Here is a 72,089-nt window from a genome sequence, read left to right as displayed (position 1 = left end):
TGAAGGTTAAAAATTTCTCTTGCTATTTTAAGATTGTTAAATCTACCTATATTACGATCAGATTTCTCCGCGGATTCAATATAGACTATGAAGGGGCCAGCATCTTCGTTTTCATACAAAATAATTTTCTTTTCAACTAGTTCATTAATTTGAGAGCCATCTCCTATAATTCTTTTAATTTGTTGGGGGGTGATATCCCCCCCAAAGACGTCCATTTGGACAATTCTCTTTAATGGATTGTAATTTGTATGCTGATTAGTTAGTTAATATAACTCACCGGTAAAATAGGGAGTGTTAGTGGGAGAGAGAGATATAAGAGCACTAACCTCTCTATCTGAACACCGAACCTGAACTGCTTTTTAACATTGCCACTAAGGGGGGCCTTCCTTTCTATCTTATGCTCTTTCTCGTACGCGTAGAATTGGAAAATTTTTAATACGCCACCCATAGAAAACAAATTTTCGTTTTAAAATATGGGCGTTTCTAAACCTCTTCCCTCTTTCCATCATCTTAAAAATGCACTCGGAGTAAAATATTCAGGATGGTGATCATTCCCACAATGCCAAATATTAAACAACAAAAATCTCTGTAATCGCTAAGGTTTTTGAAAGTATAGGTAGTTGCGGATCAATCCACACTTTAAACACGGTATAATCAATTAACAAATGAAAATCTTTTTAGGACCACTTCAAATATAGACAAACGACAGTAAAGGCGTTGTTTCGTTGAACGGTCACATTTTAGAGATATCATTCCTTGTTTTGAGGTTCCGAGTTTTTCAATATTTGTGATGTGGCATACTTTGCTTCAAGTAGTTTTTTTTCTCACTTTTTACAATATCGCGTAGACTTCATTGCAAAATGACCTAAAACTTTTAACGATTTTTATAACTAATAAAGCCATATTAACACCTTGGTAGCTTAGTAGTCTGCACATTAAATGGAAGTGTCGTAGTAAGGATGTTATGTAGTATCTGCGTTAGGTGCGTTATCTATCACCAGATTAAATTATAAAAATCGAGTTTTTTATCGTCCCCAACCGACTATGGTGTTTTTTATTATAACATATATTTTGAATTTTATAATAGATATTTTTGAACGTCAAAGTAAAAAAAATGTCGTAAATCTATTATTATGCCTTTGCAGTCTTGAATGACAGCAATTTTCTTACTATTTACGAATCTTTTGCATCATTCTGTTGCTTCTTCAGAGCAAAACTAAAACTGCCAGGATGATTGGCGAAACGTCAGCAAGTTTGATTTATAAACAACCGACACAGGAGGAATCCAAAATATTTGAAAAATAGTGTTAGCTTGTGGAAGTTCCTTTGAAAAATTAGCAATTTTCTTGGCCTGTTTGGGACAACAAATTAAACTCTTTGGGGTAACACTAAATTATTAAGCTAATTCCCAAATAGCACAAGGACGTCCGTAAAACATCCTCGGGATATCTGGCGGGACATAGCGTATATCCTAGGGATATGCTGTTTCAGCTAAGGGTCATTCTTAAGACGTCTCAAGAATATACGATGTTACTAATTGGAACGTTCACAGTATATCAGATATGTTTGTTAGGACATACTAGGGATATCCAGTTATACTAGTTGAGACGTCGTTAGTATATCCTTACTGTGAGAATATAGGATCTTATATAGATATACCAGTGGACCTTACTTAATTATTAGGTTATTTTCAACAGCCTATGAGAAATACTGGATAAGTGATGTCCAGTCGTTCAATTGGTTGTACGACTACAAACATTCTATCCCAGAATTTTGTACTCGCGCGTGATAGAATTTAACCTATTGGGTATGGTTGGTGAAGTCGTCACTGGAATAGCAGGCGATGTTTGAAATGCATAAGTTTTTTCCAATTAATATTTAATCTTTAAATTTGCTTTTGATGCGACTGACACTATTAATAAAACACATTTTATACACATCTGATTTTTTTCTATTATAGATATAAAAAATTGTAGGTATATAATATAGCAAAAATATAGAACAATCTAACCTAAAGTATTTAAAAAATAGAGTAAGATACCATATCTTGAACTAAACTCTAAAAGAATAACTAATATTTGATAGTTTTTTTTTGTCATTTTTTGATGAAAGTAACTTTTTTCAGGCAAGCAGCTATCGAATTTTCACATTCTTTCGATGTTTGTGTTGTGCTTGCCTTCGTATCGGCATCTGAAAATATTTTAATTTTGAGAAACACAGGTTTTATATATTTTTACTTAATCAAATAAAAAAAAAAACGAGACTGGTATCTTATATAATTAAAAAACCGATTTAAAAATTCCTTACATCCGCCTTTTAAATAAAGGCTTGATTTGACGCTGATAGTACTCTCATGAAAGTGTACGGTGTTAAGGTATACATTTATGTATTTCATTTTATTAAATACAAATCCCATTAAACTCTCATCGGTAAGATCTCTTTCGTGAGAGTAGGTACTATCGCGCGCAAAAAACACCAGAACAAATATGCCTTTCCAGTTCGACAGTAAAGGTCTATTTCCATGCAATATTTTTTGTCAACCTAAAAATTTTCCTAGTTTTTTTTGCTCGTGATGGTATCTACTATCACCATGAAAACAAGCCTTAAAAAATTAGGACAAACGTTTTCAGTTGAACTTTATGAGGGGTGATTCCTAAAATTAATACTTTATTTTTGCATGGCGATTCTTGCATCCATTTAAAAAAAATACTACCTATACTATTTAACTAAAAATATAATTTTGTTCTGGGGGATTTTCTCTAACAATGCTTACTTAAATAAAAAATTAGTTTAGTTTTCTATGCCTAAATTTAACTGCTCAAAAAACATGAAAAGAAAGTTTTTTTTTTCAAAAACTAAGCAATAAGATACGAAAAGAAGTCTAGAATCAAAAAAGATATGTAATCTAAAACGTATACAGGTTACAAAAAAGTCCGTTTTATCTAAACTCGGTCCAGCAATCATTCCTTAAAAAAGTATCAACTAATAATATATGTTTTATTAAATTATATTATACATTATTTATATTACATTTACATCCTATTTATTTTTAAAAAACATAATACCTACTTACCAAGTATTAATTTGGTCAATTTTAATTTTGAAAATTTCTCCTTTTTCATGCCCAACTGATTGAATTTCATTGCAAGTTCATTTGAAATCAGCGGGGTCAGAGCTTGTTTTAAAAACTCATAACTGATGCCGCCGCCTGATCTTGTTACCTCATTGACCTAGCAAAAAAAAACATGATATTGGTAGACTACACAATAATGGTTCGTTCAGCTTAGAATTTATCAAATCTTATGTTATATATTACCATAAAGCTTTACTTGCATGAATTATTAGTTCTTCAGTAGATAATAATAATACCAAAAAAAATAACTGAAATGAAAGCAGTAAGCAGAGCACACAAAATACTCAAAATAGACGCCAAGTCGATGTATAACTTATAGCGTCAACAAAACCAAAGCTGAAAAGATGGCGGACGACGAGACGGAGGAGAAGCTGACTAGACTCGAGCGAGTCCGGCACGGCACGACCGCGAGTAGTTGCGTCAATGGTTGCAGCCGAACGGTGCTGTCAATTGGGATCTTATAAACAAATATATTATTTTTACGTTTTTGTAATTTTTTCACTTAGATGAATCCGTATTTTCTGTGGTATTTTTATTAAAATAGCGTTTCATGCCTCGTTCATCTCCAAAAATAATAAAAACAAGTTGATTTTAACTGTTTGATTCCGTCTTTTTTAGGACTTGCCAACACTGACGTCGATATAGATATGCACAATAACGTTGGCAATAAAATGTCTCCCAAAACACCACAAATCTAAAAAACTAAGTATTTTCCTTCTCAGTTGTTCAAAATGTAACTTTTTATATATTTAACTATATAAATATATATCCTGCATCCGACTGGAATCCTGCAGACGTTTCGCCAAAATCTCACTTGGCACCTTCAATGCTCGCGCTCCGAAAACACTTCGAACACTGTTTTCGGCGTGTGTTCGAAGTGTTTTCGGAACGCGAGTATTGAAGATGCCAAGTGAGATTTTGGCGAGACGTCTGCAGGATTCCAGTCGGAGTTCAACGAGCGAACGGATGATTATATATATATATATATATATATATATATATATATATATATATATATATATATATATATATATATATATATATATATATATATATATATATGATGACACTATATTCCGGGATATCATCCGTTCGCTTGTTGAACTCCGACTGGAATCCTGCAGACGTTTCGCCAAAATCTCACTTGGCATCTTCAATGCTCGCTCTCCGAAAACACTTCGAACACTCGAAACACACACTTCGAAACTTTCGGAGCGCGAGCATTGAAGATGCCAAGTGAGATTTTGGCGAAACGTCTGCAGGATTCCAGTCGGAGTTCAACAAGCGAACGGATGATATTCCGGAATATAGTGTCATTACATTTTTCCATCCGTGAATCAATACTTGAAAAAAAAAAAAAAAAAAAAAAAAATATATATATATATATATATATATATATATATATATATATATATATATATATATATATATATATATATATATATATATATATATATATATATATATATATATATATATATATATATATATATATATATATATATATATATATATATATATATATATATATATATATATATATATATATATATATATATATATATATATATATATATATATATATATATATATATATATATATATATATATATATATATATATATATATATGGGTACAGTAAATCCGCAAGCTATCCATTCAGAGAATATCCCTGGTATATATGCTAACGTATATCCTAACGTATATGCTAACGTATATCCTAAGAATATCCTCCACATGTCCCGAGACATGCGACTAAAATGGGACATTGACCGGATATACTGGGGTTATTGTATGCTACCTGGGTTGGGATTGTAGCAAATTAAATTAGACTGTTTAAGAAAACAGCAAATTATTTTAGACCGCTTGGGACTGCGGGACGTCAAATAAGACTCTTTGGGATAACAGTTTAGCCTGTTTAACGTCGAAATACATCAAGTATTTATCATCTTTGCAGGGATCGTAGGTATGCATGTATTTATTATTGGGTTCCGAATATCGCTTGGAGCACTGACTAACGCCTCCTCGTATACCTTTTTCGATGAACAAAATCACGTCGACGTCGGTGAGTAGATGCACTTTTTGCTTCAATGTATACAACATGCAGCTCCAAGCGGATCCCGGCGGTGTGTACGCATGTGAAGGATCAAGTCCATAGGTCTTATTTGACGTTTCTCGAAACCTCTCAAAAACGTCGGCCATATAAAGTTTCGAATAATTCTGTAAATTACGACATCCAAACTTCTCCCAGACTTCCTGAGCATGTTTGTAAGGAAGGCACCTTTTCGTTTCAACGTATTTGGTTGCTTCTGCGACATTTCACTAAATTCGAGTTCCACTAAATCTAAATATAAGACTGTCGATAAATCAGAAGGTTCTGAATTAGGTGCCACGTAAAGGAAATATACTTTTTTTTTTATTTAAAAGCAGCAAGTCAATCGATCCATTTAATAATTTATGTTTCCGTCATACGAGGAAAGGTTACGAAATACTACAGGAACGGTATGGTTGTCCCTAAGTTGAAGATTACAATTTTCATCTGCGGATTCCCTGTATTTAACAATGATCTCGAACATTTCTATCTATCGTGTAGACTTGTAAAATTTCATTTTCTCTCCAGCTATTATTTCATCCATTGGTACATCACACAAGCATACCGTCTCAATGTTCCCAGGTAATTGCTCCATCTCCTTGCAGAACCATTCCACACAATCCTCTCCCGCGTACAAATGATAATATGAAAAAGAATCGTCATATGAACATTTATAATAATAGCCCAGAGCGTGTGGAACATGGCGCTGATATTTCTCGGCGTTGGACGTTGATTTATCACACTCGGGAACTGAAAAACAATCCGTGTCGGCATAAACAATAAAGGGTCCACTCTTTTTACTTAAGGTCCTTGAATTGTACAAAATTCTTGCCTTTTTCAGGAAATCCAGGAATTTCCAAATTTTTGTTTCTCCTTTCACAACCCCTGGCGTGCTTCACTAACTTGTGCTCGGAATGAAAATAATGCAACCAACGGTCACAAAAAGTTGGGATGATAAAAGTCGAGACATACTTTTGATCCATGCATAATGCTATGTAACAGCCATAAAATCGATGTGGTCCTTTTCGATCAAATACTGACTTTCTACCTGTAGTAGGTTGACGTGTTTGACCTTTTCATCTTTGGTCAGATCAGCAGGCACAACTTGAAACCTATTTGATGATTTTTTCCGCAGCGTGTAGACATTTATCGACATATTATTTTGACCTTCGAATCTGGGAATTTGCCGCAATGTCATCGGACTCTGGACATCTTTTAGCGAATTCTGATAGAGCAGAAAGTAGAGAAGAGACCACGGCCTAAGCAAAGCACATTTCATCAGAATTTGGCACATTAAAACAATAATACTTTAGGATTTTCTTCAAAGCCCATCAGGAATGTTTTTCTTGGAACTCCTCCAATTGGGTTTTAATTGGCAATACACATTTCTCTCAAACCATTGTTGTAAATTGTAGATTGCTTCGTTAGAAAGTGTAAAATATTTCATTTCTGTCTGGTCTTTTGAATTTGGAATTTTTCCTCGAAAACAGCGTTTATCTTTATCTCGGTCCGTTTTCAGTGCGTTGTTGACACGTCGACGAGTAAGTGCGAAACAGTCCTGCAGAAAACTAAAATGACGCCAGTCCTGATGGGTGATTCAAATGTTGAATTAACGTGATCCCAGTGAACGCGATTTCTCGCAGTTACTGGCGTACTTCCGGAACCTTTCCTCAACATTCCTTTAACTCTAACTTGAGCTATCAGACGATGTTTTTCACCCTCTGTCTCTGGAGTCAGCATTTCTTTTTGAATCCTTCTTATCACTAGAGTATATTGTTTCATGCCCTGAACAACGCCATCATCTTTAGGGGTAGTCAGCACAACAGCTAATAAAGCTTTAATGGCTCCAATTAGCGCTTTGTGCACTGAACGCTCTTGTGTTGTTGAGTCGAGTGACACGAAGCTAAAAGCGGATTCTTTGAAGTAAATCAGTCCAAAGACACTTGCACAAAATTTATTTAAGTCTTAAATCGTTTATTAACAAACTTTAGCTTTGACAGACAAAACAAATCTAAAAGTCTCGTTGAGATCACACGTTAATATAGCAGCATCGTGTAACCATAATCATTTTATAGATAATGCTAAACTCGTAAAAAGGCACGTCAATCTCAAAATAATTTATGACTTGTGGTCAATAGGTCTCATTAAAACTTATAGAATATAATGAGACATTCACAATCCCAATGAAGTCAATTTATATTTTAAATATGATGAACTGCGTTTCATAAAGGACGCTTAATTTGATTAAAGGTGTCTTAATACACTTATTACAGATATCGCATGTTTCTAGGGAGTGCTGGGAGTTTTTGATAATAGTCAATATTCTCAGCAGTCAAAGCTGTAGCATTTTTTATTTCACCGTTTTCGAAAAATGAAACTATAATGAAAAAATTAGCTGAATTCTACTTATATCAGTATTGCCGTAAACATGTGACAAATTAATTTTATACATATCTATCCAAACAGGATGCTCGGTTCAAAAATCTGGAATCGCGAGGTGACTCGTCTAATTAATCATCAGGTTCTCTTTTTAGGACGCGTAAATGAAGTAATTGCGGTACTTGACATTTTATTTATGGATATCTAAACAACATATTACATCCGTCATAAATTTTACAATTACATTTTATAATAAAAAATTACGGAGGATTCATATGAGCAAGACGCAGTGAACTGATTTCCAATCTTGATGTGTCCCAACAGCATGACTGCATAACCTTGCCGCCTGTGGTCCTTTATAGTGTATATATATGGTTTAGAGTCTTCGGTTTTGTATGCTCATTGTAGGGGACCAAATCCATTTATTATCCTCGTGCCATAGCTCAATTGCACATAAACTTAACTCGTCTGTCACTTTTAGGTTAAAATAAATAAGAACTAAAAGTTCAGATTTTCCCGAAATTATATATTATGACATGACAATTGTTTCGACAACACTGTGTCATTGTCGAAACAATTGTCATGTCATAATATATAATTTCGTGAAAATCTAAACTTTTAGTACTTATTTATTTTGATAAATGGATTTTCATCAAGTAAAAGCCACCTCAGTTTCACTTTTAGGTTTTTAATCGCTCTTAAGGCCTTGAGCGGACCAATTTCCGCTAATATCAACCTTAAATTTTCTGTTGGGTTTACACGTAAAATCGGCCGAAATTCCTGTTGAACGCCCATACTATAGCTACTGGCAAGACTAAGGATTCTGATCCTCCAACCCCAAACCCTCCAAACCAACCAGAATTTGTTAAATAAGTACCTGCCCAGAAAATGTGAAGTTTGTGTGGGTACTACAGATAAATTATATTGTTCAAGTCGTACAAGCTAGGGGCCATCGAATTAGTAATCTACGCTCTGAAAGTTTCAATTTGTCTGGCATTAGGCTAGTCGCAACCCAATTGTTCGAACTGCAACAACCTATTGAGCGACAAAATGATGCCGGCCCCGTGTCCTTTCTATACAAACCATTTAGAGAAAATTTCTTGTGTGTGTTTGGGACTTACTGCTTGAAGCTGGGCTAAACTCGGACGGGAGGCAGTAAAAAGCCTCCAAATATCACCTCAACAGCTCTTAAAATTTTATATCTTTCATAAGAGTGCCCGGCTTAAGTCTGCGAGACTCCTTTCAAACTCAGCAGCGCATGGGACCATTCTTGTAGCGCTGTCGCAGGTGAACTAAGAAGATTTACAGTAGTCTTATATCGCTAACAAATGGCAAGTTGAGTTAGCCAGGTCCCTTTTTTGACTTAAAGTAAGTTGGTGGTGTATGTTGTTTTGCGGTCAGACAGAAACAAATTATAGGAATTTAGGAATTAAATGAAAAATGACATAAACCAAATACGTGTTACTAATAAAATTATTTATTGATTATATATATTTACATCTCGGTTATGTATATTTACATCTCGGTATAAATTCATAGCTTTAAAAAGACTGTGCCTTTTTGACATAATTTTTTCAATATCTTCTCTTTCGAGAAAAATTTGCGCCGTCCATTTTTTAATAGCCTCAAATCACAAAGCTCTTCTTCGTTTCAATACATCACCTCGATGTCGTCACCGATGTGTGCTGAAATGTCGTTCCACTTTAGATGTTCTCCTACTTCTTCGTTTAGAAAATTGAGAAAATCCAAGAACTCTTCTAGTTGAAAATCCATATGTTCGTCCCTGCTGGTGAAACGAACGCCAGTGTTGTAAATTTCAAACAGCATATTTTCGTCAATCTTAACAACATCAGTGGCCATTTTAATTTATTTTTTTTGCTGCGTTAAGTACACTTTTCGAGTCACAGTCGATTTAAGAGTTTTGGAATATATGCGAACAATTTATACATCCACATATCCCTACTTGCGAAGATGGGCGGAGCAATGAATTTTTGTCAACTTGTATAAGCACTTTGATAGTAATAGGAAACAAGCACCCGTCACTAGATACAGTAGAATCAAAACCTTTTGGAGGTCTGTCCCAAAATTTTCCTCCTTATCACTGCGATAGCTGCTATTATTGAAAGCAATCGTTTGCCATTCGCCGTGGTTGCCGAAACTGCGATCAAAGAAAACCAAACGGACTTTGTAATTTAGATACTGAGCGGTAACGTTTGGTAACCTTGTTCCAAAAATGTGTAGCTTATCGTTACCGTTAACTGTCATGGGATACAGCTGACTCCATTCTTCCGGCCAAACGCCACTGATATTGTTATTTTTAAAACAAACGTACGCTTCGATAACCCCATTGGGTTTATTTAAGTAGAACATATTTTGCACTACCACTGTTAATAAAACATATTGAGCACTTAACAAAGCTATGTTTCTCACTATATTGAGGCGATTTAAATCAATGAACTACTTTCTATAACACTCAAACAAAGCGGACATTTATTTTGTGGAGGCACGGGTCCGTCGATATGAGTTCTACTATCCGATCGATTATAGTGAATAAAACAAGGCAAATGAGTCTGCAGGTCGAAATTGTTTTTCTGCTTGTCGGATAACCTATGCCACATAGCCAGCAAGTCGTAGGATTTCACGTATTTGATTAGGTATTCCGCGGGAAGCTCATCAACCTTGCTTATGGGGCGATTCATCACTTAACACTTGAGAATTAATTTTGATTTGCTCGCTTTGTGTTAGTCTGTTTTATATGTTGCCGCTCAAAATAAAATTGCAGATTTTGAAAGCACATCTTTTTATTGTCATTTTCATATAGGAATTTTTGGCATATAACCAATTGAATAATAATACAGAGTTTCGTAAGGCACACATGCGTAATCCACCATTCATATGAAAGGTGCACTGAGGTCGATCCAATTCAAATTTGAGCGGTATCACCCAACTGTCGTCAAATTTTTCGATATTAACAATCAAAGGAAGGTGTAGCTGTAGTTGTTGGATCTTCGAAGCCAAAAAATCAATTTTCGGTTGCCCTCTGAGGTATATAATGTCCGCGGTTTCAACCAAACGCCTAACCAATTCGTCGATAAAGTTATAGTCTATAAGACCTGTACTATATTTTAATCCGTGGTGAAAACGCTCGAGCCAACGTACGCTTCGCTTATCAGCATGAGTCAACGTTAAAAAATCTCTCGGCGGCTTCATTATGTAGTGGGCCATTTGATTTCCGGAGTAAATTGCAATTTCTTTAGCGACGAAACCTTCACCGTCCTTCAGATTAAACCCTTGTATATCTAGTGCCACGATCCGCATGATGACAACTGTCAAAAATGTACTGTTTCGCCTGATATTTATGGCAAATTTTTTGAACATCTGCGAATCGGGTTTTTAAAATCCGTTACATTTGTTTTACTATTTTAGTTAGCGGATTGTAACTAAATACTTTGTCATGTAAAATGAGACAATAAACCGATGTATCCTTCTTGATATTAGCGCTAGTTTCAAATTCAATTCGCATTACCACGGAACCAGTTTGTAGAGACTCTCTTTGATGAGAACAATCGATGTGTGTAATGGGACATTTTTCTTTGAAATGCTGCGGTGTGAAAATTGGCTCATTGGACGTCCCGTAATAAGAGTGTCTAAAATTAGCAAACATATCATACAGAGTCGAATACTTGTTTTCTTTAAAATTTAGGTTTAAATCCTGGTACGGATATCGTTCCGAATTTAAAAATACTTTTATATTCTCGACCTTTCCTATGTTCGTGGAAGGCGATAATGATATGACGCGAAGTTTCTAGTTTATTTGTTGTTTTCACGGGCCACGTGTGAGTTGTGGTTTCAGGCAGAGATGAATATTCAATAATTTCCCAAGATCTGAAACCGATTGTTATCTCTTTATTAGACTCCATGATTTTCGTTAAAACAAGTTCTTCTGCAATATTTGTCATTAATTTTGGGATTTTCCAATAGATCTTTTTAAGCGAAACTTTAGGTATTTCGGGAGTTGTGGTTTTGGGTTCATTGTCGTCTAAAAAAAGGACCGCATCTAAATCGTTGTTGGCTCGTATTAAAACTAACTCTTGCTTCATATTCAATACAATTTTTTGATAATCTTCGAAGAATCCTGATAGCATTTTCAACGGAATAGAGATGTTAAATTTTCCGTGATCGTCGACCATAATTCTGTCACTTGCATTTCGATTGGGAAACCATCCTGCATTTTGAAGTTTTATACTTTCGTTGGTATTATAGGAAAGATATGCTTTTAATGTTGATGCCAAACCAACGTTCCTGACTGCGTCCAAGGTGACGCCATTGAGTTCGTACCGGATCTCTCTAAAGAGAAAAGCAATTCCATTGTTAATAAACCTTAATTTTCCAGTGTACTTGTCATCTTCATTAGTAAGGACCCTCTCGATGTACAACACACTTTCACAGGGTAAAGTGAAGGAATATAGTTCCTGAATTGGTATGCGTATTTCGTCGTTATAGTCGAATTTTGAAGACACGAATGGTTGATAAGTATGAAACTCTGAACTTACGATGGAGTTGTCGATATAGAGTTTTTCGTTAACATTTAAAATTGTCATTTTAAGAGCACTTGGAATCCCAATGATTTCAAAAAGGTGCGGTTTGTACGTGTTAAACGTTGGCCGTTTCTAATGGATTTGCAAACGATATTTCTCTTTTTATAGTTTTTTTTTGTGATTGTACTGTAACCACTGATGGTTCTCTTATAAAAGTCCTGTTATATCTGGTAACCATTATTGCTTTTTAAATGCAACCTCACTGTTATCGTTTCGTTTCTAAAATTAATAAGATCTCCGTCTTGGTCGATGATTTTTATAGTGATATTATTAATTGTCTTAACACTGATTGGAAAATAAAGTATAGGTAGGGGCGACTCGACTATTTTATACCCAGGAGCTACAGTCGGAAAAAACTGATGTATTATGTGAACCGGTTTACCATTACGGTATGAGCCAACACATATATTACAATCGACGCAAATAGCATTGACTTTATTTATATTTACTACTTCATCCGACTGTTCTGTAGTCGATGCTTCAACTACTCGCTTTTTAAATCCAAGCAGTCGACCTATGGAATCATTCGAGGAAAAGTCAATTCGTTTAGAACAAAAAATTGAACTTTTTAAAGTGTTGGAATTTGATTCCAGAATAAAATCGACCTCTTAAAATATCTTTTTCACTTGGTTTTTGACGTATTTCTCGATATCTGTTAAATCGTACCTTCCCTCTGGAATAGTTATAACTTTCTCTCCTATATGTAACTTGTTATTACCGGGTTCAATATTTGGTATGCTCATGTACGTCTCGAAATCTGCTAGTCCCAAAAAGTATTCCTTATCGTCATCTAAATAAATTGGCGGATTGAAATCGGCGGATAATATAGAAGTTTTCGCACTTACGGAAATCGTAGTGGACATTACGAATCTAAATTAATCACTGACGTTTCACTTTAACGGCATGTTATTATATAGAAATTTTAGTGACAGATGTCCGCAATTGTAAGAACTGGACTTTTAGGAAAGCTATTATCTTCGCAAATCCTTCGGGCTCGTTCTGTCAGGGTTCTGATAACCCCATGCTTTTGACTTGGGTGATGGTTGATGGTTGCATTGTGAGGACGGAGACTGTTCCACCAAGGCTCTATGGACTACCTAAGATACACAAAGTAGATGTCCCGTTAAGACCAATAGTTAGCGCACCAACGTATTATTTGGCTAAACACTTGGCATCGCTGCTCCAACCACAGGTAGGACACGGCACCAGTTACATCAAGGACTCCACCGACTTCGTGCGCAAGATTCAAGATATCAATAAACGACAAACAACGACATCCTTGTGAGCTTCGACGTCGTCTCACTGTTTACCAAAGTACCTCTGAAGAGTTGCTTGGACCTGGTGAACAGGATATTTCCTGTCGATATTTACAAACTTTTTGAAGTCTGTCTGACCGGTAGCTATTTCGTGTGGAAGGGAAACTTCTACGAGCAGGTGGACGGAGTGGCAATGGGAAGCCCACTAAGCCCGGTTATAGCCAACTTATTTATGGAACACTTTGAAGAAAAAGCGATCGAGACCTCAGAGTACAAGCCAGCAACGTGGTTCCGGTACGTGGATGACACCTTCGTGATTTGGAAACATGGTATGGACAAGCTCAACAACTTTCTGCAGGATCTCAACAGTCAGCATCCCAGCATCCAGTTTACTATGGAGACTGAAAATGACCAACAACTTGCATTCTTGGACGTACTAGTGAGGAAGTGAGGTAAGAAGCTGGGCCACACAGTGTACAGAAAACCAGCCCACACGGACAGATACCTGCATGCTCTAGCCAACCATCACCCAAGTCAAAAGTATGGGGTTATCAGAACCCTGACAGAACGAGCCCGAAGGATTTGCGAACCGGAGAACCTCCAGATGGAACTTGAACAACTGAAAACTGCGTTCGAGGCAAATGGCTACAGCAAGTGGGAGATCGAGAGATCAATGAACTCCATATCATCAAGATCACGGGATACCGAACAACGACCCTCCACCTCCCACGCATATCTGCCGTATATTCCGAGTGTCACCGACAGGATTGGTAAAGTATTGAAAAGACACGACATCAAAACAAACTTTAAGCCTGCAAAGAAGATCCAGCAGACCATCAGGTCAGCGAAGGACAAGAGGGGCTCACTTTCAGCTGCAGGAGTCTACCGCATTCCGTGCTCATGCGGAAAGGTCTACATCGGAACTACCAAGAGATCAATGGGAACGAGACTTAAGGAGCATAAAGCAAGTTGCAGGCTAGGACATACAGAGAAGCCTGCAGTAGCTGAACACTCACTGGGCAGCGGGGAACACAGGATACACTTTGAGAGCTGTAAGTTACTAGCATCGGTCAACGGCTATCACAACAGACTAGTCAGGGAAGCCATTGAGATACAAAAACACCCACACAATTTCAATAGAAAGGAGGAGACCCTTAGACTCAACCAAATCTGGAACCCGATCCTTAGGAACGCCCGGGCAGTACCGATCGTTATCCCGAGACCAACCGAAGCGGAACAAGCCCCGCCCACCACCAATCGGCATAAATACAACCTGCGCAGGAGAAATCGTCAGTCTACGTCCAACATCGGAGATGGAAGGACCTCTGAAGAAGCTCGCCACTCGTGCTAGCGAAACGTTAGGAAGTAATTCCAATCGACGACGGCCTTTAAACCCGAATCAAGATAATAGCTTATCAACGGGCCGCGAAAGCCTTAACCAATTTAACTGGACTTTTGTTTGGTTTCATAAGTGTTAACTAATTCTACAGGCGGTTTCAAATTTCCGTAACCATCAAAGTAGAAAGCCTTAGTTTTGTCCTTTATGTAGCTGACCCAATGAGTTCCCTGGTTTTTCTCACTATCCAAGTTGACAATTCCACATTCTTCAATTTTAATTTTTCGCGGTAAATTATCACGCATAAAAACGCCCCTGAAATGCGGAATTTGTAGTATTTTTGCATATTTTTCCAGATCGAAATTTGTCAAAGCTTTTCGGGGTAAATTTATTTGAACTTTTTTTTTCTCTTTTGGGTATTTTTCTCCTTCGACACAACACCGCCTTTATATGGTTTAATATAAAGACCTTTTCCTTCACTTCTACTGTTTTTAAACGGTTTTACGTATAGTCCTTTGCCTTGGGCTTCGATGGCTCTGTTATGACGTTCTTGTTCTGCAAACTGCTCTTTGGCCGCTTTAGCATCGTTTACTGCTTTCGCGATATCTGCCGCTCCTCCGCCTAGCGCGCCAAGTGCTCCCAATATCGGTAGTAAAAGAGGTAAAAATCCACCAATTTTATTAGGTGTTTTTATAATACGCTTTTTTTTGCCTGCTTTCATTTTGCTTGCTTTTTTAACACCCATTCCCCATTTTCGCTTTCCTTTCATTACACCTGTTATGCCTAAAGTGGCTGTTTTTTCTCCAAACGAAGAGTCCTTTGCTTTAACCCTCTGCCAAGCTTTATCTTCTAAGATCTTGTCTGCTTCGTGTCTCTTTGTTAAATTGTAGACTGAGAGTATGCTATATCGTGCTCTTTACAAGCAGCGTATAAGGGGTTTATACCTGAATCACCTCTATTTATTCTCTTTTGTAATTGAGTACCCGGTCCGCAGAATTGGTAACCAGGAATATGCAGTTCGATAGGAAGTTTGTTTATAAGTTTATTTACCAATCCTGAACCTTTCGCCCTGTTTCGATGTACAATCATGAGAGTGTTAGGAAATACTGTTTAAATATTTAGGAATTATGCTATAAATACTTTTGCAGGTTCTTGTTAATGTCTCAGTCGAAATGAAAGTTGTTAAGCAAGCCTTTTCTTTATCCGTAAAAAACCACGACGCAAGCTTGGTCCGCGAATTTCAAAAGCACGGCGATCTCTTTGGAGGCAGTTGCAAGAGGGCACTAATTGTAGGACCCTCAAATTCGGGTAAAACCAACGTCATATTATCATTGCTCGAACATCCTAATGGAATTAGATTTGAAATCGTTTACTTATATTCCAAATCCCTGCAACAGGCAAAATACGTGTATTTGAGAGAACTGCTAAAGCCTTTACAAGAGATTGGCTTTTTTGAGTTTGAGATCGATGAGAATATCGTTTCTCCTCAGGAAATTAAACCCAATTCTGTTATAATATTTGATGATATTCTTTGTCACGACCAAAGTGTCATTAGGGATTATTTCACTCACGGTAGGCATAAAAACACCAATTGTTTCTTTATTTTTCAAGGATATTCTTCTATACTCAAGCGACTTATCAGGGAAAACGCCAACCTTCTGATTTTATTCAAGCAAGACATGATGAGTTTAAAGCATATATATAACGATCACTGTATGTTGGACATGTCAATTGAACAGTTTAGAAATATCTGTGTGTACTGCTGGAACGAACCTTATAATTTTCTTGTGATTGACAAAGATTGTGAATTAGATAAGGGCAGATATTGGAAAAACTGCGATTCCTTCATTTATATATAATTTATTTATATATAATATCCCAAAATGAAGAAACGCAGTTAGAGAAAAATATCATAGGCTAAAACAAGCCGCAAGTGAATCCCAGACGTAACTCGAACAAACCTATAAACCGAAAACTCAGCCTCTGCAGCAATTAATTTCATCAATAAATAAAACGGATATCAAACAAGAGCAGTTTGAAGAAAAAGAAAATATTAAACATGAAGTGTTAACCTCGACGCCTACCAAAATAAAGGAGAAAAGAACCGGAAAAACCCCAATCTTACCTTCAGAATTGCCCTCATTTTTTGATACCTCCTTTCCGTCGATCCAACAACAACAAAGCACTGTTGTAGCTGAAAGTGCGGGTCTTTCGGACAGCGAAACTACGTTGGGAAATCTGTCAGATATTTTAGAACAAACTAAGCAAGCGATACAGGATTACGTCGACACTCCCGCTTACGAGCAATGGTTGAATGACTTTGATAAATTACCAGGAACATACATTGATGACAGCGTAAAAGATACCCAACATATATTTGACCATAATTATGGTATCGTTCATCACATAGAAAACGATAAATTTTTTCTGGGCTTAACCCAAAAAACTGTGGAAATTGTCGGTAAAGATGTGAAGGTACAAGGTATTACATACCCTGGGACTGTGGGTTTGTATGAGTTACTTTCAAGCAGGTGCAGGTCGGTTTCAAATCGCAAGATCTAGATAATTATATGGATATACTGAAAAGAACAAATGCGTATCGGAGAAACCATGATCCTAATGAACAAGTGCAAGGAAATGCATCATATAAATATATAAATATAATTGGACCTTATTTACAGGAGCGAGGAATAACAAAAACAAAAAACCCGGTGAGACGACTAGCTGATGCATTTTCTAAAGTGCCTCCGCCTTATAGGACAATCAAAACTGGGACGGGGCTAACTTTAAAATCAAATAAAGAAAATACAGATTAAATTTATTGGGATAATGTTAACGAGCTTGTCGATAGATTAAGACTGTTATTGGCATCTACTGCTGCGGGGCACACGGGACATGAGAACGAAATAGCTTCAATTATTGAAGAACTAAGAGAGGGAAAAGTTATCTTATAAAATAAGCACGATTGAGAGTTAGAAAATTATTTGAGTAACAACCGCTGTCATGACTATTAATAAATTTGGTACACACATTAATCACCACCTTACCGAGAAATATGATAATTCAATGAAGGAGTTGGAAAAACATTTATCCAAAATAGAAGAGCTTGAGAAGACATTTAAGAGCTATCAGGCAGATATCAATTCCCAACTTAATAAACTTTTGCCACAACAAAACCGATATACACAATGGGTGAACAAATACAATACGAGTTTGGACCAAATAAATCAGTTAGCGACAACAACTAATGAATGATTTAAAATGGTGTTTAATTCAAATTGACGGGCAATCGACAAAGTAATGAGCAGTGAGAAAGCACAACTCGTCCGAGAGCTGCACAAGCCGGCACGCAGAAATTACGCGCGTCGCAGAACTATAATACGAGGGCTGGATGATTTGTGGCAAGCGGATTTGGCTCAGGTAGACCGATATGCGAAACAAAATAAAAACTTTAAATTCATACTAGTCGTGATCGATTGCTTTTCAAAATACGTGTGGTGTCGACCGTTAAAAACAAAAACCGGTGTTGAAGTTACCAAAGCGTTTACCCAAATTCTCAAAGAAGGACACCGGCCGCAAAATCTGCAAACTGATCTCGGTAAAGAGTTTTATAATATCCATTTTAAAAAAATGACGGGTAGGTTTGACATAAATCACTACAGTACATATAGCAACGTGAAAGCTGCCGTAGCCGAGAGAGTTATACGTACTCTCAAGGAAAAATTATTTAGATATTTTTCGTTAAACGGCACCTACAAATGGATAGATGTTTTATCCTCTGTTGTCGAAAAATATAACAGTAGCGTGCACAGGACGACCGGAATGAAACCTAAAGAAGTGAACAAAGATAACGCGCCTAGTTTGCTGAAATCAGCGTACAGACACTTGAAAATTGTAGGACCATCTAAACTTAAACTGGACGATGTTGTAAGAATCAGCAAGACCAAGTACGCGTTTAGCAAAGTTATACTCCCAACTGGACCACGGAATTGTTTAAAATCGTAAAAGTGCAGATTACAAATCCGGTAACTTATCTGTTGGAAGATATGAAGGGTAAGCCTGTAATGGGCGCTTTTTACCAGAAAGAATTGCAGAAAACCGTTAACCCTGACGTCTATCTCGTCGCAAAGGTTTTGCGCAAACGAGGAAATAAGGTTCTCGTGCGCTGGTTGGGCTTGGACAAGTCACATGATTCATGGATCGACACCGCGAATATCCTATAAATTTCTTCTATTATTTTTGATTTTGTGAGCGTCCGAGACAGACATGGAACAATTTGTGTTGCCGGATAATTTTTTAAATTTATTGCAAGAGAATGATTTGATGGGTCCACTGCCTTCGCAGCCACCAACAGATACTCCAAAACGTAAGCGTACTGCTGCAAATTCACGAGTTAAGAAAAGAAAAATTGAATCTCTACCGCAAGCACAAGGAGAATGGTTCGAGGCGTTCAAAGATGACAACGAAAAAAGGGTGGTTTGTGAGGCGTTCAATTTGAAAAACAATTTGGAAAATCAGCTGATGCAATGTGAAGAAAGTATCCAGCAGCTTGAAACTCAGATAGCAGTTGTTCAAGCAGAAATACTGCGCTTACGTGCGGAAGAATACAAAGCAAAAATCGGATATTTCCAAAATTTGGCTCCAGGACATATTGTATAAAAATGAAAAAATATTCAGTAACTGTATTTTGACATAAAAATAAAATCGCGTTAAAATATTTTCATTTTATTTCAAATGTTAGCCAGGACGCTTTTGGTCAGATTTAAATTAGGTCTAAAATATCTATGGAACAGCTCTCGAACCGGTCTAGGACAGCCTTAAACAGGCCCAAAACCTCTACGGAACAGGTTTCGACAGGTCCGACACAGATATGGACCATTTTGCTTCTATAAACAGGAATGTTTGTTTCGCATTGCGATCGAACAATTATTTTTGGTGACGCAAAGTATAACATACTGACAAAATGAAATTACGGAGTGTCTATATATATATATATATATATATATATATATATATATATATATATATATATATATATATATATCCTCACGTATTGATTCACGGATGGAAAAATGATGACTCCGGGATATCATCCGTTCGCTCGTTGAACTCCGACTGCACACTTCGAAGTGTTTTCGGAGCGAGCATTGAAGATGCCAAGTGAGGCAGGATTCCAGTCGGATGCAGGATTCCAGTCGGAGTTCAACGAGTGAACGGATGATATCCCGGAGTATAGTGTCATCATATATATATATATATATATATATATATATATATATATATATATATATATATATATATATAATATATATATTGCGTTTTTGTTCAGGTCGAAGGAAATGCGACGATAAACTCGATGTCGAAGGAAACGCATGCGGTAAGAATATCAAACGTTTCGGTTAAACCATTTCTTGTGTCGCAGGAAAACACGTATGCCGTTCCTAAGCGGTCTAATATGAAAGTCTCGTTTAAAACATTTTTTTTTTTGCGGCGAAGGCAGGCGACGCGATGATCTCACCCGCCAAAGTTCCGTTTAAACATTTCGCAAAGCGATGATGTCATGCAGCCGCTGCCGCACACCGGCGACGCGACCACGCTGCCACGCGGCGGGCGATGATGTCATCCAGTCGTCAAACGCGACGGCGGCGGTACGAATGAGTCATCGCACACAATCGCGCTGCAATTTACATTCACGCCGCTACCAACGGTCGAGTTTCGAAGCGAAGCGGCCCCATACGACGACGGTTTGGTTAGGTTAGGTCGCTAACTACGACCAATTTTCTCAGCGGGTCGCGTTATATTGCGCAATTCTCGCCAACACAAATCTTAATTATTCTGAAGGAACGTTCTCGAATGTAATTTTAAATTCATTTCCCCAGAAAAATTGGCTTAATTAACAAGTGACCGCCGCCATAGTGAGACTTCATTCTTTGGATTTTTGTTTGTGTTTCACCACTTAAAAAAGGTAAGTGTCAAGTAGAGATCTGGAACAGTTGGAGAGTGAGACGCCTATTCCTCGCAGCAAAAAAAAAATGTTCACCTGCGAATATTGCAACCGCTCGTTCAGCCGTAAAGACCACCTGGCGAGGCACGGGGATTGTCGCGCAGCAGTACAAATTTGTGACGTTTGCGCCGGGATATACAAATCCGAGGGGGCTCTCCGACGCCATCAACGCGAGAAGCATGAGGTTCCCAAGGCGAAAAGACCTGCCGCGTCCCCTATTGCTGCAGACGAACCCAAGCACCCGAGATTTGACCTACCGGAAGGTAAGGATTTTTGCTTTTAAAAAGTATTTTATAGCTTCGACATCATCATCATCACCATCATCCACGCGCCATTGTACGCAGTGTAACTTGACCATTCCTGCAATGAGATGGCAAGGACACTTGCGTACTTTGGCTCACCGCCAAAAATGCAGCGTGGTGCAGGAGCCAGGAGTAGAAATGATACAGACGTCCACCGTTAACCCTACCGACGTTAAGGGCTTCTTGGACCACCTTAGGTCCAAAATCCTTACGTTGGTAGAGTCGAACGTCCGACGCTACGGCAACGTAAAAGTCGGTATGGAGCTATTCGGAAACTTCCTCTTGCAGACGAAGGAACAAGAGGAGGTTAAGTCCTTCAATACCAAATATCGGCTGGTGAGCGGAAACACCGATCTGGAGGAGCTGTACGTCCAGTTCGTCGACATCTTGGTTACCAAAGCGTTCGAGTTTCAGGAAAGGGACAGCGGTATGATTAATAAAAATGTATATTTCCGAAATAATTTCTTTCTCTTTTTTACAGGCTGGGCGTTGCAGGAACTCCTCCATTTAGAAATAGGGATTAACAAGTACAATCCCCTAAGGGCGTTGTCCTATGTTAGCCTGCCTAAGGAAATCGAAGCCAAAAAAGCTGTTTTGAACTTGCAAAATACGGACGAAAAATGCTTTATGTGATCGATCTTGGCTGCTCTTCACCCAATTCACTGGACAAATAATTCTAACAGGGTCAGTAGCTATGTAGAGTTTCAGAACGAGCTGGATTTTACAGGTATCGATTTTCCCGTTAAACTTAAGGACATATGCACTTTTGAACGACTTAATGAAATTTCGGTCAATGTCTATGGCCTCGAGAGAGTCTATAACAAAGTCCGTAATGATGTTGAGGTCGTTGGTCCTTTGCATTTTACTGAATCTCGTAAAGAGAGACATGTAAACCTCTTATTAATTAGTAATGACTATGGAGAAAATCATTATTGTTTAATAAGAAGTATGTCTCGGTTGGTTTCAAAACAACTTCAAAACCAACCAAAACTAACCAAAACTAACTAAAAGGTCCACTACAAAGTTTTTATGCGATGGGTGTTTTGTTTATTTTTATAACGAAGAAAAACTAAAGCGTCATAAAGAACACGACTGCACTCACATTTCCATCAAACTTCCGACCACCGAATTGCGCAAGGATAAATACGGTAAAGATGTTCCCGCGAATAAGCTGAAATTTGAAGAATTTGAAAAGAAATTAAAAGTGCCTTTTGTTGTGTACGCGGACTTTGAAACAGTCATGACTCCTTTACAGGTGGAAGGCGAACCGAATCCCGACAAATCGTTTACCGTCAAAACTCATATTCACGAGCCTTACTCTTTCGCCTACTATGTTAAATGTGACTTTGACGATTCCCAGTCTACTTTTAAACAGTACAGAGGTCGGGACGCACAAAAAATTTTCATGGAATGGTTGGAGAGCGACCGCAAAGCGCTCTACAACAAGTTCATGAAAACTTTCGTGTCCATGACCACTCTATCGTTTGAACAAGAGACCGGCTTTCGAAATGCTGCGGCTTGTCACATTTGCGAGAAGCCATTTAATGCAGAGGACGAAAAAGTAAGGGATCATTGTCATATGACGGGAGAATTTCGAGGTGCGGCTCACTCCACTTGCAACTTGAATTTCAAAATTCCGCGGCACATCCCTGTCTTTTTTCACCATTTAGGTTTCGACAGTCATCTATTTGTAAAATTTATGGCTGAAGAAGGGAAAAAGATCGATGTCATCGCCCAAAACAAGGAACGTTACATTTCCTTTACGAAACATGTCCTAGTCGATAACATTGAGTCGGAGAAAGGAGGCAAAGGGAAAAGGGTATTTTTAAAAGTCCGATTTTTAGATTCATTTCGATTTATGGCATCCAGTTTGGACAGATTGAGTCGAAATTTGAACGATAGTCAGTGTCGGGAAGTCAAAAATTTTTTTAAAAATGAACAAGAATTTCAACTTATTCGACAGAAGGGCGTTTTTCCATATACGTATCTAGATTCTTTTTCAAAATTAGACGAAACCAAACTGCCATCGCACGAGGACTTTTATGACTCCATGCGAAAGAGCAACATAACCAGGGAGGATTACAAGCGTGCCTGGACTGTGTGGAATTTGTTCAAATGTAAAACTTTAGGCGAATATTCAGATATTTATTTAAAATCCGACGTTTTACTTTTAGCCGATATTTTTGAAAACTTCAGAGAGGTGTGTCTGAAAACGTACGGTCTGGACCCGAGTCAGTTTTATACGACACCGGGTCTATCATGGACGAGCGCCCTTAAGGCGACAAAGGTCGAACTGGACCTGTTGACCGACGTGGACATGATACACTTCTTGAAGCACGGTATCCGCGGAGGAGTCAGGCAGTGTAGTGTGAGAAAGGCCGCGGCTAATAATAAATTTTTACCTAATTACGACCCTTCCAAACCTACCTCTTACGTCATGTACTTGGACGCTACCAATTTATACGGGGCGGCCATGTCACAATACCTCCCAACGGGAAACTTCGAGTGGTTGGAGGAGGGCAAAATTCAAAATTTAGATATTACGCGTATCCCCAACGATTCACCTAGGGGCTATATTTTCGAAGTAGATTTGGACTACCCGGAAGTGCTGCATGACGCACACAACGAACTGCCTTTTTGCCCGGAATCCATCGTTTCGCCAATCGCGAAAACCAAAATGAAAAAACTTATTCCAAATTTAAGCAATAAACGTAATTATGTATTGCATTATAGGAATCTGCAACAGGCTTTAAGCAATGGCTTAAAGCTTGTTCGCATCCATCGAGTTCTTGCTTTCGATCAATCTCCCTGCCTAAAACAATACATAGACTTGAATACGGCGATGCGTAATACAGCTAAAAATAAGTTTGAAAAAGATTTTTTCAAACTTATGAATAACGCTGTGTTTGGAAAAACGATGGAAAATGTAGACAAAAGGGTGGACGTGCGGCTCGTTTCCCATTGGGAAAATATTGGGAAAAGGTTGGGGGCAGAAGCGTTAATCGCGAGACGTAATTTTAAAAATGTCGCCATATTTAGCGAAAATCTAGTCGCTCTCCAGATGGAATGGACTAAAGTCGTATATGATAAGCCTATTTACGCCGGATTTTGCATTTTGGACATATCCAAGACTCTCATATACGACTTTTTATACGACTATCTAAATGCTAAGTACGGCGACAAGGCCGTCTTACTCTACACCGATACCGACAGCCTCGTTGTCCAAATTTTTTGCGAAAATTTCTACGAAGATATGAAAGAAAATTTGGACAAATTCGATACGTCTAATTACTCGGAGAACAACCAACACGGCATTCCTGTAAACAAGTCCGTTCTTGGTAAAATGAAGGACGAGTACGCAGGACGGCCGTTGTGGGAATTCTTGGGTACGGGAGCGAAAGCTTATTGCGTAAATGTGGACGGCAACGAGTTGACCAAAAAGGCCAAGGGCGTTGCTGACTCGGTCAGCCAGCGCGAACTTAGTCTCGACGACTATAAACGCGCTGTCGACGAGGAAGGCACGCTAATCTTGCGCCAAATGTCTTCGTTTCGCTCACATTTACATGATATGTACGTCGAACTGAAAAATAAGGTGGCGTTGTCTTACGCGGATGACGAACGACATCTTATACCCGGCTCAGAGTACACGCTAGCTTGGGGCCATCGAAATTTGGTTGGTTCAAAGGACAGCGGGAAAATCACTGACTGATCGACCACATATGAAGCAGATATTTCTTTTGGCAAACTAATATGTTACGATTCCTTTAGATGATTGTAGTTTATATTTGTGTTTAATTTATGTATCTATTTATGTCCATATATGCTATTTATATATGCATATCGTTGGAATATATTTATTATTATGTGTCTATCCTGATGGGGTTTTGTATATGATTAATAAAACAATTTGTTCGATATTAGTGTCATTAAACGTATTTTTCCCTTTTGCATTTTATTTAATCCGCAAAAAAAAATGTTGTCAATTAATTATTATATTTTACGCGACCTTGACGACCTTTTATTGGTTGAATTCTCTTATCGTCGCCGCCGCCGCGAAATCGTCGTCGGCTAGGCTCGGCTAAGCTCGACTAAAGTAGCGCGCGAAACGGGTCACCGGGCATAAACGACGCACATCCCCCGTGTCGGCCGAGCTAGGCTATAGGAACAGCGCGTCGGCGGCGCTTACACACGAAGGTTCGAGGTTCGAATCCCCCGACCGCGCGCGACACACCGGTCGCTTTTTTCGCCTCGCGCAAAAATACGTCACATTTATTTGTCGCATCTTCCACCCCGGAGTGCCGAAAAGGCACTACGAAATTTCTTTTTTCTACGAACACCCTTTTTTTTACCGGGGGTGAGTTTGCCAAAAAGGCACTAACGCAAAAACTACCACTAGTGGGGGCGAAATTGCCAAAAAGGCACTAACGCGAAAACTACCCCCTACCCCCATTAAGGGTGACATCTGGCGATCGAAACCTGAGCTCTTAATGGGCGGCGACATCTCTCGTAGAATGGTCAAATTTTTTTTTTGTTTTTTTGTTTCGGTTGCTTGGGAATCTGTAAATTTTCAATCACAAAATCTCCCCCGGGGGACGGGGGATGGTGAAGTAACGAATATAACTACTTCTCTGGAATTATCTAATCCTAGTCTTAAAAGTTTAAATACATTTATAAAAACTAACCACTTCAACATAGAGGATCATAAAACAATTGCGCGCTTGCTTACAAAAAATAGTTTTATGGCCAAAGTGGATCTAAAAGAAGTGTAATTTACTGGACTGGTGATTTTTACTTGATGGAAACAAATTTAATACAATTAAATTAGATAAATGAAATCTTTTACTCAGTGGATTTTTATGTGTAATGTCTTGTACATTGTCCATAAACCTTTCTGCAAGTAGAGGACTATTTGGAAACGCTTATAATAATATAACTAATTATAATTAATCCTTCTATAGCAATATAAAATTGAGCATTAAATTGAAAATATTTTTGACTTAAACAAAGCATTAAACTATTTTGTTTTATGATAGGGTTGACTTGTCTCTGAGTGAGAATATTGTCTCTTATGTTTATTAAGTCAATCGGTACAATGCTAGGAAATACCTTTTCGACATCAAAGGAAACTACAATTGCCTTAGGAGTAATTTTAATGTCTTAATAGGTGCGCGACGCAATCCTGCTATATGGCACAATATTAACTAACTAAAAATAAGTTTAAAGGTAAGGTCCAAAATTACACTAAGATACGTGAAAAATGACACCAAGATTTCTGACACATATGTAGGTAACCCTGAGCAAAGACTTAAATACTTGTATGATAAGTATAAAAGCGTTTGAACATTTGTTTTTAACTTTGTCAATTAAAACAGCATGTGATGTAATAAAATGATCAGCTTAGACTGTTGTTATATTCTGACTTTCCGGTTACTAAAGTAATACAAACGTATTTTGCAGAAAACACTGATAAATTCTTACAAATTCTAGTGACAAAACAAATCAACTAAATTATTTAAGTGGTAAATAAATTTAAGTACAATTATGGTCAAAAATAACACCACGATCTCTGATCTCTGCAAGGATTTAAATACTTATATGATAAGCATGAAAGCGTTGAACATTTGTTCTGCACTTTGTCAGATAAAACAGCATGAATTATGTGATAAGGTGATCAGCCAAAACTGTGGTTATATTCTAACTTTCAGCTTACTAAAGTAATTTGAACAGATTTTGCAGAAAACACTTATAAATTCTTACAAATTCTAGTGACAAAACCTAGCAACTTCGAATGCTATTACTAAATTATTTAAGTGATAATCAAATATAACACCATACTACCTCTAAGAGATATGTAGGTAATCCTGATTAAAGATTTGATTACTCATATGAAAAGCATGAAAGCTTTGAATATTTGTTCTAAACTGTTATTTGATACTGCATGAATAATGAAATAAAGTAATCAGACTAATTTTCACCTTACTAAAAACACTGATAAAAAATTCTAACGACAAACCCTAGCAACTTGGAGGATTGTTACTAAATTTGCCGAATTTGTGTGCTTGTCAAACTCAGATAAACTTATTTTGTAACATCTGCCAAAATTCTATTGGTAATTCACCAAAATTTAAAACTGTCTTCAAATGCTGCTGCAAAAAGTTTTTGGTGATGTCGTTTTTGTATACATGTGTATTCATTTGATAGAGATAGATTATTGTGAATACATGAGAGAGTATGAACAGGTAGGTCACATGACTCAAATAACTGAGGAGAGCACGAGTGAAAGGTGTTATTACTTAGCACATCATGGTGTAAAAAATGGTTGTGGTCGGTGGTTGTGTATGACAGCTCTGCACAATCAGATTCGGGTGTGTCCCTTAACGACTTACAATTTTCGGGACCAAGGATTCAAGAGGATATTATTTATATTTTGTTGAGGTTTAGAAAACACGAAGTAGCATTCTGCGCAGATATTGGACAAAATTGAAAAGTGTGTTTGCATATTGCTTAGAGTCTGAAAAAATGTTAATAAAGTTATCACAAGGTGAAAGATTTGTAAATGAGAAGAAAATCTTGGAGACCGGTGAGAAGATATAAAAGGGTTGTTTGTCTAATTTAAATCCGTTTCTAGATGCCGATGGATTAATCAGAGTAGGCGCAAGACTAGCGCTTTCAGAATTTAAATATGACAAAAAATTCCCAATTGTGTTAGACCCAAAACATCCATGTACAAAATTGATTGTTAAGGCAGAGCAATTGAGATTATGCATGCAGGCCCTCAATTGGTGTTTAGTTCATTAAGGGAAAATTATTGGCCACCAAAGGACAGAAATGTTGTGAAAAAGGTGATGCATGAATGTGTTGTGTGTTCGAAGGTTCAACCTAGGTCTAACTACAGATGGGAGGACCTACCTAAGTCGCGCGTGATCCCACAATTTCCATTCAATACCACAGGGGTAGATTATACAGGGTATTTGTGTTTGTTTATTTATTTGTTTCTGCTCAAGTGCAATACATTTAGAGGCAATACAAGTCTGTCAACGCAAGCATTTGTTGCAACTTTCAGGAGATTCGTGTCTAGGAGGGCAAACCAGAAAAATTGTTTTCACACAGTGGAAATTTTGTGGGTGCTCAGACAGAACTGAAGGAGTTGATTGATTGCGACAGAAGGTGTTAATTGGTCTTTTATTCTGGCATATTCGCCTTATTTCGGGAGCTTATGAGAGTCAAGGGTAAAAAGTGTTGTGTCAAATAGAGGCCACTTTAAACTCACGTCCTCTCACTCCAATGTCCTTGGACGTTTACTAATCGGAAGAAGGGCAGCCTCAATACCGGATCCATGATTGCGCTAGTAACCTGAAAATAGGCTTGCTAGCTATCAACGTATTCAACAATACCAAAAAGGTTTTTGGTTTCGTTGGTCACTGGAATACATAGCTGAACTTCAGATTCGCGTCTAATGGAAGGTTGATGGGGATATTCTACAGGAAGGGACATGGGTCATCGTAAAAGAAGAAAATGTGCCTCAGTTGTGTTGGAAAATGGGACGCATCATTCAGTTATACCCAGGAAAGGACAACTATAACCGAGTGGCTGATGTAAAAACTAGTGAAGGTGTCAAAATTGTCTCCATTGTTTCACCAAAGTGGGTGAAAAGAAATCCTAGTTCAAGTGGTTTCAGGACTTGTCTAAGATAAAATGATTTTAAAGAAATGTTTGTTTTGTTGTTCTTATGAAAGAGGGTTCCTTCAAGCGTTGGGGTTATGTTGAATTCAAAATTATGTAATTTGCTTTTTAATTTTGTTTATCTTAAACATGCGGAAGAATTCGGTCAACGTGACAACAGGGCGTTGTACGTCAAACCGGCATAGTTTACGCTTTTGCTAGACCAGTAACAATTTCGTTGCGTTATGGGTTAGATGTTCACGGCATGGGTCGCGACGTAGCGTCGCCGCAAAATGTGAGATAGAATATATATTAAGTGATCGAGAAAACGCTTGTATTATTGAAAAAACACGTGGTTAAGGTACCGTAGACGATGGCGTGGAAGGAAACAACACTTGCAGATGAGAAACATTCGAGAATGGTGTAGCAGTTTCGACACCATCGTGCGTATGGCCGAGAAAACATACACTACATAGTAAACTGACGTCAGTGACCGATTACCTACACACTGCTCAGCGTTTGGCACAAGAAGACTATTCGATAATAAACTGCAAAAATGTCCTTGTTGACTAATTTATCAAATTTTAGTGATAATTCAATTGTCGATACGGATTTCGAAAGTATGAACTCTCTTGCCTGAGTTTATTGCAGAAGCAATCGTTACCAATCGAAAATGTTAAAAATAAGAATCTGTAAGCATTATCTAAAATATCAAAATATGTGAGAAATAGAAACTCATCATAAAATTTCCTCAACAATCCAATAAATACAGCGTCTTCCATTTAAAATAGTCTCTGTCTGTCTAATTAAGTTCCGTTTTTACACAACTTTTTTATCAAGTTTTTTGCACGATTAAATGCACCCGTGTAATTTGAATCCAAAACCTTATCGGATTGCCGTGGTAAAGTTACTTTTACAAAAAACTTGGAAGAAAAAACTTAAATGGGATACACCGTTGCCAAACGAATTTAAAATGGAATGGAACCAATGGATCCAAGATGTGTCCAGTTTAAACGACTACGCTATAACTTGCTGTATTTTACCTGTCCGAAAAGAACCCGTAGAGTTACATATCTTCGCTGGCGCCAGTTCTCACGCTTATGGAGCCGTAGCATATTTAAAACCTTTGGATAATAACGATTGCATTTTTTTAATGGCCAAAAACCGAGTCGCGACATTAAACCAAAAGCTAAGTTTACCAAAGTTAGAATTAACCGCAGCCTTATGTGCAGCAAGGTTGCAGAAGTATATTATAGAAAATATCAAATTAAACACAACCAACATATTTATATGGTCGGACTCTAAGATAACTTTGTATTGGATTAATGGCAACAAATATAAGTGGAAACCATTAATTCAAAATCGGATACGAGAAATATGAAACATGAGTAAAATCATAAGGAAGTACTGCCCAGGTAGAGATAATATTGCAGACATTTTGAGTAGAGGAATTCAAGCGTCAAAATTGTTGAAAGAATCGGAACGATGGCTTCATGGACCTTCATGGTCATCTTCAAGCAAAGAAAATTGGCCAATGGACGAGCATTTTGATTTGAAGAATGAAGAGACAACAGTAGTTTCATGTTTAGCAGAAATGAGAGAGAAGGCCGATAATGAAAATAACGAAGACAAAAATATAGTAAAAGAAATATTTCCTTTGGACAAATTTAGCAGTTATGAAAAGGCTTTAAGAGTAGTAGCTTTTGTATACAGATGTTTAAATAATTCGAAGACAAAGGATAAGGAACGAAGAATTAGAGGGTACATAACAACAAAAGTAATTGAAAATGTTGAGAAGAACTAAAGAATTTAAGAAAAAATAAGGAAATTTCGAAGAAATTTGAGATATTAAAACTGGACCCATTTTTAGATGAAAATCATCTACTTGGACTAAAAGGAAGGTTACAAAAATCCAATTAAAATTACGACGAAAGACATCCTATAATTGTTCCCAAAAAATCCGAATTAGCAAAGAAATTGATTTGGAACGTGCACGAACAAATGACACACAAAGGAGTAAATTCTACACTAGCTGAAATTAGGAAAGATACTGGATAATCCAAGGAAGACAAAGAGTGAAGTCAATTATAGGACGCTGTGTTATTCGCAAAAAATTAAAAGGGAAATCGGGAATGCAGCCCTTTGCTCCGTTACCAAGAGACAGTATAACGATAGCGCAACCTTTTAAGGTGACCGGAATTGACTTTGCTGGCCCACTGTTTGTAAAAGAAGACGAACAAAAAATCAAAGAAGGAGGTGTTGTACTTTTACAAGACCAGAACAGACCGCGTTTAACCTGGAAGCTCGTGAAAGTTACTCAGACATTTCAAGGACGCAATGGAAAAGTAAGAGTTTGCGAAATAAAGACAAATACCGGTGACAAGCTGAAACGTCCAGTGCAGTGTTTATATTCATTGGAAATCGATAATTTCGCGGCCCGGAAGGATATTAAAAAACAGTAACTTCGTGACAGAGTGCTACGCGAACAAACAAAAACCGGGAACGAGACGTTAGATTGACTTTTGAACGCTTGACAACTTTTATGTGTCAGTTTCGAAGTTGTTTTACGAATTACGTATTTATTTTTCCGTCTTCCACCATTACATTTTAATATTTAAATATTAGAGAACACTTAGTAACGAATCCGGTGTTTATTTGAACGACATATCCCACATTTTGGTGCCGAAACCCATTGTTAATGGCGGTTTTTCAAATGAAAGCAAATATTACACAACCCTAACTTCCAGAATTTTAAACTTCTAACGAACGACTATAGTGAAAAACCCAGTATAATTCTATGATGACTATAATAGACTAGACTTAACATTTGATGTCATTCAAAAAACGGACGAACGCAATGAAACAAGCTTCCGTTTTCATATACTCTATTTAATAAAATTGATGAACCAATCGGAAAATTTACTGGCGTCAGTGAAGACAACGTAATTGCTGAGATCGCACGTCCTCTTGGTTGGCTCTGACACTGCTATCGACACAATTCCTTTGAGCATAAATCGTCCGTCTTTTCGCATAATGAAACCGGATCCACTGTCTCCATTGCACGGCCCTGAACCGTTGCGGGAACCTAAAGTATAACACACAAATGGTTTATTAACGCAAAGGAACAATTCAACTGTATACTAAAAAGAACGAATGCAGTTGTATTTATTCTCTAACTTAATCAAACAATGAAATCCAACGCTTCCAAAGGTCACTAATTATATGGTTTAAAGAAATCAAAGAAAATTGAATTTAAAAATAAATAATTTATGGCAACATTTAGACATATAAAACACTATCACTTCCTTTCTCATTAAGTTTTCTTTTTTCCATCAATGCTTTTGTTATGTGTGTATGAACTTATTTTTCTATTACTTCGAGCTACTTTGGATTCCACTTTTTATATTGTTTTTAGTATATTTCGTTCATCTTTCTGTTATATATTTTCTATATTTTTATTTTCCCAAAGTTTTTGCATGTCTAGTAGATCTGTGTTTGTTATTGTTCTTTTTGTTTTCAATTCATTACTTATACGTAAACGTGCCCCTACCATTTTCACTACCCACTTTAAACCTATTAAGTACTTTTACATCCGTTATTATTCCTTTCTAACTGAATGAAATGTAGTGAATCTTGCTTTTGCTTTTTCCGTTGGGACTTATCCATGTCCACTTTTGTTGGGTTTTTTTTGTTGAATATAAGTTCTTTAAGTTCTCTTTCGTTTCCGACTCCATAACCGAAATGACCTATTTTAAATTCTTCTTGGTTACGTTCTTTTACCTAGTTTCGTGTTAAAATCATTCATGACTAATGTTTGGTGGTTTTTGTTTTCTGCCAGTTCCATACAAGCCAAAGTATATATTTCACTTACAACAAAATTTTCTTTTGATAAAAGCGAAAGTCTTTTGGTTTTCTCTACAAATTATTGTATTTGTCAAATTTTTTGGTGTTTTTTTTAATTTATAGTGGCCAAGAAAAAATGACATTTTGAAATTTTTGAAAGCTATTATTTCCAAAACTATTATAGCAATTGAAAAAATATAAAGAACATTTCCTACTTGGATTTACTCGGAAACTGAAAATGTGGAAATATAAATAGTTTTACATTTGAAAAAAAAAAAAGTTAATCGCAAGTTTGAAAAAATAGATTCCGCCATATCTGTGGCGCGCTTTTGGCCCTACGTTTATATCAAAAAACTACCGTTCTGTTACTGTTTTTATTAGTGTATTTTGTAATGGAACGCCTAATATATCTAATGTGGAAATTATTAGAAAGCAGATCTCAAACTGAATCACAGAACCAGAACCCAGAATTAAAACGCCTGCTTATCTCTTAAATAATTAGAGATCCATTACCAGACACTTCATCAGAACCTGCCAAAGCAAATGAACCCGAAAGTGACTCTACACTTGCTACTATGGTCCTAACATTTAAAACATTTACTGCTTATATATCCAAAGCTCTTAAGAAATATGATGTTAAAACCAGATCTTAAATCTCTTCGTTCCATCAAAGACAAAATTCTTTCCAAAGGAGGCTGAAGGGTCTTATGGCTACGACAAATACATTCATCAGCATAATAAAACTATTGCATATAATCAATTCCTCTGGTAATGAACAATCCGAAAATCAGTTTCAGTTAAACTCTGAACAAGCAAGCAGGATATTGTCAAAGCGTTAGCAAGTTCGATTCATCCACAACCACGCAGGAGATAACCAGGAGATTTGTAAATAGTCTCTTATCTTTCTTCTAAGGATATTTATTATTTTTTTGTATTCTTTGTGCCGTTCCTTTGGCCAATAATTTCTAATATTTTAGCAATCATTCACGATTTTCTTTCTTCATTTTTTTTTCAGGCATTGTTCTTTTATTTCTTTTGTTGATGAAACAGAAAAGGACTCATGGACTAAATTTATATTAATGATGTATACAGCAGTAGTACCACACTGCTTGAATTTTGACGTTTGTCAATTCTGACGGCCATGTCAGTGAATATATTCGTGTTGGTAACTAGTTTATTAAATACTACCACCGCTCGTGCCAAATAAGTTCGTGGTAAATTGTATAAAATTTCATCATAATCTCATACGCGCTCATTTTTTCTTTAATATGTTCTTGGTATTTTTTAAGTTCAACAAACTTTTAAAATACTTTTTTTAGTTTCTGCGGTCTACTCATTACTATATTATCAACTTTCACGTACGCTCTTTTCGTTTTTTATTCAAATTCGAACTGTACTGTTCAATACTCACAGGTTAAAACTTTTTCCGTTAATTTATAAATTACACACATTTTCCTAGGATTTCAAAAACACCAACTGCTGCCACTTTGACAAATAAGTAAAATAGGCACTTGTTTATTAATGATTTATTCCAAAAGGTGCGAAAGCTTAGTACACCATTTTGTTATTATGATAAGACGAAATCTATTTTATGAATCCCAGGAAGGAGTAAATAGTTTTCTGATATATGCGATCTTAACATAAAAGCATAATTCAAAAATAAAATATTAATCTGGAATTTATAATTTATATCTTGGGTGGCTGTGAAGTAGGTCGTTACTAAAAAAGAATGTTTGTTTATAACTGAGAGTGACAGTTATCAGTTAAATATTCAGCAAAACTTACGTTATTTTCATTATATAAACTGGAATTATGTGAAATTAACCCCTGAAGGTCAGTCAAAGACAGTGATTTAAAGGCTTTATTAAAAGTAGAACAAAAAACTCAATATTTCCATAAGAAAAATATCGGAAAGCCTGAAAGAAGAGTTTATTGATGAAAAAAATATTGGTAGTATTCAAAATTAGCCCTACCACAAAATTAACGCCCAGTCATCGAGAAAAAAGGGTTGAGTTTTGCCATACAATGTTGGAAAAAATTAACGGTAATGATAATTTTTAAGAATGGTTTTTTGGGTCGTGTGATAAATCGAAAAATCAGCAGAGAATGGGCACAGACTTTCAATTTCGATAACGTTAAACTGTAAATTGTGGTATGCTATTTTAAACAACAGAATAACATATCCTCATTGCTTCGAACTTTCTTTAAACGGTAATGGTTATTTAAATTTTCTTCAGAACGAATTAAAAAACTATATGGGTGAGCTTCCATTGGAATAACTAAGGAATCTCGTCGGCACTTCCCCTCATTGTGTCGTATTTGTTAAAGACAATGATAACAGAGAGCATCTAAAAAATCTGATTTGAAAAGAAGTTCAAATTCTAATTGAAGAATATTCCCAATCTATCACTACTGTATTAGAAAGATTACGGAGAACATACATCAGATGTATTGAAGTTAAAGTTGAACAATTCCATTTATAAAACTAATTACCTACACACTATATTATACCTGCCTAAATTTAAAGTTCTAGAATATTTATTCATGTTGCGTTTAAGTTAACAAATATATCGAAAACTAATGAATTTAGCTATAGAAATGTTCTCTACTTTCTGGGAAGGCTGGATGTTTGTTGAAATTTTTTTATAGATTCGATGAAAGTTTTTTTGGCTGAAATGTGCAATCGGGGATTAATCACACGTAGTTCCCTCTGAGCCGATTTAGCACTCTTATTTGGTTTAATAAAGGATTCCAAAATTAATTATTTTTCCCTTTGCAAATAATGAATTTTATATATGATAAAAAGAGCACAGTTTTGCTAAATCTGAAACTGTCACTCGCAGTTATCAACAAACATTATGCTTTTTGGTTAGTTAAGATATAAATTGTAAATTCTAGAATATTATTTTATGTTTGAATGTTGTCATGTTAAAAGCGCATAAATCTCAAATGTTGGATATGGGTGAATCCTGCAATACCCTCGAAATATAAGACTAATTTTTGAATTTCACGTTTTCTCCCTCTTATATTTTTCAGTTTAACTTTCAACTTTTTCACCAACGTTATCAGCGCGAATAAACCTGTATAAAGTGCTGGTTCTCACTTACACGCATTACTGCATCTACCAAAATTACCTGCGCAAAAAGTCCTGTTGGACGTAATGTACTGAAACTGGATCCCGCTTCTGAGGCACTCTTCCTGGGTGACGATTGGCAAATTTATTTGCCTCGGCTCAGCAGTGCTGATGTCGCCATTTTCGTCTTTACCCCACCTGCCACACCCCGCGTGTAATTATAAGCGTTAGTTTATCCGCAAAATCTTACCCTAAAACTGTTCCTTCCTGACCAACGACTTGGCCCAGGTCCGTGGAGCCGCTCCATAAGCAAATCGGACTGACGAATTTAGTAAACTCCAAAGGCTCGCCAAGTATCAAGACCGCGATATCCGCATCCGACGTACCCGATTCGTAATCTAAAAATTTTGATTTTTTAAAATTTATTGTTTTTATTTAATGATCAAGCTTAATTGCAATACTATAGAATACGCCGCCGAAGATATAGCAGAAAATATAGTATAATTGTGCTGCGCACCTCATTGCAAACTAAATCTTATAGAAATTATCTGGGGCAAGACACAAAACGACATTAAAAAAAAAAGATATTAACTTACTGTTTGCTCAAGCCCTAGGGGAAGCGAAAAAAGAAGAGGAAAATGTAACGATTGGATCCTCGACTCGTAGTTATAACTCAAGTGGCATTTTTCTTACGACTTTCGACTAATTCTGACTTACCATTTGTTGTTGTTGTATACGTAAATGATACGTAAAATGATAGACATGTTTTACAATCACATTAGATGGTTGCCATAGGCCAACTCATAGGTTTTTGTAAAAATATTTATTTCATTTGCTTCATTGTCAGTCATGATATAATGACCTGAGCCTGATGTAACGCGTGATGGACGCCATAGGCCAACCAATTTTAAACTAATTATGTTACTCTTAGGCTTTTGTAAAATATTTGTAAAAATATCTTCTTTCACTGTCAGTCATGATATAATTACCTGGGAGTGATGTAATGTTAATCTTGGGAAACATAAATGACGAAACAACAAACTTTTCTTTTGCCTGGTATTTGGTAAAATGTAGTAGGTTTAGTTCACAATTCGGCGCCAATATGGATTCACCCAGCTTGAACTTGAAGGAAAAGTTCTACTCAAGGTCTACACCGCAGAGGGGTAAATCATTGAATTTCACTGGAACCCCCCCCCCCCCGCCAACAAAATTCATTTAAAAAATATGAAATTCTTTAAAAATCCTTTGTTTTTTCTGGATCTAAACCCATTAATTATTATATTACACTAATAAGGAACAAAAAATATTATTTTTTTCAAAGAAACTTCTTCATACAATTTATAAATCTTTTGAATTCCTCCTACGTCGGTGGTTCAACCTGTTCATTAGAGGGGGGCGGTGCTAAAGGAGGAACACGAAAATTGTCTCGGATGGCTGATGGAAGGTAAAGAGATCTGAATTAAAGTTAAAATTTCTTGGTTGTTTAGAGATTTCTATGGATTCTCTGAATTTAGTCGAATAAGATTTGATGTCCGTTTTCATGATTGTGTTCGGCAATTGCTGATGAGTTTACTTGTCGTAGTCTTAAGGGTCTTTCAGTTCTTTTAGGCTAGGATATTTTTGATCCTGTTTCTAAAACGTATTCTTGGCCGCAGATGCATAGGTACTATAAACGAAATTTTGTCTTTGATGGATCGAAAATGTTGAGAGATTTTTGGGCAAGTGGTCAATTTGGTATTAACATTATATTTCTTAATAACTTTTGATATTTGTTTGATGTTTTGAATGTAAGGTGTGCTAAGTGCAGGGTGGCATTTCGGACTCCATTTTCTTGTAGAGCAGTTGTAAGGAGTTTTAATTCTGGGTTCAGTGACTCGAGTTGAGATAGTTTCCCGGCTCTGTAACCAAGAGAGTCGATAACCAATGATTTTTGGGCCGGATAATGATGTGATAATTCATTAAGTACCGGTCTGTGTGGTAGGGATCAGGAATTTTAGACTCATGAGGGGGGACAGACTTCTTCACGGATTCTGAGAGAGTCTTAATAACAGATTTAAGGTTGCGCTCCATGGATGACGTAGATTTTTTTTTAAGTTGACGATAAGATCCGTCTTCAAAACATCACTGACCACATACAAGGGTTCTTAAGAAATATAACGTCGTACCAGATTTACCACTTGTCCAAAAATCTTTCATTCATCTTCATTCCACAAAAAAAAAATACATTACAAAAATATCAACTAGGCCCAAAGAACATCAAAAAGCCTTAAAACTACGACAAATAAAGTGATCAGCAGTTGCCAAACACAATCATATAACTGGATATCAAATCTTGTTCGATAAAATTAAAATTCTTGCATGTAATCAATCTATAGAAATCTATAAGCAACCAAACAATCTTAATCGCGACTCAGTTCTTCTCCTTTCACTAATATGGGAATTAGTCACCCGAGACCTTTAGTTCCGCCCCCTCGAACAATAAATAAGCAGGTACAGAGTAGAATGCGAGTCATTTTATAGCGAATTTACAGGAGGAATCCAAAAGATATGTAAAAAGTAAAATGCATTTTAATAAGCTTGGGCTAGGTTTTCGCATCCATAACTAGATGATGATGACTATTTTTGTTAGAATTCTATTTTTTGCTATTGCAGATTTAAGTTTCTTATTTAAGATTGAAGCTTTAATAAGTCAATGGTGATTTTAGGTGGTCTCATTGTAACAGAAGTGTTTAAAACATGTCAATATATTTGAATAAAGTCCGTTTATGTGTTTTTCTGTAATCTCTTTTACATACGCGACTAATCAAAACTGTTGGTTTTTTGATAAACCCCGCTTTAAAAAATGAAACACACCATTCTCATATGCCTACCTGGATGTACGATGATCGATTCCGGTTCAATTATTCTCTCGCCGTTGCTGGGCACCCATTTTTGGATATTCAGTTTACCCAAAATACATAGCAGCTCCTGGGGTTTGTATTTTCTTTTCTCGGTCTTGACGCAATGAGCGGCTTGAAAGAAATCACCCTAAATTAGTATCCCTTGAAATCCTTGCTGTTGGTCTTTAAACGATTTCTAAGAATAAGAAATGAAAGTGATTCTTGCATAAAATTAGTCCTAATTAGTAAATCACGGCTTCAACAGGCATTAAAGAAACACAAATTAAAGGCATATAAATTTCATTTAATGATTTCAGGAATGCTGTATTGTACCGTAAAAATTTAATTTAATATTTTTAAAGGCAAATACATATTTAAAAATTATTGAAAACAATATCGTCGAACTAGATACGTCCTTGGCGCATCGTAATAATTTATATTCGTAAAAAGGCGGAGCTTCTACTCACAATGCGAGAATTTTATTGGATTTCATTTTGTGAGGATAGCTACAAAATAAAATATATTACCGTCCAGTATCAAACAATGGCAGATTTGAGAAATGCAACTAAGACGAATAAGAACCGTGTATGAAACATGTTTAAGAAGCAATGGAGAACAATTTGAGCAACAGTTGTGATCCGATGCCATAAGAAATCAATTTAAGTTTTTTCTTTTCCGGAGAACGAAATTCATTATTTTTGTTTTTATTTTTTTAATCAGTAATGACTGATTCTATTTTAATAGGGGCCAACAATTTTCTTTGAGGTTATATAAAAAATGTTTTTTTTAGGTTTTATGTTAAAAACAAACATAGAGTTTTATTTATTTTCGAGATGCTTTTATCATACAGAGTTAACGATTTAAGAAATATATGTTTGATCTATTTCTCGAAAATAATTGCTAACTTTTTACTTACTTACAAAATCCTCCCGTATCTCAAAAATCGGATTGCCTACCAAAACTCTGCCGCATTTTGTGTTTTTTGAAAATCTGAGGCCGTCGGATAAGTAAATTATCTTGAAGACGTCTCTGTAATCGCGCACAGGCGCAAACAAATTAGTAGTTAACGTGGAAGTTAAATTCAGATAGAGGAGCTCTCTTCGATCTAAACCACCGCCGAACAAACTAGATAATAAAAGACGATCTCAAAGGTGAAGTTAGATTTTTTATTCTAAACCTAGTGAGATGGCGACGAGGTAAAAGGTAATCGCAAATCGCGATTTTTATTAAGTGTATGTCCCCGGTAAATTTAAATTGTTTTTTGTATGGTGGCATTGACGTTGAAGTGTTTCGGCGTGTAGTTTCGCCGGATTTCACCCCAAGATCGCAAGAATCGTCAAATAATTTTTAGTCTAAATATAGAAGTCTGTGGTTTTGTGCGTATAAACGGTTGCGGATCACGGGCGAAAGTTTGAAATGGGTTCTATGCTGTTTAGCCGTAAAAACAGTTGCTTGGGAGCATTACCTGAAAAGACAATAAATATAACGAGTGCAGAATGTTGGACCAGTATCAGTCTTGTCGGTTCGGAAACTTACAAATTATTAAGAGACTTATGACCAAAAGTTCCATCAGCTAGTAAAACCATTAAAAAAACAATTTAGTCCCCAAACATCTTATTGGCGCGAAAGAATTACGTTTATTTCAGCTAGACAAATAGCCAATGAAACAGGGTCCTTCCAAATTATGTTAATAGGAGGGAAAGTGAAGACAATACAACAGAAACTCAAAAACTTTATTCAATGGCTAAGCCAAATTAAACATCAAATTCATATAGAATAAATATTATCATTAATGATAAATGTACAGATCGACTAATTTTAACAATATCGGTTAAAACAAGATAACACCAATTTGTGCGGTTATGAGGGACAAAACTTTAAGATCAGGGGATTTTTTAAGTAAAACAAGTACGATTTTTCGTGAATAAGGATGGTGGAACTATCATAGTGGGACGTGACTTTCTTTGCAAATTTAAAATCGAATTAAATATTATGTTTGCAGTTACAAAATCTAGAGGCTTAGAATAATTGGTAACAAAGTATACAGATATTTTTTTATCAAAACCAGGATTAGTTTACAGTTGAAACCTAATGCGAAACATATCTTATAGACCGATTGCAGAAAAAAGCCATCATATAGAAAGTAGTGAAGAGCCAGTGGGGAAATTACAAAGCTACCATAAATAAGTACCATCAAGAGGTGAAACGCGCTATTCCAATCGCGGAGATATGTTTGCAAAGCTTCATCGAGGTGAGAGATTAAGTAAAATTGACTTGTCGCAAGCGTACGCTCAGTTCAAATATTTTTATACATATCTATATTTTTAATCACCCCAGAAAATGATGAGGAAGCCTGGAAAAAATTGGAAATGGTTTTTGCAATACTGCGGGAGGCAGGACTCACTATAAAAAAAGAAAGGTGTCTATTTTTCCAAGACTCAATAATTTTTTTGGGAGTTGTTATTAGTAAAGATGATTTTAGAAAAAGTGAAGATAAAGTTAAAGCAATAGTAAGAGCTAGTAGACCAATGGATAAAGTCCAAGTTAGGAATTTTGTAGGTTTAGTCAAATACCTTTCTACAAAATTTAGCAACTCTGTTGAGGTCTATATATAACTTATTAAAGAAAAACTCTGTATTTAGATGAACTAGAGAATGTGAGGATGCATTCATCGATATTAAATGGAGAATAACAAAGGATATCGTTCTGGTTCACTACATCCCAAGGAATCAGTTCATACCATCGCGTACACTGGTGCCCAGTGCCAAAAAAGTTTGGAAAATACTTGGTAGGGCAAATATTTGGTTTGAAAATAGATTAAAAGGGTCTTAAAGTGTTTTTAAAGAGCCGAAGAATACTGGAACGGTTTTTGGTTTCCCATGCGATTTTTGCAGGAAGGTTTCCTGTCCACTCGACGAAATCAGTCAACGGTATAAAAATGAATCTAGCTGTTATTAAACAGACCACTTCTGCGACGTCAGCGAAAACCAGTGAACAAGAAGCCATTTTAACTCCCAGTTAATGTTGCTAGTGCAGTGAGAATATGAAAGTGTAATAAAAACGGTCACCAGTCATTGCGCCAGACTCTAGAGTGAGCTGAGATAGTTCGCAGAGTGCTGAGGAGTAAGAAAAATATGGAAAGAAGCCGCAAAATATTTCTAGAGGCTGACCTGATCAGCGCTTGAAAGTGAACGAATTCAAGAAGAGACAGCGAAATGGAGAACCCAATCTCTTTCTAAAATATGTAAACGAAGTTCCTAAACTCATTGCAAAAAACTAGGCAGGCCTTTTCCAAAATGTTAGAGGATTGCGCACCAAGTTTCAGCTTCTCTTACTCCCAATATGATATTTTAGTCTTCAATAAAACGTGGCTAAATGATGATATAGACAGTGCAGAACTACAGATGTTTTACTACAATATACCGCAAGGAAAGATCTGCAGAAACCTTTGAGAGGGGAGGTGGGGTTCTAATAGGGGTCTGTAAGACTTGTATCTTATAAGTAAAGTTTTACCAGCACCGAAAAGCAGTGAACATTTATTTATTGAAATCAATCTGTTAAGAACCTATTAGTTTTCGTTGCTATATGTGAAACCCCGCTATGTGTGAACACGCCAGAGTCACGTGACTATCATGCATCAATCACGATCCAAGTGCGTGCCAGACCGTTTGTGCAGCCGAAGGGATGCCGCCCAGCGCGCCAGTACCGAACTGACCACCACAAGGGAAAGTGCGTTTGACGGTACGAGAGCAAGATACAGTCCACACACGAAGGTGTATAGAGGTTCTATACATTTTTTGGTCCATTCGATCGGATTTTTGGACAGAAACAAGAATTTCTTGGCTATTCATTCGGATTCACGGTTCATTGAACGGATTCGGTTAGTCAATTGGTTTTTTCAAGAGTCTTCACATCCAGCAGCGTATCCTGGACAAGCATTTGAAGTTGTATTCAGTCGGGTGAGAGATTGTTGTCGCAACGATAAAAACAAACTCGCCGTCGGACAGCAAAATCAAGGTAACCTCGTTGCATGCAGAAAACTGTCGCCGTCGGAACTGTTTCATCGCGTTGTGCGTTCGCGTTACGGACAATCGGAAAAAGTGCCAAAGTTTTCCGTTTTCTAAGACAAACTGACGATCGACTGCGTATAGTTATTTGCGTCCATTCATTCATTGTTCATCAACGTTTTCCAAACAAAATTGTACATTTCATCCAAAGATCGTTGAATTTTTTTGTAAAAAGGAGTTCCAATCGTAAAGAAATTTGCCAATTTACATTTGGAAAAACTGCAAATGCAATTTTGGTGTAAATTTAATTCAAAGAGTCATTTACGTTGCATTAGGATCGAGATTTCAGTGCATCTCAGTGATATCGAGTTCGCAAAATTCTGAAAATAATTCATTGTTGATTTGATTTTAAAAATTTCAAAAAATGCCAGCAAAAAGAAAATCAAAAAACCCAAATATGCAAAGCGACTTCCCAGATACCGAAGATGGTGAAGTAAATGCTCGAATTCAAATTTTGGTAAGAAAACGGGCTAGCATAAAAAGCAGGTTAACGCGTTTTTCAAATTATTTTCATGCCGCGAAAACTGAAAATCCTAATCGAGCGACACTACTCGAAATTGAATTACGCTTGAAAGAAATTGAATCGAATTTACTTTCGGAATTTTCTGAAATTCAGTTTGAACTTGAGGGCTTAAATTCGAATGATTTCACGGAATCTGAGTTGGAAAAATTTGAGTTTTCGTATTTTGCTTTAATTTCGGAAGCAAAACAGTTCATTTCATGGCACAATGATTTCAACAGAAATTCAACGGAAGATGAAACTCATTCGAGCACATCCATCATTGCCAATGTTCCTCAAAATTCAAATTTTCACCGGAAACCACATGCGAAATTTCCTACCATTGAACTGCCAAAGTTTTCGGGTCAATATGAGCGATGGCAAGAATTTCGAGATACTTTCGTCTCACTTGTACACAAAAGTGAATATCTTGATTCTATCGAAAAATTCCATTACCTGAAAGCTTCACTAGAAGGGCCAGCAGTTCAGTGTATCCAATCCATTGATATTTCCTCCGAAAATTATGATGTAGCGTGGGACATTTTATGTCAGCGTTTCGAGAACAAGCCTTTGTTGGTTCACAATCACATTAAGGCTCTTTTCAACATTCATGATATTAAATCTGATTCGTCAAATTCTTTTAGAAATTTAGTCGATATCATTTCAAAAAACATGCGTTCACTTGAAAATTTAGGAATAAAAACTCAGTTTTGGGATCCTTTGATCATATTTTTGATAACAAGCAAATTAGATGTCGATACGATAAGAGAATGGGAACAGCTAGAGTTCAATGAGGAACTGCCCACCTTATCAGAATTAAAATCATTTCTTTCAAATCGCGCTGATTTTCTTGACAAAGTTTCAATGCACAAAGGAAAACCAAAGAAAGCATTTTATTCCTCTCATGAAAAGAAGACATTTGCATGTTATCATTGCAAAGAACAGCATTCCATTTTTCAATGTCCGAAGTTTCTAGCACTGTCCATTGACCAACGATATAAAACAGTTCAATCTTTAAAATTGTGCCCCAATTGCTTACACAGTGGGCATCCTGTTGAAAAGTGTCGTTCAGGTCACTGCAGGCAGTGTAATCAAAAACACAACTCGCTATTGCATCAAGCTGAATCGGAAAAGGAATCGATTACTTCTTCTGATTCAAAACCCGAATCATCGAAAACTCCTATTCAAGGTAAGGTAACATTACACAATTCCTACCCCGAAAGCCAAGTTTTGCTTGCCACCGCGGTAGTTGAAGTATTTGATTCTGATGGTGAAAAACATTTATGCAGAGCACTTCTTGATAGTGCTTCAATGTCCAACTTTATTACTTCAGAATTTGTTAACAAGTTAGGTATCGAAAAACACAAATTCAATTCCTCAATTTTAGGCATTGGTCAAAGCAATTCCAGCATAAAACACTCATGCATTGTCAAATTCAAATCCTGTTATTCCAAGTTTTCAAGACAACTAACTTGTTTAGTTATCCCACAAATTACAGGTGAATTACCGAATTGCTATTTCGATCCCATCCAGTTAGAAATACCATCCCACTGTCAGTTAGCCGATCCTAAATTTCATGAACCAGGTCAAGTGGATCTTCTAATTGGCGCAGATACATTTTGGGATTTACTTGATAATGAAAAGATATCTCTCGGGTCACACAAGCCTATTCTACATAACAGTAGATTAGGATGGTTCATTTCTGGTCCGTTAGGCATTTCCACCCCAAATCATTCTTTCTGTCATCTCTCCACTTTAGATGTTCAAAAGCAGTTAGCCAAGTTTTGGGAAATCGAAGAGTTGTCAAGTGAGCCGATCCTGTCGGATGAGGAATTTCAAGCCGAAAAACACTTCTCTGATAATTTTAAGCGCGGTTCAAATGGTAGATTCACTGTAGCCATTCCACTTAAGAAATCATCAGAAGTTTTAGGGGATTCCAAGTTACAGGCAACAAACCAATTCTTGCAGCTGGAACGCAAACTTTCGAAAAATCCCAAATTAAAGGCCATGTACACAGATTTTATGACCGAATACCACGATCTAGGCCACATGTCAATTTTTGCTTCATCCAATTCCAAACCTAGATACTATTCACCACACCATGGCGTTCTAAAGGAGGATAGCTCTACTACGAAACTTAGAGTAGTCTTTAACAGCTCAGCTCCCTCTTCATCAGGTGTATCCTACAATTCTATCCAGATGGTTGGGCCTGTGGTACAAGATGATCTGGTTTCCATCATGCTAAGATTTCGGCAACACCAGTATGTAATTTCTGCAGACATCTGTAAAATGTACCGACAAATATTAGTCCAAGAGGAGTATCATCCTTTGCAGCTTATTCTATGGAGAGCAGATCCCATGGATGAACTTCAAACTTTCTCTCTTAATACTGTGACTTATGGTACGGCAAGTGCTCCTTTTCTAGCCACACGCTGCTTAAAACAGTTAGCTATCGAATACGAATCATTGAATCCTCATGCATCTCGAGTCATCAGTAAGGATTTCTACGTCGATGATCTGCTATTTGGAGCTGACAGTTTCGAAGAGGCAGTACATTTGTGTCAGGACGTTTCATCAATCTTAAAATTATGCAAAATAAAGTCTTCCAAGGGACATCACAAACCTTTAACAATCTTCGAACTCCGTCATGCAAAGGAAGTTTTAACCAAGTTGTCTCAACGCGAAAGCTTTTCAAGGGAAATACATGAATTTTCAAAGTTAAATCAGGTTTCCTCAAGAAGCAGACTTCTTAGTTTGACCCCTTTTCTTGACGATGGTCTAATTCGTGTAGGAGGTAGACTTAAACATTCATTATACCCATTTCATAAAAGGCACAAAGCACTTTTATGTTCAAAACATCATTTTACCTACTTGTTATTTAGGTACGAACACAAAGTCCTTCTGCATTGCGGCCCACAATTACTTCTCTCCCATATCAGGGAAACTTTCTGGCCAGTCGCAGGTAGAAATCTTGCCAAGCGCATTGTAAGAGAATGCATTGTGTGCTTTCGATTTAATCCCACTATTCCGACTCCAATAATGGGTAATCTTCCAGAGGCGCGAATTTCACCAAGGCCACCTTTTTCAGACACAGGCATTGATTACGCCGGCCCTTTCCAAATAAAAGATCGCAAGGGACGCGGATGTAAAATACAAAAATGCTATCTCGCACTTTTTATTTGTTTGACTAGCAAGGCAGTTCATCTCGAACTTGTCACTGAATTGTCAACACAAGCCTTTCTAGAGACATTTCAACGGTTCATAGCTCGCAGGGGTAGACCAACCAATATATATACTGACAATGGTACCAACTTTAAGGGGGCTAGTAATCAGTTGAAAGAATTGGGCGATTTTTTAAGAAACAACTCAGATTCTGTAAAAAATCAGTGCGGATTGGACTTAAACATACAGTGGCATTTTATAGCAGCCTACTCGCCTCACCACGGAGGTCTCTGGGAGGCAGGAGTGAAATCAGCGAAGCATCACATCAAAAGAATACTATCTAATGTCCTTTTAACATTTGAAAGTTTTTACACAGTTCTCACGCAGATAGAGGCCGTAATGAATTCTCGACCTCTAACGCCACTCTTTTCTGACCCAAACGACCTAGGGGTGTTAACTCCAGCTCATCTATTAATTGGTCGTTCACTTCAATCAATTTCCTATCCAAATGTACAGGATATTCCTTTGAATCGTCTTTCTCACTTTGAACAATTGGAAGTTCTTAAACAACACTTTTGGAAAAGATGGACGAAGGAATATATTGGTCAATTACAAGAAAGAGTTAAATGGAAAAAGAATCAGCATAATCTTGTAGTTGGTACAATGGTTTTAGTTCGCGATGACAATTTACCCCCGTTCAAATGGCGGCTAGGGCGTATAGTTGAACTTCATCCAGGTAGTGACAATATTGTGCGCGTCGTTTCAGTCAAGACCACATCGGGAGTGATAAAACGCGCTGTCCTAAAGTTGTGTCCGCTTCCAATTACTGACCTTTAAATTACATTTTTCATTTTTCTACCTGTCACTTTGTCATCATGTTTAAGTTTCATTTGACCATTGTAATAAGTGTTTAGTTTGAACTTTCTCATTTTGAAACAACTTACATTCTTTCAAGGCGGGGGGCATGTTAAGAACCTATTAGTTTTCGTTGCTATATGTGAACCCCGCTATGTGTGAACACGCCAGAGTCACGTGACTATCATGCATCAATCACGATCCAAGTGCGTGCCAGACCGTTTGTGCAGCCGAAGGGATGCCGCCCAGCGCGCCAGTACCGAACTGACCACCACAAGGGAAAGTGCGTTTGACGGTACGAGAGCAAGATACAGTCCACACACGAAGGTGTATAGAGGTTCTATACACAATCTGAAAAGCAACAAATTTATACTGCCTACAGCACCGGAGTGTTCCTTTCAAAATAATGCAGAATTTGGACAAAATCTGGAAAGGCTGGTTGAAGAATACTCTAGTGATAAGTTGTGCGCCCTAGGCGATTTCAAGCTGCCTACCAGTTGGTTGACCAAGGAAGAATTATCCTAAGTTGCAATCCCTCTGGCCGGAAGCACGCAGAGTTAGATCGAATCCACTAATCTTACCTATGCTTCTACCACAACCTCTTTCAGATAAACTCAGTCAGGAACGTTAACGACAACCTTCTGGACCTAGTGTTCGCACAGGATGGCGGAATGTTAATAGTTGAGGCGAATAGTGCTCTACTGCCAATAGACTTTTATCACCTATCACCTTTTCCTTGCAATGATTTTAAATCAATGGACTTGGGTACACTGACTGAGTTATTGTGGCAGTTCGAATGGCACAAGTTATTTTTTACCAAAACACTTGAGGATATTATCAACGTTTCCATATTTACGTTCCATTAAAAAAGTTTTCGGTTAAGAAGTGTCAAGAAGTTTCCAGTTCGGTTTTCTATATATATATATATATATATATATATATATATATATATATATATATATATATATATATATATATATATATAATGATGACACTATATTCCGGGATATCATCCACTGTTTAAGAAATTAGAAATCCTTCAGTCAAATTCCAAAAAATCAGGACAAGTGCCAAATACAAACCGAAGCAGTACAGTTCATAATATTTCAGCATACCATCTTTCCGATACAGAAGTCAGCGTACTGAATAAAGGATTTAACTATGCAATAGCTCCAAAAAGAGTACCCGTAGAATAGATCGTTTCCAACGTCGAAGCAAGTCTTTCCACCATAGACGAACAAGATGCGGAATTAATTAGGCAAGATGTCGCCAGAGTCTTAAGACAGTCAAAACCACCGCAACCAAACTTAAGCAGAGAAGAAATGCAAGCCTTAAGGAATCTAAACAAAAACGAAGATATTCTAATAATGCCAGCAGACAAAGGAAATGCCACTGTCGTCATGAATACGTTGGATTATAATGCAAAATTGGAGGATATCTTGAACGACCCAATATACAAGCTAGTCACCAGAGAACCTACGACATATTTGGAAAAAACAACTAAGTTCAAAATTCTCGATTCATCAATAAACGAGGATACAAAGAAGAAACTTATTCCGAGGGAAAAATCGAGTCGTTGCCCAAAATTCTACGGGCTCCCAAAGATCCATAAGGACGGGGTTCCCCTGCGTCCAATCGTAAGCGCCTTTAACTCACCATTATACAAGCTGGAAAAACATCTGGCCAGTGCACTTCAGCCCATAGTGGAAAAGGCAGATTCCTATGTTAAAATCTCAGAACATTTCACTCAGATTTTAGGTTCTCTCAGGATGGACAAGGACGATATTATGGCAAGTTTCGATGTCAAATCCCTCTACCCGAGCATTCCAGTAGAAGAGACACTCTTGCTTATAGAAGAAAACGAAGATCTTCCGCCGTACATAATAGATCTGTCAAGACATTGCCTGAAAAACGCTTACTTTATGTACAACGGGAAAATTTACCGACAAATAGATGGAGCAGCAATGGGATCATCTCTCTCACCTGTGATTGCCAACCTCTTCATGATTTACTTCGAAAAGAAAGCAATAGAGAAGGCAAATCTGAAGCCAAAGCTATGGACAAGATACGTTGATGACGTATTTGTTGTATGGCCTTTTGGCAAGGAGGAGCTTTTGAAATTCCTAGATCATCTGAATTCCATTCACCCGAGGATTCAATTTACAATAGAACTTGAAGAGGATAACAGTCTGTCCTTTTTAGATGTGCACATCACAAGGACCGAAGATGGACATTTGGAACACACTGTCTATAGAAAACCAACACACACTAATACATATCTGAACGCTAAATCTCATCACCACCCATCACAGATACAGGCAGTGGCAAATACATTAATTGCTCGGTCCTTCAGGCTCACAAACGAGAGGAACAGAGATGAGGAACTGAAAAAAATTAGTACCTGTCTTCGACAAAACGGATACCAAAGGCGCATCATCAGCAATGCAATCGGTAAACAACAACAGCCTTAGAAGAGAGTGCTGGACGAGACCCAACGAAGATCGATCGCTGTCCTGCCATACATCAAAGGGGTTACTGACAAAATCGGCCGAATATTACGGAAACACGACATATCAACGGCATACAAACCTGATCATACCATCGGAGCAATACTAAGAAACCCAAAACAAAAAATTACTCTGGAAAACCAAGGAGTTTACAGTGTAGCATGCGGATCGTGCAGCCTCACGTATGTGGGACAGACCAACAGAAGGATTTCAGCCAGGCTCGAGGAACATCGTTTAGCCATAAGAAACAAACAAACAACATCTGCTTTGTTTCAGCACCAACATCAGACAGGCCATAAAATTGATTTCGGTACTTGCAAACAAATAGCTAATATTCCTGATTTTAAGACTAGGAATATATATATATATATATATATATATATATATATATATATATATATATATATATATATATATATATATATATATATATATATATATATATATATATATATATATATATATATATATATATATATATATATATATATATATATATATATATATATATATATATATATATATATATATATATATATATAAACCAATGTTTTTTATTTGCTTTTTGATTGATGATTTTTTGTATAAAATAAAGTATGTACAAGGATGGAATAATAGTTTTAGTGATTTCCGGTCAAGACCTCCATTAAAAGTTAAATTAAATGACCCAGAATTAGAAGTCAAAGGAGAAAACTTCAATTTCGTTGAGTTGAGCATATTTGTAAAAAAAAGGATGAGTCATTTCAGCAACTAAAAAGTTGGGCAAGGTCGTATATGTAATAGCGGGGAATCGGACATTGAGGGGATTGTATCCAGATGTGTACCTTGTTTGCAGATTAGGCAAAGTCTACCTAAAACTCCATTAACACCATGGGATCCCCCTAAGTATGGAAAAGAATTCATATAGATTTTTTGAAATTTAACAACATGGTAAGTATTCAATAATTCATCAAAGGAATAAAATATCTGAGCAGAATACAGAAGAAATATTTTCGATGTTTGGAATATCCAAAGTGGGTGTTTCTGATAATGGTTTACCAGTTGTCGAACAAAAAAAAAACAATATTTTTTAAGAAAAATGGAATGAAATTGGTAACAATTTCGGTGGGTTATAGCCAAAGAACAGACAGGCAGTAAACTCAGTGAAAGCAAAGCAAAGCAAAGCAAAGCAGTGAAAGCAAAATTGAAAGCTGCATTATCGGATCCTAAAAACAAGAAATTGGATACCTCAGTTCTGAATGCCAGATTTCTTTTTTTTTTAAATAGAAATGCAGTATAGTATGACCAAACAAGCTGCAGCTGTGCTTCTCTGCATGATCATAACAATATCGTTATTATCATTATCATTTCTTATTTAGGTAATTTTCTGTTTTATTAGAATACTTCAAAAAATCGAAGTGCGAATATAAAGTACGTAAACTCTGACATGTATTTTTGAAATCTTTATAATTATTTAGGCTGTATCTGTAAGAATTATTGATTCTGTTGTCAAGACGATTGTTCTTCAGTTGCTTGACATCAGTCTTATTAATTTGGTGTTTAAAATATCCGAGCATTGTTATTCTAAAAAAGAATGCAGATATGCATTTTATATATGGTTTAGCTTCATAGGTGGCTGTGAAGTAAGTCATCACCAAAAGACAAAATGTTTGTTTATAGCTGACAGTGGCAAGTACAGATTTAGCTCCTTTTATCATATATAAAATGCCCTATTCGCAGAGAAAAAAACAATAATTTTTAGAAACGTTTGTTAAACCAAATAAGGATAAAAACTGATGGTGATTTAAGGACTTACTAAAAGTTGAAGAAAATTCTAATATTTCCATAAGAAAAATATTAGAAAGCCCGAAAGAAAAGTTTATTGATAACAAAATAGATCACACGGGAAGATTCAAACTAGTCTCAAAAAAATCATTATTGAAGGCATTCGAAATTAGGCGTAATATAATATTAATGCCCAAAAAAAGTTAAGCTTTGTCATACAATGTTCGAAAACATTAACGGAAATTATGCTTATTTAAAAAATGTTTTTTGGGCCGACGAGTCATTGTTTTCAACCCGTGTTATGATAAATGAAAAAACAGCAGATAGATGTCCAGGGTAATAGATCCTCATTTTTTAGTTAATTTAAACGGTAATGTTGGATGGAAAATAAAATGGCTATCCAACAGTCCTGACCTGACCCCGACGGATGCATTTTTATGGGGAACTCTTAAACGATCGTGTAAACGCAAATACCATCGAACACCGTTTTAGAAAGATTACGGAGAACACACCTCAGATGTATTGAAGAAATTGGGGAACTAGTTGAATACTTCGGTGAAAGTTTTTTATTGTCTGAAAAGTTAAATCGAGGGTTAATTACATGTAGCCCTCTTATTTGGTTTAATAAACATTTCCAAAATACATTATTTTTCCCTCTGCGAATAAGCCGTTTTATATATGATGAAAGGAGCATAGTTTTGCTAAATCTGTACTAGTCACTGTCAGTTACAAACATTTTGTTGTTTGGTGACGATCTACTTCACAGCTACCTAAGATATTAATTATAAAATCTAGAATATTATTTTATTTTTGAATGTTGCTAATATGTTAAAAGCGCATATATCACAGAATTTTTAGGGGTTTTTATTAATCTTACAGGGTGTTAAAAATATATAACTTTTATTTTTGAGTGGTTTCTGCAACATCCTATTTTTTTGAATAATTTTTTTCCCAAACGTTAAACAAACAAATTAAAGGGCGGGAGGGCATTATCAATAATCGCCCGGTACATAGTACCATTCTTGACTCACCTGTCACAATATGTCTGTCGGAAATAAGAGATCCGCTGCAAATATAGTTGAGTCCTGTAGCCTTCACGACGAATATCGCCACCAGCCAAGGGTAGGCGCCCCTGGGAACCCGATTTCCGTTAACAATGAGAGAATTGGTCGCGATGGGACGACCACAAACATCGCCATACTTTGTTTTGTTATTGTTGAAACTGAAATGACATGGAACCGATTTTTGAATAAACTCGTGTACGGCACAAAGAAAATTAAATACTCGATATAGGTTATATAGGAAAGTCAATGCAGGGTAAACCGAAGAGCTAAGATACCACCGTAATTCCTTTTATAGTTCTAATTTATCTTTGTTTATTGTAAAGGCATTAGGTATCAGATGTAATTATTAACAGTTATTACAGTTCAAAATGGGTACAAAATGAAATATGTATATATTGGTATACTGGGTGTCAAAAACGAGTCTTTATATATATATATATATATATATATATATATATATATATATATATATATATATATATATATATATATATATATATATATATATATATATATATATATATATATATATATATATATATATATATATATATATATATATATATATATATATATATATATATATATATATATATATATATATATATATATATATATATATATATATATATATATATATATATATATATATTCTCACGTATTGATTCACGGATGGAAAAATGTGATGACACTATATTCCGGGATATCATCCGTTCGCTCGTTGAACTCCGACTGGAATCCTGCATCCGACTGGAATCCTGCAAATCTTGCATCCGACTGGAATCCTGCAGACGTTTCGCCAAAATCTCACTTGGCATCTTCAATGCTCGCGCTCCGAGTTCGAAGTGTTCGAGTGTTCGAAGTGTTTTCGGAGCGCGAGCATTGAAGATGCCAAGTGAGATTTTGGCGAAACGTCTGCAGGATTCCAGTCGGATGCAAGATTTGCAGGATTCCAGTCGGATGCAGGATTCCAGTCGGAGTTCAACGAGCGAACGGATGATATCCCGGAATATAGTGTCATATATATATATATATATATATATATATATATATATATATATATATATATATATATATATATATATATATATATATATATATATATATATATATATATATATATATATATATATATATATATATATATATATATATATATATATATATATATATATATATATATATATACAAACAAACTGTTAATTATTGGGATCACCCCAACTTCGATGGATCGCCGTAAAGGGAGCAATACTAGGTCCGGTAGATACATTCCCTTCACATCGTATCACCCTAAAAAAACAAAAGATCAATATGATTGTAGCATTGACTGATCGCATTAAAAAAATTTGTCACCATAGTCTGTTAAATAAGAACTTATTGTTATTAAGGAACCTACTAATTAATAATAAATACCCACCATCGTTAATAAATAAAATTCTCTCCTGTAATAGTGCCACTACAGACCTGCCTAATGCTTTACAACCACAGCTTAATGTTAATAATGAGTTGCCTAGTTTTGGCAAACTACAGTATATAGATAGATTGTCCCCGGCTCTGATTAGGATCTTTAAAGATACTAATATAAAAATTGCCAATTACAACTTAAGACCCCTCAAATCTTTCTATTCCAATCTTAAAGACATTACCCCATCGTTACATAAATCAGACGTTGTATATTGCATTAAATGCTCTTGCAATTTAATTTACATTGGTCATACTTCACAGAAGTTAAAAAAACGGCTAACACTTCATAAAAGTGATTGTAAGTTAAAACCAAATATTACTAGTTTAAGTGCTCATGTCAATGATACCGGACATAGTGTCATGTACGATGAAGCGGTAGTATTAAAGAGTGAAAAGAACCTCTTCAAACGTAAGTTTTTAGAGATGTGTTATATTAACTGTTGTAGTAATAGCCTCAACAGAAAGAAGGATGTTGAGGGTCTTAGTAGCATCTACACCTATCTTCTTAATCAGAGTCGTACTGCGAAGCATAAGCTACCAGAGTTTTTTGATACGGTCAGGTTGTAGTGGGTTGCTAAATTTGTTGCTATTAATGTTTAAAAACAGTTTTCTTTCTTTGTTTCTTTCTCCCCGTCCTAAAGGATTGTTTCTAATTACCCTTAACGTTAACTTCAATAACGTAAACATAGTTATATAAATAGTGTACAATGGGTGCATATTTGAAAGAATTCTGTTTGAAATTCCCTCCCTTGTTTCGTGTTTTACATATGTTGTGGTTGGCTGTACAGTTGGTATCATTGACTGGTTTTTTGGTTGTGGCTTTTTTAGGTTATTGCGAATTGTTAATAAGTTCCCGCACATTTAGTTTTCCTTCTCGACAATACGGAGTGTCATTTGTAACAAATCGGCTATTTTTTTTCATCTTTTAATATTTTATCAATCCAGATATTTTATTGACCTTAACGTTTTATGTTAGTTGGATTGTTTTGTAACGTTGTGGTGGATGTTAATATTTTTTACAATTGTAAAATTTTTTCCATAAATTTCATCCAACGAGTGTTATGTTGATAGTTAGAACGGGCGAAACACTTTATTTTATATACCAATGTCATCTCTCTATATGTAGAGGTTGAAAGAGGCGTGTTGTGTAAGTTTTTTTCACTATTTTTTGGTTAGATTGTTAACTCTGATGAAGTGTTTTTTTTTGTTCTCTATATGACTTAGTGTCCTGATGAAGCCTGTATCCATGGGCGGAAGCTATATATATATATATATATATATATATATATATATATATATATATATATATATATATATATTCTCACGTATTGATTCACGGATGGAAAAATGTGATGACACTATACTCCGGGATATCATCCGTTCGCTCGTTGAACTCCGACTGGAATCCTGCATCCGACTGGAATCGCGGAGCGCGAGCATTGAAGATGCCAAGTGAGATTTTGGCGAAACGTCTGCAGGATTCCAGTCGGATGCAGGATTTGCAGGATTCCAGCCGGATGCAGGATTCCAGTCGGAGTTCAACGAGCGAACGGATGATATCCCGGAGTATAGTGTCATCATATATATATATATATATATATATATATATATATATATATATATATATATATATATATATATATATATATATATATATATATATATATATATATGATTTTATGTCTTATAACAAAAACAAAATATGAAAAAATTATCCTACTATCAGAAATATGTTTTTTATGTTAAATTTTAAAAATGTTGCTATTATTGAACAACCAACAACCTAAGCAATGCAATATGTATTTCAAATTTGAAGAATAAAAAAGGACCTGACAATGTGTTTTTTATTAATATTTGTTGTTATTGCTTTGTTAATGGTTAATTGTGTTGGTTATTGCTTCTATTGTTAAATGTTTTTGAATTATTGACACTTGGGTTTACTTTTGATGCACTTTGTCTATTTTAGACACCTATAAGAACTAAACAATTCAACGTAGCGCAGAATTACTTCCACATTCCCAAACTAAAAATGGTGTCATTTGGTTCAACGTAAATCATGCATGTTAAGGTGCCGTAATAAGGTAGCACTGATGTGGATACTATGACATAGCGGACTAGAAGGTGATAAAAAAGCCAACCTCCTGGCAAGGAGGAAAGCGATGACACCACCAATAAATCCACAGATCACGCCAACCGGCGCGATATGCAATCAAATAGTGGACAAGTAGACAAAACTCAAACATACTGGCGGCGATTACCATTCAAAGACAGCGATAGATTTCTAGATTCCTAGTTATAGCCAATTTTTGTTAAAGGAGTAACATAACTTTTAATTTTTTGCGAATACCGGGCACACCATGTATATTTTTCTAAATTACCAAGATTCATGGCACTGGATCTCGCGGATATTTTCGTCCAATAACTTTTTCGATCGCATGGTTTTCGCGATTTCTTCCTAGACCCTTGCAAACACGATCCTCGACTTTTCTAAACAACAAGATTAGAAAAACAATTTACAAATTCTGCGAGAATTCATAACTAGAAAATTAATGAACCCTTTACTTTTAGTGCATATTTAATTACACCTGTCTACAAGCTACCTTATAGCTAAGATAGCTTGTACAATTTAATTGATGCTGTATATGTTTATATTATGCAAAGTTAAGTTTAATGTCAAATTTTGGGCTTTAACAGTCCTTGGCTGGGGTCAGATGTCTGATTTTCTTGGCCCCTTGCTACTAAATTTAATTCGGTGTAAAATTTTGTTAACGTTAAAGCAATAAAACTATTTATTAACTCTAAAAATAGGTCGACTCACTTTGTCTCTCTAGAAGGAGGTTTAAATTCAAAAGCCCTCTGGGGAACGTTTGCTTCAGACCTCATGGGTGCCTCTGATGTTCTGGGTATAAATACTTGAAACTCTAAAATAAAAAATTGGTATTCGCTTTCAATCTCAATCTAATTATAGTACCGTCTTGGGAAACATTTTCGATTTCGGGACTTCTAGAAGGTAACGGCGTGGACAGTGCCGTAAAAAAAGGATTTCCAGGGAAAGCTTTGCCGGGATCGGCTCGAGAGGGGGGGTTAAAATTGAACGGGTTCTTGTTATTGCTTAAAAACGGGTTCTCCGTATTCTCCCTCTTATTTAAAGAGTTCGTGTTGGACGGGTTTTCGTTGCTGAAAGCCGCGTCGTATCGTCTGATATCGAAATTTGTCGGTTCAGCTGAAAAATCAAAATCTATCAATTGTTCCGTCACATTTGGTTGTTGGTGCATAATTACCGACGTCGGAATCGCCAGATGCGACATTGTCAAATGAACTTGGTCTACTGGCAACAGCGGGCTCGGGCGATGAAAACAAAGGCATCACATCTATCCGCAGCTTGTGTTGGAGATTAATGGTAGTCAATATGGGCACCAAAGCAACTGGAAAGGGCAAGTCAATTTAATGCAGTCAGTTTTAGCCTTAAAGGTATAATTGTATTTTTTTTTGCTGAACAGCTTAGGATTTTATTTATCTTCTCATTAAAAACAAACACAATTCCTTAAAAAAGTTGATGCTGTTGATATTAAGAACTCCAGTTCTTGACATGCTAAAATATTTGAATAAATTTTTAATAAAAATTCTACATCTACAAATCTTTGTGAAATTACTCAATATATTGCTGACCGATTGGGCAACAAAAGTCAAGTTGATGTTATTTATCCAGATTTTGCTGAAGCGTTCGACAATGTCACATAATGCCATTCAGCAAAAATTATTTAACAATTTTGTTTTTCATAATAATCTGGTTAAATGTCTTATTATGCAATAAGTGTAGTAAACGGCATTTGAGTCACGCGTTATTTGGCACGAGCGGGGCGCAGCGAAGTGAGTGTTTAAGGACGAGTGACTTAAAAATTTTACCAAACGTGTTGCATGCTATAATTTTTCTACGACCCTTGGTTTTTGGGTGGATTTGTGCAAAACAGCACGAATACCTTCTCTGACATGACCGTCAGAATTGACAAACGTCAAAATTCAAGCCGTGCGGTAAAATCTCCGAAACATCCGATTGCTCCCAAACCCGTGCGGTGTTATCCCGGAAATGTCCGAAGTGGCTCGGATGCATGATACAAGAAAATCACGTGGTAAAGTGACACTTCCCGCACGCTAGATCGGGGTATAATTAACTATTTTACAGAAGGGAATAGAAAGAATCATATTTGTATATGAGACCACAGGGAGTTGTTGCAAGCGGTTAATACTCTGACTATTATTAAACAACGTCAGGTGTTCCACAGGAATCTTGGCCCATTGCTTTTTCTTTTTTTATTATTGATTGTTGGTATATGATTCCAAAATATTTTCATATACTCATGATCTAGAACTTTATGCTATAATTAAAAATTACATTGACTGTCTAAAACTTGAACAAGCATTACATCCACGGTGACATATTTGATGCTTGAGTGGCAAGAAGAAACAAGTGAATTTAAAATTGTGGAGATACGGAATCCTTGGTGTAACTTTTTCGGGGAAAATATAAATGATATAATAGGTAGAGAGGTAGGTAGAGAATATTGTTCTTTTAATGGAATCCTTGTTATGAAACTCATAAGTAGAATATCGAAAAGGTCTAAAATAAGTTTCCGAGATATCTAAATTACCGTGAAACTGGTGGGTAAAGTCTGTTCATAGATATAAGAAAGTTACTAACTGATACGAATTAAGGAAAGACCAGGGCAAGCTGTAAGAATGAAATATGGCCGAACAGGTCCGTACTTAACACGGGGAAAAACATTGTTACGACGAATGTTCAATGGGATTAAATATACAATGGTAAGTTGGAAGCCTTAAAACTGTATGTCCTAGATTTTTTGCATAATTATCATAGACGTATTCCTTTTGTAGGTTCAAGCTTTGTAGAACCTCAATTAATTGCTTTTTGATATAATCCTCGTGAAAATAAGTGTCGTTATTATACATGTAGTTTTGGATTGTTGCTTTTGTGTCACGAGGAAGGGGTTTTAGTCAACTGTCTACAGCGATAACTTGCATTGTCCATTACAACGACGCTATTAGGAGGAATGCTTGGAACTAGATTGTTTTTAAAGCAACTTTCAAATAAATCAGCGGTGGTGTCTTCATGGTAATCCAGAGAAGAATCTTTAATATTTTTCGCAGACAAAGAAAGTCCATTTGGTATCCAACCATCTTTAGAGCCAGCATGCAAAATAGTTATTCTTTTACCTCTTTTTGATGGGGCGTTTGTTTTACACTTATCAGCTGAGCCAACCCAACCCTTTTCCGGGGTATCATAAGTGTCGAACCAGGTTTCATCCAAGTAAATGAATGGCCTTTGTTTTTCTCTGTAAATCCTAATTTTTTCTAGATATTCCAGTCGCCACTTTCGAATTCTAAAAGATTCCATGAAAACTTGAATTTTGTCAATTTTTTTCAATCTAAAACCCATATGTTGAATACACTTCCATAAAGTAGTTCTGCCACATTTAACACCGGTTTCATCTTTTTCAAGCCTCCTAATTAAGATATCTAATGTAGGCACGCTTTGTTCCTCGTATAACTGGTAAATTTTACGCCGTATTATATCTTGATCACTTTCATCTACACTCGAAAAAATGTCAGCATCGCTTCTTTTTTTCCTCGTTGAAATGGGATTAGTCACAATTTTCCATAAAGTTGATGTTGGAATTTTCGTCAATGTGGCCGTTTCTTCTAAAGATGCTTGCTTGCTGGCACCACGTTCAATGAGATTCAAATAAACATTGTTTATAAATTCTTTAGTCTCAATAGAATAGTGTTTTCTACATTTGGGCGGGAGCATCTCCTGAGATACACTAGACTCGCACATATTTTGCATAATTCGCACACGATTCGAAACACACTGTGTTACACACGAAATAAGAATGATTACTAATAAACTTAAACTAAATAGTATACCAAACTAAAGAATATTAGACACAGGTAGGTATAAAATTATTTCCTATTACGGACCACAATTTTACCTAAATTTAAATTACGAAACTTTAGGTAATACTCTTGTTGCATTGTATGTTAATGACCACTCTAGGATAATCCCATTCAAAACAATTGGTCACTTTCTTATATCTATGAACAGACCATACCGAATGCACATACCAAAGGCAGACAGTATGGAATCATACAATCTTCATTCTATACAAAGATTAGAAATTTTTGCGTTTCAGTCATTTTGGCAAGCTGAATTGTTGATTCTAAAATTATAAACGTGAAATCTTAGTCCGCGGCGTAACTTATAAAATCGGAAAAGCTTTGTTCTGTTATGAGAAAAAGGTACACTTCATTGATATAGTTCAGATCATCAAAACCTGAACAGATGCTTTGAAACCTGATTGATAAGGTTTGTTATACTCACGGCCGAAAAGAAAGTTGCTCTGAATGAAATATTAAAAAAAAATTAAAGATCTTATTTTATAACGAACCAATATTGCCGCTAGCTTACTAGGAATAGGTGAACCCGTACAAATCAAATAACCATTGACTAAAATTTTGGTAACTTTGGGTGGTATCCGGTTCCACATGGGGAAGAGGACCCTGTAGAAAACTGGCCTTCCATGCATAATGTCATCGATCACCTTTTCTTTGTCGAAAGCTAGTTGAATTTTTCCATTGTAACCCTGAAAGAAATGAAGATGTATCTGAGATTGCATAATCTATATATTTCTCCCAAAGAAAAAGTTTAAGAGTTTTAAGTAAAAACAGACTCAAGAAGAAAAGTGGATTCCTCTTGCGTAGTTTGTTGATGAACTAAACTTGCTGATGTTTCCCTTATCAACTTTTTGGATTCTTCAGAACTTACCTGCAACTGGTGACCATTCGCCTCTGTACTTGCTTAATTTTTTTTTTTTTGAGTGGGGCGGACCTAAAGCAGGGGCATGAACGTTGTCTCGGATGATTGATTCCCATATTGGTTCTAGATTCAAATTTTCCCGTCTTAATTGAATAGTGCTTGTCAGGAATATGTTTTTCTTGTAAATATTATGAACAAATACGAGGAATGACCCAGAGTTTTTCTTCATATGTTCATAAGTTTGGCCATACCCAGTTCCCTATTAGTAAAAAATCAACCGGCGCAATAAGAATCCAGAAGTTTTCTAAATAGTATTACAGGAGTGTGTGAAAGCTTCTTTGAAAAAAAACTTTGAGCCGTACAGAGTGAGTCAACGATAAAGTTATGAGAAAATTGTAAATACAATACAAAAGTTGTAAGATTGTTAGGGTCTACAATTTAAAATTATTTTAAAGTATGTAGGGTATCTCAAGAAAGCGCGACGCATAAAACATAAAACGGAACACCCAATTTTTAGTATTTTTATTTTGTTTTTAAAGTTCTTCAACTGTTTTATCAATAATACATACCTAAACCTAATCGTTTTTCCAACATTTTAATTTTACTAAGAAAATAATAGTTTTAACACTTGTATTATTAAGATGACGTAAAAGATATATGCAACGGAATTTTAACTAGATGCTACAGGCTGTTCAAAATAAACGAATATATGCGGATCATTTTAAATTCAACAATCTCGATTTTCTTAAATGGTCCCCCATATACCTAGATAATTATTTTTTCTAAAAGATCTTACAAAAACCTACAACTTTTATTAAGTATCGCATATATCTGTTTTCCATTTTTGATACTTTGCGATTTATTTTGATTTTTCCGATGTTTATCCTTCTTTTCGTCAAAGACTATTGGTATAACATTAGTTTGTCTTGACAAAATGACCTTGTCAAATTTTTATCTGACAGCTGAGTAAATAAAGTCATAAAATTTATTGTGTTGTCAGTAATTTATTTAAAAAATTTAGTATGAATTTTCCTAAAGCAGAATTAATTTAATTTATATACTGGGTGAGGCGGAAAAAATAATTTGTTGACAGTAAGACTTTATAAGGCGAAGTGCCAACATAGACCTATACCAACTACACAATATCTTCAGTGTTTAATGTAACAGTTTGGTGGTAAAAATGAAAGTGGTAAACCGCTATGCTACAAATGCGCAAAAACAATGGAAAATTTACTTTAAGTTCAAGATAATCCCCAGATGAGAAGCTATCAAGTAGCTAGCTTATATGATACATCCCAATCTATTGTTAATCTCAGCACTATTCCATATGGAACTACACCAAAAACTTCTAGACCGTGGTTTTGAACAAAGGCTAAACTTCTGCACCGTTATAAATGAAGCAACAGAGGCCGATGAAAATTTGTTCTCTAAATTAATGTTTTCTGACAATGTTACTTTTCGCCTTAATGGTGCAGTTAATCCTCGTAACATGCATTCTAATTCAACAGTTAATGCATTCCGGGTACGGGAAGTGCAAAACCAAAACCATTGGTAACATATGCGGCGTGGAATAAAACATTTTAAAGTCAATTTTTCAAATAAACTTCCACAGGGTATTGTAATATTAATTACAAAATTTCTGGATTCCTCCTGCCGTCGGTTGTTGTTGAGTCGAATTTGCTGACGTTTCGCCAATCATGCTGTTGGCTTCTTCAGCGCTTAGCTAAAACTGGCTCGCATTCTACTCTGTACTTGCTTGTATATTATTTGAGTGGGTGGACCTAAATGAGGGGCATAAACATCCTCTCGGATGACTGATTCCCATTGTTTGGTTGCTTATAGATTTCTATGGATTCTCGTATTTGTCATTGGTAGAAGAATTGATTACATGCACGAATTTTAAAAATTGAACTGAAGAGGCTTTTACTTGATGAAAATCCATTTATCAAAATAAATAAGAACTAAAAGTTCAGATTTTCACGAAATTATATATTTTGACATGACACTTGTTTCGACAACACCGTGTCTTTATCAAATGTAATATTTACAAACTACCTGCTACTATATATACCGAAAAATGAAAATAAAACCTTAATCATTGTTGTTGCGAGAATTTAAGTTCAATAAAGGAGAGGTATTTAAATCTAATTGATCGTTAAGCAATACATTTCAATGTCTCATTTTGTTAATCTCCATGACTTCCAATAAATTTAATTTTCTACTTTTTGTGGCTGTATGTAATATATCAAAATTGTCGTCAAAAATGTGTTTTTCTGTGTTTAAGTGTGTAGCATAATTAGAATCTAGACTATTATTTTTAAACGCTTTTATATATTCGTTAATACGTTTCTTGAAGGATCTACCTGTTTGTCCAATATAAATTTTAGGACAAGATCCACATTTCAACCTGTAGGCACCTGATGTTTGGGATTTTGGACGCTTCGGTTTATTGTTTTTTAAACATTTTCCTATTGTGTTGTTAGTTCTGAAAGCTATTTTTAAACCACATTTTGACAAATGTTTTGAAACTTTTTCACTAGGTTCTCCAATGTATGTAATTGTTTTAAACTGTTCGTGTTCTGTATTAGGTTTCGGATAAATAGAGTTTACTGTTGTCTGTATTTGTTTTTTATTTATAATTTTATCTATAATGGACGGATTGTAGCCGTTGTTCAGTGCAATTTGTTTCATGATATTAAGTTCTTTGTTGTAATTTGCTGTTGGGAGTGGCGTATTAAGAAGAGTTAAATGCAGCCATTTTGTGTGTATAAGGGTGATTTGAGCTGTTATGTATGACTGTGTCCAAGTGTGAAGGTTTATGATATATTCAAAAATCTAATTGGTTTTGCACTTTCGTAATAAATAGTTAAGTCTAAAAAATTAATAGAGTTATCCAGTTCAATCTCAATTAGATTTAAATACCTCCCCTTTATTGAACTTAAATTCTCGCAACAATATTAATTAAGGTTTTATGGTCATTTTTCGGTATATATGATAGCAGGTACTTTGTAAATATTATATATCATTTTCCTGAAAATCTGAACTTTTAGTTCTAATTCATTTCATTCATTCATTCATTTCATGTTCTTTGAGCCTGATAGATATTTTTCGTTCGGTCTCTCCAATGTATTCTTTGCCGCATATACATGGTATGCGGTAAACTCCTGGCCTCTGAAACGGAATTTAGTTTTTCATGGACGGAAGATGTTTATTTATTTATTTATTCTTTTAACGGTTACACCATTTCACAAATTTATCTTACATATTAAAAAGCTTTATATTAGATCCACAGGATATTCTGGTTAGTTTCGACGTAGAATCCCTCTTTACTAAAACTCTCAAGATCATTTCAGATATATTAAAATCCGAAAATCTTGAATCAAACCAATCTTAATTGAAAATTGTTTGTCTAGTAGATATTTTTCATATAACGGGTAAATTTTTAAACAAACTTCGGAAACAGCTATGGGTTCTCCCTTAACACCATAACGAACATAATTATTGAAGCCTTTAAGGAGAAAGCTCTCGACATCTTCCATCTGAAACCAAAATTGGCCTCATGGTCAAAACTCCCTGCTAGATTTTCTTAGACATTATACTCCCTAATATACGTTTTACCGTCATTCTGTTTACAGAAAACCTATGCGCACAGAGCGACACCTTAATGCATTTTCACCATCCGGCCCAAAAATCATCGGTTATCAACTCTCTTGTTTACCAAGCTGTAAAACTATCTCAGTCACTGAACCCAGAAATAATACTACTTACCTCTGCTCTTCTCTCTAATAATTTTAATATTAAAGATAGAGGATTCCATCATAAAATTCACTTCCGTTTGAGATGCCAGGAGTGTGCAGCATTCCATGCATATGCGGCAAAGAATACATTGGAGAGACTGAACGAAAAATATCAACTAGACTCGATGAACATGAAAGATCCTTACAACTAAGACAAATAAACTCATCAGCCGTTGCCGAACACAGTTACGAAACAGGACATAAGATTTTATTGGATAAAATTAAAATTCTTGTATCTAATCAATTCTTAGACCAACGGAAAATCCGAGATTCTATAGAAATCTATAAGCAACCAAACAATCTTTACCGCGACTCAGGTCACCAATATGGGAATCAGTTATCCGAGACGGTGTTTATGCTTCTCATTTAGCTCCACCCCCCTTAAACAATATTCAAGCAACTGCAGAGTAGAATGGCGACCCAGTTTCAGTTAAGGGTTGAAAAAGCCAACAGCATGATTGGCGAAACGTCAGTTAGTTCAACTCAACAAGAACCAACGCAGGAGCAATCCAGAAATTCTCTAAATAGTTTAAAGTTATTGGATTGCATACTTTTTTTGAACCAATTAAACATTTTCCAGAATGATTTACCTCAACTTCTTTAAGAAATCCAACAAATGTGGTTTCAGCAAGATGGAGCTCCTCCACATTACCATCGAGAAGTGGGATAATTTTAAAATAATTATCCGCCGAAATGGGTGGTTCCATTGGATGATCTACTGGATCAACTGACCTAACACCACTAGATTTCTTTTTGTAAAAGATCGTGTGTTTGTGAATTCCTGCAACACCAGAAAATAGTATCGAATAACACCGCTTATGCTAAGGAACGTCCAACAAAATATACGAAAAAGACTTATCATAATTAAAAATAAGTTAATTTGTACTAATAGGTATTATTATTGCTTGCCTTTTCTGTGAATTTGAAATTTGACCCTTATTTTCATAAAAAAATGCTAATAATTCTTGCTTTATCTAAGGTTTCAACAAATTTATTTCTCCTGTTCAGAAAATTCCGTTGCATATATCTTTTACGACCTCTTCGAATAATGCTAATATCAAATATCGACAAATAATAGCGCTCTCGTAATGTGTGAAAACTATTTTTTTTAAATTAAAATATTGAAAAAAACTATTGGGTTTAGGTTATTCTTAATTGTAAAAGGTGAAGAATGTCAAAGCGAATTCAAAAAAAATTAAAAATTGGGTGTTCAATTTTTGAGGCGCCCTGTATACTTTAAAATAATTTTAAATTTTGCACCGTAACAATCTTTATGTTTGTCATTTTCTCATAACTTTGAATTCAATGAGACCGTTTACTCGTTCTGTACAGAGGCGAGGATATCCGTGCATTACTAGGCATTACCTCTACGACATTTCCTACGGATAGTTCGATGTCTAGTTGAATTTTTCTCTCTTGTCCGGTGTGTTCCACTTTCACGATACCTATCAAACCACCGTTTTCATCCCTCCTGTATTCGAAGTTGTCCGGGCAAGGGCTGGACAGATCGAACTGCTGCCTGGGGTAGGGTTTGTAGTGCATGTGATTTTTAAACATTGCATTTACCGCGGTAACAGTTAATACGATACAAGCTATCAAAGCTATGGAATGCATTTTCGTATACAAACAATATAAAAAAATAAATAGACTTAAGTAGTAATAAATACTATACACACGTACGTACACATACTATGTACACTGGGTCGTAATTTGGACTCTGCCTGAGGTTTTTCCGTTTACATTTGACCTAAAAAAAATAAATTGTTAAGTGCATTTTAAGTTGTTGGTTAAATGAATAGAAATTAAGTCAATGATAGAAAAATTAAACGCTTTGCACATAGCGAGGTTCCTCAAATGAATAAAATTACCATTGACAACCACTTAATTTAAACTTTTAGACAATATTTAATAACCATTTTTACTTTTAAAAATCAAAAAAGAATACTAAGTTATTCTCATGTTTTCGAAAAAAAATTGTTTACAATTCCTTGCTCCCACTAAGCGAAATATTTTCGACGCGCAAAAGCACGTTTTTCTATTACTATGGAGAATGTGCAAATTAAATAATAGAATGATAAATAATACACAATATTACAATCTTCAAACCTCTATAAATTTCCTGAATTCTTAATTGCAGTTATTGTAGGGCTTTTAAATTTAGGTTTAACAACGGGTTCCAATTAAATTTGATTGGGCATGAAGTAATAAATTCGAATATCTCATTGCTTTCAATAAGTTTAGTTTACAACATTTTGATGCATTTTGATAAAATTGTGCATTTCTGAATTTAAATCAAAGGCATAATTAAAATCCGTACTTATATTTTTATACGCTGTTTTATGTTCGTTAATGCGTTCTATCTGGTTGTCACATATAAATTTTATGTCATTTTAACTTCTAGACTCCAGTTTTTTTATTTTTTTGTGAATTAGTTTTATTATTTTTTCTATGGTGTTTTCAGCGATTTTAAACGTGCCTGTTAGATGCTTTTATTATAAACGGCATTTGAATCACGAGTTTATTTGACAACAGCGGAGCGTAGCGAGTATCTTAAAAACTAACCAAACGTGATGCATGCTAAACTTTTTCTGGATAAATTTTTGAAAAACAACACGAATAGCGATGCTTCCCGCACGCTAGATTGGAAACAAATGTTGGTATCGGTGTGTAATATAGGGTAAATAGAGTTCAGAGTTATTTGAAAAAGTTTTTCAGTAATAACATTATCTACCAAAGAAAGGTCGTGACCAGTATTTAAATTCTTTTTCAAAACTTCCTGTAAAAAGCGGCATATTTAGCAGTCGGAGGTTAAAAAAATGAGAAGCTGGCATAAAAGGGTGATTTCAATCTATAGGTTTAAATGTTTAACTTATTAAAATTTTCATGAAGTAAAAAAAAGGCCATTTTAAACAGTTTTTTCGCCACAATTCTCACCTTAACTTTTCTGTTTATGATGTTTATTAAATAGTTGTCCAACTTCTAAAGCGAAATAATGTATACCAATTCACCACATACACACATATACCATCCTACCACATTTACAGATCATGGTGGGAAAGTGTTTTGATAGAGTTGATTTTCATATTTTATTAAATCAATCGAAAAACCTGTGAATTACTGGATTTATGCTTAATTTAATTAAAAATATAAAAATGACATGATCTGCAAAGCTTTTTTATGTCTCGCATTATATATAACCATTTTCTATATGGGAAACTCATAGCAAATCAAATTTTCAAAGAATGTAAGTGGTATTAAACAAAATAGTAAAAACATTACATGATTATGATAGACTAATTAATAAACCTAGGCTATTCACTTCACTTCTACAAAGGGAGCCTTAGGCTTTAAGAGGAACGAAACTGAAAATAAATTTCGTCGCGAAATTCTTCGTGTAGCTCAAAATTTTAGAATAGGATCGTTACTATATATTTAACATGTCAATCTAGTTTCAGGGTCTACTTTCTGAATAAATGAGATGGGGCTGCTAAAAGATATATTTTTTAAATTTGCTTTCCTCGATTTTATAGGAAAAAGTTCTGAAGGTCAACCCACACTTTATTCCACCTGCACTACCTGACTCAAAAAGTTTACGAAATGTCTTGGATCATATAGTTTTTCCAAGACCGTTAGTTTTTGCAAAACAACACGACTATATTCGCCGATATGATAAACATCAAAATTGCTAAACGTCAAAATTGAAGCAGTAAGGTAATATCTGCGAAAGATTGCTACCAAACTCGTGCGTTAATATCCCAGAAATGTTCGAAGTGACTCGGATCCGTAAGGAGCGAAATTAAAGTGGTAAAATGACACTTTCCGCACCCTAGATAGATGTATATTTTACAGAAGGGAGTAGAAAATAGTATATTAGACAATGAGTGTAGTAAACGGCATTTGAGAGACGAGTTCATTTTTTATTTTATTTAAACCAACAGTTTAATGTAAGCAGAACAATTGTTGTTTCCATTAATAGAAAGTGAAGACAAGAAGAAACGTTTGAAACGGAAAAGGATTCTGACAAAGAAACAGTTCAATTCAAGAAGATCAGGCGCTCGTTTGGATAGTCGAGGATGACCATCTCCAAAGCGCGAAAAACACTAGAATTCTGTCAGAGGAATGGGAGTGGTATGACGTATTGAGGGAAGATTTGTTGGTCACAGTTATGCCGAAATATTGCAATTCCCAGTGTGGAACAGCTTTAACCGGAAAATAATTATATTTTCCAACAAGACAACTGTCCTGTCCCATAAACATCTTTGGACTTGACATGGCGAAGTATAACAGTTCTAACATCAATCCAATCGAAAACATATTGGGGATAATGATGAAACGGCTATATCACAGCAATTGTATGTCTAAAAATAGCAAGGGACTATTGCAAGGAATTCAGGAAGTATGGAAAATTTTTGATTGACAAAGAGGGTCTCTTATTGCTTACAATAATGTGTTCAAACAAACAGTAAATGCTGATTAGCGCAAGAGTTTTTAGTAATAAAAATTGATTAAATAATACATTTTATTGTATGAGGTGGATAACACTTATCTTGTAGTTATGAAGTGGCTCACGCAATGGCAATGCAATAAAATTACGCGCTCTTAAGCCTTTTCTAAAATAGTTGACGATACTGCTAAACCGAATCATTCGATATCCTCAAGGAAAAAATATCCAACTCTTCCAGATATGCGTATTAATTTTTATTACTCAAAATGTTTGCACAAACCTGCCTTTATATCCAAATTTCAAAGTCAAAACAAACGTTGTTTTGTCAATATGTCATGTCATATGATGATGTCTATAAAATATAAAGTGCAATTTTCACACCGTATTTTTTTTTAACTAATTGTACTTTGTTAAAAAACTTTCAAACGAACTTACCCCGGAAAAACACCCCACTGCAATAATGTCACAAGTATTTCACCGATATTCGTCACAATTAGAGAGAACTGGTTTTTTTTTCGTTACCGCGAATCACCTTGATGACTAGGAAGCAAATTAGAATTTTTCGATTGGTCGACAATTATAAACAAACCGTCGTCAATAATAACGCACGTTACGACGACGAGTGTTAAATTGATATCCCGACTCGACGGCTTTGTGCCCGAAATTTTGCGCAGAATTACCATTAATGTCGATTTAATGATTAATGTTGCCCGTTACGAGACGTCTGGGTCTTTATGTAACGCAGAATTGATGGCTCTATAAGATCTAGCAGGCGGCTACGCTTAAACACGAATCACAGCCAACTAAATCGTAGGTAGATTGACGATGATCGGACCGCCTGTGGCGTGTTTTGTTTCCTAAACAAAAGAACAAACGTGCGCGCCTAAAACTTACTCGTATTAATCATATTCCGGGTACGCGGAAAATCCGAACGCTTTTGTGTGGGTGATGGCATGACGACAAAAAAAATATTATTAATAAAACCAGCGCGTTGCGCCTTTCGTAAAAGAAGGCACAAACGGAAACGTCTTGGATTTTTAAATTTTGAAAATGTTGCAATGATAACGTTTTTCACGTGATATCCAGGCATAGTCAGCTTTCTTTTTAACTCATAAATGTTGATACAGTAACGGATGAAATTATACCAATCAACATTTTTCATTTAGTCATTTAGGTTTTGCAGGCTAGATTTAATCCAAATAAGAATTTTAATTTTTGGTTAAATTTTTTATGGATACGAATAGTTGGAATACATACAGATAGAAAAAAATATTTTACAATTTCAGCTTCTCTAGATAACAGTTGTGAGGCACTATATGGTCTCGCATCTCGTCCTTGTGGCTAATCAATTCGGCCGGATGGTGCATGCGCTAGTGAACCGTCACTAAAGATGAGACAAGTACGACTTTAAAGTCAGTTTTGGTACTGTCTGTTACTAAAATGATAATATTTAAAACTTTTATCTAGATAATAAGTTTTACAATCTAAATTTCTAAAATATTTAGCATACCTATTCGACACGACAAAACTGTTTTGGCCCTGCTTGCTAGTCTTCTTGCTTCTTAACATCGGACAGCATTTTCTGTAGATCAGGTAGACACCGAAAATCATCAGCAAAGAGTAGATCATAACTGTCCACATGGAGAGTTTCTTCAAGATTTCTTCAAGTTGGGTAATTGGCTTGTTCATATTTACACGATCTTTTAATTCTAGACTATCGTCGAGATGAAGTTTTTTGATTTAATGTATGTAATTAATTAATATCGGGAAACAGAATTGGCTTAAACGTGCTGTTTATTTTGCTTTTGGCTTCCTCGATGTGTCGTTGTAGTATTTTTAAGTATTAACTCTCATTCAAATGGAACTTCAATCATGAGGTTCCAAACAGTTTTTATTCTTCAATTTGAATTAGGCATTTTATATTAAAAATTTGTTCCTTCGGAAGTGCCAATACTCAATGGACGATTCAATATGGTTTCGATTTGTTCGCACGTCGTTACGTCTTGTAAGGAGGACAAAAGGCTTACTGCACATGGGTTATTTACTTTGCTTTGATCAAAATCTTGTTGGCAGGTATGATTTTGGTATACGTAGTGTAAATTATTTTTTAAGAGAAATTTGAATATATTGGTATGGAATAGAGATGGAAAAGTCCAAAGTTTTCGAATAACGAACATCTAACAAGTACGTAATTTTATTTTACTAATTTACATACTTTCTACACCTACATTTTTTGTAAACGAGCTAATACTTATATATAGTAATGATACTTGGATGCATTGTTTTTAACTTACAAAAAGTCATAGAATTTTCTGAATCCTGAAGTATTGAAACAACGACCTCATAAATATTAGTGATCTGATTTAGTTTTTCCATTGTACACAAGGCATTATTCCTAACAATGCTTTTTACATAATAAAGGCAATTTATTTAATTCTTGTCTGCAACAATTGTTTGTTTTTACCAATCTGTCGAAGAGTGTTGTTCAACTTATTAATATAGTATTATAACTGGCTGTTTTATTAACTGATCAATTTTTCGCCACCAAAAGCATCTAAATCACCGTTAATAGCTCTAAGGAATGAAAGTAACATATTTATTAAATCCCTTTAAATTCGTTGTGGTTAGGGGATTATTTCTTTGATTTTATTTTCAACTCTTTCCTGGGTTATTTTTAAAAATTTTAAACTCATTACAGCTTCATGCGAGTATTCGCCGTGAGTACTTAAAAGTTTCGTTGACATTTAGGGATTTTAGATATAATTTATTTATCTCAATAACAATTGGGTTAAGGTCCTAAAAATGAATAAACGTGTGTGTATAATCACGCATTTTTGCAGCTCCAATTTTTATCGATAACAATCCAGGGTTGTCGCTCAGTTTTCTTGGAATTATCTTCGAGTTCGCCTACGTCGAGAATAAAGTAGCCGATGAGAAGGCCAAGTGTAATACGAACTTAACAGTAATGAACCTTAAAATAAACATCATAATATTCGAAGTATACGAAGAGTAAAAACTAACTTAATAAAAACTATAAGTTTCTGAACATTTTTTTATATTATCCACCAGTATTTTAC

The 72,089-nt window shown here is 35.7% G+C and overlaps 1 protein-coding gene across 2 annotated transcripts; it reads right to left on the bottom strand.

Moving 5' to 3' along the window:
• Positions 1-31,636: 31,636 nt before the first annotated feature.
• Positions 31,637-69,823, bottom strand: LOC132706839 (serine protease gd-like). Of its 2 annotated transcripts, XM_060678421.1 has the most exons (12): positions 69,448-69,822; positions 66,253-66,315; positions 65,934-66,087; positions 60,424-60,598; positions 57,221-57,364; positions 56,911-57,162; positions 56,758-56,860; positions 52,443-52,633; positions 38,549-38,689; positions 35,929-36,076; positions 35,740-35,876; positions 31,637-31,847 (listed from the first exon to the last, which is right to left on the bottom strand). In XM_060678421.1, the coding sequence occupies exons 4-12, from the start codon at positions 60,539-60,541 to the stop codon at positions 31,648-31,650; spliced, it is 1,434 nt and encodes a 477-aa protein (XP_060534404.1). In that variant the 5' UTR covers positions 60,542-60,598; positions 65,934-66,087; positions 66,253-66,315; positions 69,448-69,822; the 3' UTR covers positions 31,637-31,647. The 2 variants fall into 2 exon arrangements, with proteins under 2 accessions (XP_060534404.1, XP_060534403.1); XM_060678420.1 differs by having other exon boundaries at positions 65,934-66,315; positions 69,448-69,823.
• Positions 69,824-72,089: the final 2,266 nt, after the last annotated feature.

The sequence above is a fragment of the Cylas formicarius genome, unplaced genomic scaffold, assembly GCF_029955315.1.
Source record: "Cylas formicarius isolate icCylForm1 unplaced genomic scaffold, icCylForm1.1 PGA_scaffold_8__14_contigs__length_24414737, whole genome shotgun sequence".
NCBI classification, from domain to species: domain Eukaryota; kingdom Metazoa; phylum Arthropoda; class Insecta; order Coleoptera; family Brentidae; genus Cylas; species Cylas formicarius.
Note: the sequence above shows the minus strand (reverse complement) of the source record. Positions and strands in the feature narration are given on the sequence as shown.

What these genes read in the sequence shown, in the direction of transcription:
- LOC132706839 (XM_060678420.1), bottom strand. Translation starts at nt 66,182, where the DNA reads ATGCATTCCATAGCTTTGATAGCTTGTATCGTATTAACTGTTACCGCG. An exon ending in ATCTGGCGATTCCGACGTCG is followed by an intron (nt 57,163 to 57,220) that starts GTAATTATGCAC and finishes TTGATTTTTCAG; the next exon opens with CTGAACCGACAAATTTCGAT. An exon ending in CGACAGACATATTGTGACAG is followed by an intron (nt 38,690 to 52,442) that starts GTGAGTCAAGAA and finishes ATTTCTTTCAAG; the next exon opens with CCGCTCATTGCGTCAAGACC.